The sequence below is a fragment of the Vicia villosa genome, linkage group LG4 (genome assembly GCF_029867415.1).
Source record: "Vicia villosa cultivar HV-30 ecotype Madison, WI linkage group LG4, Vvil1.0, whole genome shotgun sequence".
Lineage (NCBI taxonomy): Eukaryota > Viridiplantae > Streptophyta > Magnoliopsida > Fabales > Fabaceae > Vicia > Vicia villosa.
The window spans coordinates 95089175-95161263 of record NC_081183.1 but is presented as its reverse complement, the minus strand read 5'-3'; the positions used below and the strand labels follow the sequence as shown (position 1 = coordinate 95161263).

At 34.8% G+C, this 72089-nt stretch overlaps 3 protein-coding genes and 1 pseudogene across 5 annotated transcripts; 2 read left to right on the top strand and 2 right to left on the bottom strand.

Moving 5' to 3' along the window:
- The first annotated feature begins 12308 nt into the window (after positions 1-12308).
- Positions 12309-14774, top strand: LOC131594987 (protein TIFY 10B-like). The gene is made up of 5 exons (XM_058867194.1): positions 12309-12575; positions 12984-13113; positions 13868-14178; positions 14268-14325; positions 14465-14774. The coding sequence occupies exons 1-5, from the start codon at positions 12404-12406 to the stop codon at positions 14568-14570; spliced, it is 777 nt and encodes a 258-aa protein (XP_058723177.1). The 5' UTR covers positions 12309-12403; the 3' UTR covers positions 14571-14774.
- A 2981-nt stretch (positions 14775-17755) lies between these two features.
- On the bottom strand, positions 17756-20296 carry LOC131599364 (uncharacterized). Its single transcript, XM_058871746.1, has 4 exons — positions 19601-20296; positions 19431-19499; positions 19201-19314; positions 17756-18082 (listed from the first exon to the last, which is right to left on the bottom strand). Exons 1-4 carry the CDS (start codon positions 19733-19735, stop codon positions 18056-18058), a joined length of 345 nt encoding a protein of 114 aa, XP_058727729.1. The 5' UTR covers positions 19736-20296; the 3' UTR covers positions 17756-18055.
- A 24886-nt stretch (positions 20297-45182) lies between these two features.
- LOC131594985 (LEAF RUST 10 DISEASE-RESISTANCE LOCUS RECEPTOR-LIKE PROTEIN KINASE-like 1.2) lies at positions 45183-50944 on the top strand. Of its 3 annotated transcripts, XR_009281649.1 has the most exons (7): positions 45183-45870; positions 46635-47432; positions 47522-47566; positions 47665-47919; positions 48015-48921; positions 49260-49383; positions 50814-50944. XR_009281649.1 is itself a non-coding variant. In XM_058867193.1 (6 exons), exons 2-5 carry the CDS (start codon positions 46691-46693, stop codon positions 48887-48889), a joined length of 1914 nt encoding a protein of 637 aa, XP_058723176.1. In that variant the 5' UTR covers positions 45183-45870; positions 46635-46690; the 3' UTR covers positions 48890-48921; positions 49260-49731. The 3 variants fall into 3 exon arrangements, 2 of the variants coding, with proteins under 2 accessions (XP_058723176.1, XP_058723175.1); XM_058867193.1 differs by lacking the exon at positions 50814-50944 and having other exon boundaries at positions 47525-47566; positions 49260-49731; XM_058867192.1 differs by lacking the exon at positions 50814-50944 and having other exon boundaries at positions 49260-49731.
- Positions 50945-51468: 524 nt separating this feature from the next.
- On the bottom strand, positions 51469-56320 carry LOC131594986 (WAT1-related protein At5g40240-like; annotated as a pseudogene).
- Between the last annotated feature and the right edge of the window lie 15769 nt (positions 56321-72089).

Below are 72089 nucleotides of genomic sequence, written 5' to 3'. Positions count from 1 at the left end.
GTAAAAGAAGACACTGATTTTTACTCTGAACCATTGATGTTAATGGCGACAACAACTAAAGATGCAATGGACTATATGGCTTGGTACCTTGACACATTGTGTTCAAATCATATGACAGGTAGCAAGAAGTTTCTCACTGAGTTTGATCCAATCAAAAAATTCAACGTGAATATAGATGACAACAATTCAATGAAAATAAAAGGCGTGGGGAATGTACATGTGTATTTTTAAGATGGTAAAAAGGTAGTAATAGAGAAGTTATTATATGTCCCTGACATGGAGGATAATTTGATAAGTGTTGGCCAACTATTAGAAAAAAGATAATTAGTAATTGTTTTATTCTGGAACCAAAATTAGGTGTACATAAAATGTGAGGAATCTTGAACCGGGTGTGTTGATTTGCGATACGAAGGCGTAGTGGTGGACTTACAAGGTCAACACTCCAATGCCCAAGTCAGTTCTGACTTCAAGATGATTACATTAAAAATAGAGATTGGAAAGTGTACCTTAAATTTCTTGTGAGATGGATTTTATACCTTGGGTCATTTAGAGTGGATTGACATTGATTTTTCTTGGCTTCTTAGGGTTGTGGTTGGCTCATAACACGTTTAAACTATGATTTAATAAAAAAAGAGCAACATATAGCACAAGATGCAAGGTCATTTAAAATTTAACAGCTTAAGTAAGCTTAATTCAAAGAAGATTGTGTTATGAATGCCTAAAATTACAACTCTTGAGACTTGCTCCACAACAAGCCTGGTGGAAAAGCATCCAATATCAAAATTCACTAACAACATGTTAATAAGATTAACCGAAGTATTGAATATGGTTCATTCAAATTTTTTTGGCCCCTTTATTGTGTTACCCTTGGGTGGTGAACTAGGAAAATCTTGATTAGACCTTAAAAGGGAGCGACCCATAACTCACTAAGCCCAAAGATGTTATGAAAGGGCCAGGAGACAAACGAGCAAGTGCGATAAGGAGGACCACGGGTCACACGACTGAAGCTTGGGTCATTCGACCCAAGGCCATATCTATCACCAGCTAATTGTGTCAATACGTAGCCGGCGAAGTTTCCCTAAAAGGACCATTTTTTGTCAAGGTTGTTAAGAAAAACATTCCCAAATTGAGAAGGAAATCGTTCCATAAATTAAGGAGGAAACCTTCTCCTCCATCCTCTAATATCACATATCATATCTTCAAGTGGATCATTTATATTTATATTTATATTAACTTCCTCTCAATGTTGTCAGTTAGGGTTTTTATCACTTCACCATGCCACGTCCATGTTGTATGATATTGACAAAATCCATCATAATATAGATGATTCAATATTTCTTTTTTCTATTTTTTATACGTATTCCCACAAAAAACACAAGGAAAATAAAAATTCCATTATTGTCTAGAAGATTTCTTGTAGAGAATTGGAGAAATTCAACAACTCTTTTCTCATACTCCGTACTTAATCTATTAGTGTTCATCCAACTATGATCCATAACTGAAGGTTCAATGAAACACAAGAAAGGGAAATTTGAATAAGATTTCATGATACAAACTTTTTCGATCATCCAATTACAACCAATACAAAATCAACAATGATAAATAACACAAGAGATTTTGTCATGGTTCACCGTTAATTGGGTTTCTTCCAGTCCACCCACAAAGGTGATTCGCCTTATCAACAAGGACTTAATTCAATAATCAATTTTTTTATTACAACCACAAAGACTACCTGTCAATGTCTTTTCAAGGATTATGAATATACCTTAGTCCCTCAAGGAAATCAACTCAAAGACAAATTTTCAATGACATCTCGAGTATACTAACTAAACCAATCACTCAAGAAAATTTAACCAAGTAGTTAAACACAATGTTTGTGTGTATACATAATTGCTTCTATAAAAGCATATTACACACATTTAAGCTTTAAAAGACAACACTTTAGATGATTTGAAATGTAAAGCTCTTAAGTGTTTCTTTCTTTGTTGTTCTTGAGGATCTTCTTAACACTTGCTCTTTTTCTTCTTGTTGAATATTGAAAATTTTAGTAACTCACACGCGATGTCTTACTGGATGTTATGACATCCACAATAACACAGAATAATTCTTTAAGACAAAAAGGCATAAAACAGTAAAGAACATACAAAATTGTTTACCCAGTTCGGTATACAACAATACCTACTCTAGGGGCTACCAAGCCAGGGAAGGAATCCAATATAAGAAGAATTAATTCAGAGCTAAAATCCCCCCCCTTTACAACTCCTCACTTAAGACCTACCCAATGCAATTCCAATCTAGTGCTAGATCTGAGTATCTTCAGTCACTCCCCCTCAATCATCGCAATGATTACAAACAGACTTTAATCAAAATAGGAAGACACACTTCAAAAACACACCTTGATCTTGCTTAAAAGCTTCAATCAAGAAACACACACTCATGCTTAAAAGCTTAGAGTGACAAAGTACAAACACAACCTATTCCAATACAATCATCAAAAGACAATTGCTTGGAGTACAAGAGACTAAACACACAGGCACAAAACTATGGTTCTTCACAATTAACAAACTCTCTGTATTCCAAAATAGGATTGCAGTCTTCTTATATGCAGCTCTTGGGCCTCGGGCTTTCCAAGGAATAAATTAGGATTAACCAAGTTAACCTAATTCACACGTCATCAGGCTGTAACAAAATATGCTGTATACGAAATCTTCTAGGAGAAATATTCAGCACACAAATAAATGTTTCCTAAATTGTAGATTGAGAGAAATTAGGAAACATAATAGTAAACCATAAGAGCTTCTGCTGTCAAACATGGATGTCACGACATCGGTCATGACATTCACTAAAAACCTGTATTAGCTTAAACAAATGCAACCTGCATAACACCATATAAAGCATGTCATGACATTAAACACCCAGGTATGTTCTACCACAAATGCAGCCAACATGAAAACATCTACAATCTCCCCCTTTGGCAAATTTTTGGCTAAAACATCCTGTCACCACATCAGAGATATACTTGCAGCAGAAAACACACAATCACACACAATCAGAGCTAATACAGTATAACATATCACATAACCATGCAATCACTATTACTACCACCAGCATGCATACACGTGCCACCGCTAAGCAACACAACACATAATATGGCTATACTACCACTACAACCATACCACATGAAACAATCAAGTATAATAGAAATAAACTGCTATACTACACACAAACAAACAAATTAACACACAATAAGTTATCCGAATTGCTGATCACACACAACTTGTTGTTCTGGGGTGACATTACTACTCCCCCTGTTTTGGTCAGAAAAGTTGCCAAGGTAACCTTCACATGCAATTAAGTACAGACCAGAATAAAATAAAATAAAAACAAAACAACAAAAAAAATCACCACCACCAGCTGTCTTTATTCTTCAGATTTAGACTCACCAGAGTTGTCTGTATCACTTTCTTCATCTGAGCCATCAGCTGGACTGGTATTTCCTTCTTCAACTTCTTCCTTAGAGCTTCTTCCCTCTTCCCGTTCATCTTGTGCTTCTACCCCTGCAGCACCTGCAAAGTCCTCATCGCCATCCTTCTCTAGAGTGCTGATCATTTCCTCTAGAGCTATCTTCCTAGCCTCCCGCTCTTTGCAAGTCTCTTTCTACATTGCTATGACTTCAGCTTTATTGGTTGATGACCCACTCTTGGATGTCTCAGCTAATGTCATGACAATGTCTAGGACATGTGTTCCCTGAGACAGTTTATAATGGAAAGACAGAGCACTTTCCCTTTTGCAAATAGATTCAGTTTCAATCAAGATGTCGGGGTGCTGGTTTAAGATGATGTCACATATGAGAGAAGGAAATGCTATAGGTCCTTTTATACTGTAGCTACCATATGCTTCATGGTCTGCTAAAAAATGTAGGTACCATAGTTAAAATTAGCTTTTGTACCAACAACATATATAAATCTTCCAAGAATAATTGAGACAGTAGACTTGTGATTTGTTGGCACCCAATTAGCAGCCCCATTCTTATGCAGCATTGCATACCTCATGCTTAGTTTACTTGCAAACTATTTCTCTTTCAAAGGCCAACTCCTGACTTGGTTTGCAATGATAACTCGACATACCTTGTTATCAGAGACTTCAAGCTCAAGTTGAGCTTCATCAGACCTTCCTAAAATGTTGTTTATCACAGTGGAGGAGAAGTTAACACATTTTCCCCTTACAAACACTTTTATGAATTCCTTAGTTCTTTTGTCAGAACACTCTTCTGAGAGGTTCACTATGAACTCTTTCACCAGCATTTCATAGCATTTACTCAGATACACAACAATTTTTAGTAGTCCAGCAGCTTGAATCAAGTCCATTATGTCCTTACAATCACGAGCATTTTGAGCCAATTCCCTCTCAAGTGCCAGTCTCTTTTGATACACAAATTTACACCTGCTTGCACTTGCAGCAAAGTGAAAGGAAACATTGTCAATGGGAACTTCATGAACACTAGTAGCTAGCTTACTGGTTGAGGGCTTCTTCTTTAATGGAATGTCATGCACATTCACTTCAACATCAGACTCAGGTTCTTCAACAGCTCTTGCCTTCCTCTTCTTTGGAACAACCTTGCTCCAAGATTCTGAGGGACCAACACCAACACTTTTAGCCATAACTTTGTTCTTTATAGGTCCTGCAGAGGTACTCTTCTTCTTGACAGAGTCTTTAGAAAGGCTTTTAACATCAGCCTTTTTATAGGAAAGTTCTGAATCACAGCTTTGCCTTTTCTCCTAGTCACGATCCTTTTGGCTACACTAGGGTTCACACTAGCAACCAAATCATTGTCAGAGTAATCATCTAAATCCACAACATTTGTACCTGTTCCAGCATTTGCCTTTGGACTATCTTTAGCTTCAGAATTTCTGATGTCATTGACATCCTCAATGACATTGGTTTTATCAGCATCTTCTTGAACATCTTCGTTGTTCTCCTCTTTAGTCATGTAAGTATCATTACCAGTAGTGTGAACATGGTCATCATCACTCTTGCTCTTGGGAGGATCAGGAATCACGGTTTGTAACGGAGCAGATATCCCAGGGACCTGGTGATTTTCATTCAAAATGCGGTTGACAATCCTGACGCAGACGTCATGAATATATCTTAAACCTTCTTTAGTAAGTTCCTCATGGGGGTTAGATGATGTGGGATTGGATCCCTTAGTACGAACACCCTCCTTAGGTCTTCTTGCATGCGATGTTCTTGGATTTGTAGTCTTTAAATCATCAGCGCTAACTATTCTTAGAGGAGCTACATTGAGAACCCGATTAGGGTTAGTTGACTCATTAGGTGTTGTAGATTCGGAGGTGGGAGACACTTTCTTTGGAGAGGAAGCAGAAGGTTGTTGATACATCTTGATATCCTTCATAGAGATTCTTGTGACACAATTATGGAGAGTGTCGGAGCGGTTCAAATTCAGAAACGTATTGTTGAAGCCAATAGAGTAGGTTGCCGTCTTTTGTAGAAAAATAGGAGTAGGAGAGAACTTGACAAAGAACATGATTAGGGGAAGTTTAAAATGATGGATATTTAAAAATCCCAAAGTTTATTCCCCTAATAGGATTAATTGCTATAATTTTGTATGGTGGCAAATACCTAACACACCCTTCCCCTTTTCAAAGTCCTTCTCATCTGCGCTCTTGGTAATACCATCAGTAATAGGAAGATCAGTAGCCACACAATTTTTGATGAGCTGAAGTTTCACAGTGTCGCCAACTGATGTTACAACATTCTCTCTGACATTGCAACCAAAGGAGCTTTTTGATTCATTGCTCACCCTTGACTCATTAGCAAGTTTTGATGTCAAGGCATTTGTTGTGACATTCTCACATGCTCCTGAGACAGTAGGCTTAGTTTCTTTCAGAGTATCAATCTTCCTGGTTACTTGTTTGTTAAGTCTTGTGACTTCTAAATTTCTTTCCAAATCAATAATATCTTCCATGAGACTTACTCTTTCTTCTAGTAGGAGTCTATTAGTATTCGTATACTCCCTTACTTTTGCACACAGTCTCTCATTCATTAGACATGTCTCAGTAAAGCCAGCATCCAGTTCACTGATGGTGAGGTCTCATACATATGATTCTTCATCAGATTCATTAGGGTCATCCGATTCATCATCCTCTTGACAATCATTCTCGATTTCTTCTCTGATCATGGAGTAGGAAAAGGAGTAGTTCGAGGTGTTAGGCTCCCATAAGTAGAAATTATCCTTAGACCTAAATCCCTTCTTGACTTCTTCATTTTCTCCATTTGTGACAATAAATTCTTATTTGGTGAATTTGACATTGAACCCTTCATCACACAGTTGGTAGATACTTATAAGATTTGTAGTCAGTCCTTATACGAACAATACATTATTCAGATTAAGAACACCAGGACATCTTGACTTGCCAACACCTTTGACTTCTCTTATTTCTCCATCTCCAAGAGTCACATGGCTGGTGCCATCAAGTTTGATGTCTACTAATAAGTTCTTTCTTCCAATCATATGATTTGAGCAACCACTGTCAAGGTACCGGTCTTCTTTGGCAGGCATTCTTAGAGAAGTATGTGCTACAAGAGCAACATTCTTAGACACCCACTGTTGATTCCTGTCAAGAGTATCATTTTTGGGCTTGGCTTGATGTGTTTGGTTGGGATATCCAACAAGTTTGAAACAAAATGGCTTTATGTGTCCAAATCTTCCATAGTAGTGACACCTCCATCTTTAAAATTTCTTCCTTGATTGGTTCCTTCTTTTGTTTCATTGATGTTGTGACATTGGTGTTGACATTGGGTTTGTCAAGTAAGCTTCAGGTTTTGATGTCCTGAACCCAGAAGTAAATTTTGATTTAGCCATAAATCCTACCCCAGACATGTCTTCTGCTCCCTGCCCATGCTGCAAAATTTTTTCTAGAGTGTCAGTTCCATTATTCAACATCCTGAAATATTTTGTCATTTGATCAAGTTTGGATTTTAACATGCTCACTTCACTACTGAGTGAGTCTATGGTTGCAATATGTTCATTCTTCTCAGTTTCTAGTTCCTTTATGATTATCTTTTGCTTTTCCACTTGTTTGCACACTTCAGCACTCTTGATACATAACTTCTTGTACGAGACAACAAGCTTATCAAAGGTTAGCTTATCTTCACTGGAATCATCATCAGATACACAAACACTTGTTAGAACTGTGACATGTTTTGCAGTTTCCTCTTTAGACTCACTCTCTGAATCTTCATCAGACCAAGTGAAAGACAACCCTTTCTTATGCTCCTTGAGGTAGGTAGGACATTCAGCTCTAATATGTCCATATCCTTCACATCCATGGCACTGAACCCCTTTGCCTGGATCGGGCTTCTCTTCAGCTTTAGATCTTCTACTAGGGTCATAGGACTTGCTTATGTCATAGGGAGAGTTCTTGACATTGGGTCTGGACTTCTGATCAACTCTTTTAATCAGCCTGTTGAATTATTTTCCAAGCATGGCTATGGCTTCTGATAGATTTTCATCACTTCCACCATTGCTTTCTCTTGAATTATCTTCAGTGTTGGAAACAAGAGCTATGATCTTGTTCTTTTTCTCAACAGTGTCACAAATGCTCATCTCAAAGGTTTGTAGAGAACCAATGAGCTCATCCACCTTCATGTTGTTGACGTCTTGAGCTTCTTCTATAGCAGTCACCTTCATAGCAAATCTCTTAGGAAGTGATCTGAGGATCTTTCTTACCAGCTTTTCTTCAGAAATTTTTTCTCCTAAGGCTTCTGAGTTATTTGCAATCTCAAGGATATTCATGTAGAACTCATGAATGGTCTCATCCTCTTTCATCTTGAGATTTTCAAACTTGGTGGCAAGCATTTGAAGTTTAGACATCTTTACTTTGGATGTGCCTTCATGAGTTGTTTTGAGAATATCCCAAACATCTTTAGACAGATCACAATGCTGCACAATTCTGAATATGTTCTTGTCTATTCCATTGAACAATGCGTTTAGTGCCTTGGAATTTCCCAAAGCTAGGTCTTCCTCATTCTTTCTCCATTGTTCCTCAGGAATTAGAACAGTGGATCCATCTTCCACTACCTTCTCAGGATGTTTCCATCCTCTTTTCATAGCTCTCCAGGCCTTGTTGTCCATAAACTTTAGAAAAGCTACCATACGAGGTTTTTAGTAGTCATAGTTAGAGCCATCCAGAATGGGTGGTCTATTCCCAAACACTAACAACTCCTCTCCATAATACCAGAATTTTGTTATCCCTAGATCTCATCCAGATATAGACAGGCAGGGTGTCTACTCTGATGCCAATTGAAAATTCTAGTAACTCACACACGATGTCTTATTGAATGTTATGACATCCATAATAACATAGAACAATTCTTTAAGACAAAAACGCATAAAACAGTAAAGAACACGTAGAATTGTTTACCCAGTTCGGTATACAGCAATACCTACTATGGGGGCTACCATGCCAGGGATGGAATCCAATATAGGCAGAATTAAGAGCTAAACTCCCCCGTTTATAACTCCTCACTTAAGACCTATCCAATGCAATTCCAATCTAGTGCTAGATCTGAGTATCTCCACTCACTCCCCCTCAATCATCGCAGTGATTACAAACAAACTTTAATCAAAATAGGAAGACACACTTCAAAAACACACCTTGATCTTGCTTAAAAACTTCAATCAAGAGACACACACTCGTGCTTAAAATCTTAGAGCGACAAAGTACAAACACAACCTATTCCAATACAATCATCAAAAGACAATTGCTTGGAGTACAAGAGACTAAACACACAGGCACAACTATGGTTCTTCACAATTAACAAACTCTCTGTATTCCAAATTAGGATTGCAGTCTTCTTATATGCAGCTCTTGGACCTCGGGCTTTCTAATGAATAAATTAGGATTAACCAAGTTAACCTAATTCACACGTCATCAGGCTGTAACAGAATATGTTGTATACAAAATCTTCTAGGAGAAATATTCAGCACACAATTAAATGTTTCCTAAATTGTAGATTGAGAGAAATCAGGAAACATAATAGTAAACCATAACAGCTTCTACTGTCAAACATGGATGTCATGACATCAGCCATGACATTCACTAAAAACCTGTATTAGCTTAAACAAATGCAACCTGCATAACACCATATAAAGCATGTCATGACATTTGTCAAGACATTAAACACCCAGGTATGTTTTACCACAAATGCAGCCAACTTGAAAACATTTACAAATATTCTTTTTGCTTCCATTTGCATCGTGTTAGCTTGTTTCTTCAGTTCCATATATCTTCTTCATTTCTTTTTCTCAATTGTACATTCTTTCATGAAATTTTAGACACACACACACACGCATACGATTTAAAAAGGGCAAGAGCAGAAAATTTTCATTCATGAAAAGAAGGATTTCAAAAACACAGGACACAAGATTTTAAACACGATAAGAAAATAAACAACAATATCCAAGTAATAGAAGATCTGAGGACAAGAAGGTTCAGGCATAAAATCCATCCTGAATGGTAGTTTTCTTAGGCTTTCATAGCTATTAGCAAATTTCAACTTCTCACCCCTAGGTTTTTGAAGAAACATCAAACATAGTTATATCTACTCCTTATTGAATAAAGAGTTCTGAGAGAACAAGTCCAAAAGGAATGAAGGACGTCGGTTACTCGTGAAAGGTCATGAGTGTCAGCTTCAAGTAGTCAAACATAACTTGAGGTAGATTAATTTTCAACCTTGAGTTGAGGATAAGCAGAAAAGACTAGTCATCTGAAGTCAAAAATTATTGATTCTTGTTAATAGGCAAGAAGTTTGATGTTGTGGAATAAAGATTATAGACTTTTGTAATGTCAGAAAGATTGTCAAAGATAAGGCAAAGTTGAAAATGGTAGTCCCAAACAAGAAGATCTGGGGTAACACCTTCATACAGAAGAGAGTTTCATTATACTTCGATGAAGGTTTTGGCGAGATCAAGTGTCAATTTTTCGTAAGGGGGGATTAAAGTTATCCATCTTTGGCGAAGTTGTAGAAAGATTGCTTGCACACAAAGTTAAGAGTTGCTCAATCAACGCCTAGCTAATGGAAATCGCCCAGACAAGATATCAGTGGGATTTCCACATATGAATACTTGGATTAGGTTATTGTGGATAACAAGGTTATTAGATCAAGATCTTTTAGAGTTATTGTTTTTGTTAGCAGTTGAGTGTCTGCATCAATAGAGGGAATTATCGTTTCATAGATTGTTGTAACCAAAATGCTTGTAATAAAACTTATCAAGTGGTGGAAGATCGTGATTATTTTCCAATGGTTTTCAACACCATTGAAGAGTGGAGTAGGCAAAGCGAGGACGAATGTCGAACCACTATATATCTCTGTGTATGTTTTCTTCTTCCCTGATCATCTTTTAATTTTCTAGTATTCACTACTTTTCTATTTTATTAGTGCATCATTGCATTGATTATATGCCATATAAGTTAGAGTTTTCTTATAGAGATTTAATGTATAATCTTAGGTATGTGGTGTATCAATTTTATTGAAGTATCACGAATTCAATCATGTCTTGATAGAGCATATACGTAAAGAGTTTTGAGATAGATTTGTTTAAAGCTACTTTGTTTGTCTTGTGATAGACTTACTTCAGAAGAAATCAAATACTCAATAACATTATGTATTATCTCATTTGGTTTAATTTATTAAGATGCTTCCAAGCTCTCTTGTTTTTGTTTTTTTCTTCCGTGCTTCTTAAAATATTTGATTTCGTATATAAGACCTATTTTTTGTTGAAATTGTCTAGATGGGAAAGGGTCTATTCGAACCCCCTGCTAAACCTCTTTGTGTCCATATTCTCACCCAACAGTGGAGGTTTTTTTTTTGAGGTGTAGTAACCTTTCTTCAAATGCATGCGAGTTATGCTATCTAACAATATGGTACATGTTGTTCAGCAGTTTGTTAGCACCTCGCTATCCAAGGTTTTCTTGCAGTAACTGGAAACCAGGCAAGACTTTCAGTTGTGTACTTGGATATGGATCTATGTACTTAAGGTGTTTGGATTAGATATAGATATAGCATAATCGACGTGTTTGGATTCACGACGTTTTGCCGAGGAGGTGGAGGTAGAGGTGGTTTATTGATCGCTACTTGAGCTGCAGCATGACAAAAACTTCTCGAGCACTAGAAGAACGAGTAGCTTTGGATCTAGATATTACTCTGAATTGTAAGAACTAAAGATTTGAACATTCAAGGAATTGAAGTTGAAATGATACTCGATAGAGCGAATGCGACAAATATTCGTGTTCAATCTTGAATGTGCTTGATTCAATGATCTGAAAAGATTACAAATTGACGAATCAGAGAGCGGAAGTGAAATCGTTGAAAACACATGAACCAAGAGCCGATTCCCACAAACGACACCACTGTTTTTTTCAAAAACTAGAAATGAAGTGACGATCGAAAGTGATAGTGGATTTGAGCTTCTGTCACTGTGGAAAGGGGACTAACATACAATGTTAGGAATCCAACACACAAATTAGTAAGTGAGAAAGAAAAATAAATTGAAAGTTTGTTTGACACATGTTATATGAATTGACGCTTTTCATGTATATATAACAGAGAAAGCTATTAGATGTATTTATAATTGAGATCTTTTTAGTATCCTGAGGAACACATTTTCCTTGTATTTTCATATATAATGGCATTTTTTATCTTATATCGATTTAATTTTTAAAAATATTATTCTTAAAAAAAGTAAAGAATTATCACTAAAAAAAAAACGAGGGTGTGACTTGCACATGAATTTCTCTAAAAAAAAAATTGCAACTCGTTAAAATAAATCCACTCTAAACGTGACTCAATTGAATAACCAACACTCCATTACCTTCTTTTCAATCTTATTTAAAAAAAAAAGCAAAAGGAAACTCCCACAGCATAACCTTTGCCGTGTCCGTTTCGTCTCTTCTCTTCTTTAAATAAAACCGACGTAAACAACATATCACACCACGTGGTCTAAACCAATTTTTCTCAATTTAAATATTAATTAATAATCGTCGACAAATAAATTATAAATAAAATAAATAAATAAAAAATACTACCAAAAAAGTAAAGTTTAGACAAAACACAAGAAACAGAAGAGACAGCGGCAAGAAAAGCATCCCATCCCCTATAGACAACTTTAAAAAACACACACATATTCCTCGTGCTTCAATTTCCCACCTCCAAATTTCTAAATCCCCAAACTACCCCTCCCCAAAAAACCCACATTTATTTCTTTCTATATATAAAACATCAACATAAGATTAACCACCAATACAAAATCATCGTCACAACACACTTTCTTATTTTACAATCTCTCATTGTTTCAATCTCAACTACGCGTTTTCTCTTAACTATGTCTACCTCATCGGAGCTCTCGGAAGTTTCCGGCCACAAACCGGCGAGGTCGCCGGAGAAGACAACTTTCTCCCAGACTTGCAGTTTACTGAGTCAGTATATCAAGGAAAAGGGGAGCTTCAAAGATCTTTCTCTCGGTATGTCATGCAACAACAACACCGAAACTACTGGTACGGAATCTTAATCTCTCCGAATTTTAAGGTTTTTTCCTGAGGTTTTGTTATGTTTTTTTTCCTAAACCTATGCTGCTAATGATTCTTTCTTTTTATTGAGATATGATGTTAGCAAAATGAAAATTTGGTATCTTAATTTAATTTCCCTTTTTTTTTAGGGTTGAACTAATAGCTATATATAAAATTTCTCAAATATTTCCCTTTTTGAATTTCTTGGATTTGTATGTTTTTTTGTTGTTAATTGAGAGTTTTATAAATTCATAGATCTAATTCATGGTTTGAATTAATTGATTTTTCGTTCATGAGTTAAATTGTTATTGGAGTTGTTTATGTTGTAAGATTTTTTTCTTTTGTTTGGTTTGAATTAGATTTGTTGTGTTTTTCTAAATTTGATAAAATTTGCAGGGTGTGTTGAGAGTTCTTCTCAATTAGGAACAACTATGAACTTGTTTCCAACTATGGAAAATAACTTGGGACCAAAGAATCTTACTACCATGGATTTGTTCTCTCCACAAGCTTCCATGAACAACTCCAAGTGAGTATTTTGTTGGTTGTTTAGTTCGTTTTGATTTTAATTTTATTTCATTTCATACCAAATTAGGTTTGAAACAAAATTTAGTGAGTAAGTAATGACAAATGACAAGAGACGCGGTATGGTTGCCGTCTTCCGGTCATAGGTTTAGTTCTCGGAAAAGGTGATCCAGATCCGCTCCCTCGATTGCATCGAGGGTGAGGATTCGAGTCCAAGAAAATATTATGTAGAGAGTAAGATTAAGAGAGAGATGGAGGAAGGCTGTAATGGAAAGAATTAGGGCTGTGTAGCATGAGTTACAACACAGGGTTCAAATTTGTCACGGCCTTATAACTGATGAGTCACGGCTAAATCATGGCTCAATAGGTCCTAGTTGTTTTGTCTGGGTTGAACCGTGACCAACCGTCTACACAGGTCCTCAAAAAATTTACGGCGGCCTTGAAGAGAATCCTGGACCTAGATCCTCTAAGATGTAATATGGTGCTACATCTCCAAGAACTATTAGATTTAAAGAGAGAAAACTTTCCTCTCTTGATTTGAATGCCCTTGCATATGCATCACCGTACTAGAGGATCGGACCGATTCCCTCCGCCTGTGGGGTAAGGATGCATATAATCCCGACCCTACTAAGCGGAAGCCTTGTACACTGAACCGCCTAGCGATGACTCTCATATGATATTGTATTTGTATGATCATTTGATTATATACAATTTTTTACATCTAGACTAATATATGATATTGAAATATTGATTTGCAGTGCTACTAAGGGACCTAAAGCTGCACAATTGACAATGTTTTACAATGGCCAAGTAATTGTATTCAACGATTTCCCTGCTGATAAAGCACAAGAGCTCATGGCTTTTGCTAACAAAGGAATCTCTGAAAGTCAGAACAACAATTCTTTGTACACTTACGCACAAAGCCAGCCTTCATTTCCTCCAAATTCGGTCAGAACTTCTGTTGACCCAATCGCCCCAATTGTTCCAACAGTGAACAACATCGTCCCTAGCACCTGCAACGGGCCGATTCTTGAACACCCTCAAGTGCTTTCCAGACCTAATGTTTGCGGTAATTTCTTAAAACTTTATACACTAAAAATTACGATGACGATAAAAATAGGAACATGTTTTTCTGATCAAGTTTTTCCTTGTGAGCAGATCTTCCAATTATGAGGAAAGCTTCTCTTCATCGGTTCCTTGAGAAGAGAAAGGATAGGTAAACACTCTTAAATTCTATTCACTTTTATCAATTTAATCAGAATCAATTCTTGTCACCGCAGAACCAAACCAAACCAAACGCACACTTAGTGTTTATGTGAAATACTAATAACTTTTTCCTTGTTATGAATTTACAGAGTTGCTTCCAAATCACCATATCAGAGAACAAATGCAATGGAGAGTATTAACAAGCCAGGTGAAAACATGTCATGGCTTGTGGGTGCAAAATCAACTCAAATCTGATTGAAGCTTATACTTACTTTTAATGTAATTTTGAGCATTTTTGCTTTTAAAAAAGTGCTATTTAGTCAGATCTATTTTTGCCAGAACTTTTTTTGACAAAGTTTCTGGTTATTTTTTCATTGACTAGATAGCATTACTCATATTATTATTATTGTTTGATACTTATGATTAAGATATATATATGTTATGGAATTCTTTTTGGTACTTTATTTGTGATATTAACTTTGGCTCTGTGAGCTTTATTAAATTATACTATAGATCTCTAACTATTTGTTAGTAGATGTTTCTTTAGTTATATGATTCTATGTATTTATTGGTATCATACCATTGATTCCATCTTATTTATGGAGAAATCTTATAAAGTCAGATTGATATTAATTTGTTCAAAAGTATTGATTTGTTCGATCTTATTTATGAATAATATATTTTGAGTTTGATCTATTTAATTTTTTTTTATTTTTGTATGTATTGAGTGTTTATTATAGTATTTTTTTGATTTATTGAATTTTTATTATAATATTTTATTTATTTAATTTAATATTTATGAAAAAAATTGAACTTTTTAAAAATTTGGGGCCTCTTAAATTTTGAGTGAGGTGCTGTGCTATTGCACTTCCTTCCCAGGCTGGCCTTGGGTATCAGAGTAATTTTTTTTAGAGATGGTGCTTAAATATTTTTTTATAGATGGTGCTTAAGTATTTTTTCTTTCCATTTATAAAAACATAATTTTATCAAGCAATCAAATCAAGTTGTACATTAAAAGAAACATTGCAAAGAGGGCAATCCTCATTTTACCAAGTATTTTTTTCTTCTATGGAAGAACATAATTTTATCAAGCAATCAAATCATTTAGTACATTAAAAGAAACATTACAAAGAGGCCATCCTCATTTTAGCAAGTATATGAAGGAAGTAAAACATAGTTAGCTAAACAAATTGAGCAATTATATCGGCATTGCTTTTAACATGAATTAGCGGGATATCCGTGCTATCGCACATGGCCGTTTGGGTTTAATATTACGTGGATAAGATATATCTTATGAAGCTATTCTGTATATATTTAAACAATATACATATTAATTGGATGAATATTTATAATAAATTTAAACATGTAGTATGTTAAATAAAATACAGCAATAAAATATATATACATATATATTGTATAAAATTATAAGTTTAACGTGTATGAATTTGGTCATTAAAAACAATGCATATATGAATAATAATAATTGTTAAATAAATAAAAAAGACCTTTTAATTATTAAAAAAAATAATTAAAAAATGTAATATTTTTCATAATAAAGAAATTATTATTTTATAACAAATTATACATTGTGGGATATAAACAATAGATTACAAAGTTATTTTATAACACCTATGTATTTTCTATAAATTACAAAGTTATCATATATGGATTTGGTAATTCAAAATAATGCATATAACAATAATATATATATATATATATATATATATATATATATATATATATATATATATATATATATATATATATATATATATATATATATATTTAATATATGACTTTGTTATGATAAATTATTAATAAATATAATATATTTTAAATCATACGATGTCGCACGGGTCTGGTCAGAATTTCATATTACATGTATCTAGTTTTGACTTGTAAAGTTCCTGTATATATATCAAAAATTTATGCAATAGCTGATATTTCATTGATACGTTCATTTCTACCCGTTAATTCAGATTAGTTAATTCTAAAAATTTATTAAACCTATTTTAGATATTATTCTATTTTCTCAAGTTCTTTATATATATATATATATATATATATATATATATATATATATATATATATATATATATATATATATATATATATATATATATATATATATATATATATATATATATATATACATTCACATCTACCCGTTAATTCAGATAAGTTAAAAACTCAACTGAATCTAAATGAGTTAACTCTAAAAATTTATTAAACATATTTAAAATATTATTCCATATTTCCAAACATAAAATATATGACAGCTCTCGTCAAACTTACAAATTTTACAAATCTAACATGTAATTATTGTAGTTATCATTTAATTGCCTTTAAGAGCTATGATAATTAAAAATTGAATGGAAAGCTCGAAAAATTGGATTCTCCGTATTTGCATTAAAAGACTTTTCATCTCCACGTGTGACCTTTCAAATTAATTGCATTGAGCATGAAAAAACTGAATTTGCATTGAAAAGTTAAAAAGACGATTTTTAATGTTTCAAAAATGCTATATTATTCATATAGGACAAAAAATAAAAAAGTCACCCGTATTTTTTTTATGTTAGATGAAAGCAAAAGTCATTTAAAAAAAACTCTTTTTGACTTTTAAAATTATGAAATTAAGAAATAAATCATAATTATGAGGAATTTAATTTTCAATTCAATAATAATTATTTCATTCAATAATAAAATTTCGTAAATCTATATTAAATGATAATTTGACAATTATTCTTGTAATTATCATTTAATTGCCTTTAAGATATATGTGAATAAAAAATTTGAATTGAAAGCTCAAAAAATTGGGTTCCCCGTATATGTATGTATTAGAAGACTTTTCATCTCCGCATGTGACCTTTCAGATTAGTTGCATTCAACAAAAAAAGAATTGAATTTGCATTTAAAAGTTAAAAAATATGAGTTTTAATAGATATGGTCATTTACATTTTTATTGTTTCAAAAATGCTATATTATTAATATAGGACAACTAAAAGTTAGGAAAAACAAATAAAAACAGTCATCCGTATTTTTTATATTAGACGAAAGCAAAAGTATGTAATTTATAAGTACTTTAGTTTTTATATAATATAAATTAAGATAAATTCTTAGAAGAAATACATTTTCTCCCATTAAAAATATTCTTTTTATTCTTTTATACTTAAAAAATCATTTTCACATATTTTCTAACAAATATATTATATTGAATAAGATTAAAATAATAATAAATAATATAATTAATATATTATATATTATTTTAATAATTAAAATAGTTATAAAAGCAGTGTTTATTCCGATTATATAAAAGCAACGTTTTAGTTCCAAATGAATAAGGTGATGATTGTTGTACACTGTCAGTAACTTCTACTGCATCCCTTAGAGACCTCTTAGACGGAGTTAGTCCATAATTTTCAATCGACGGGAAGTATTCGACGGATGCAGAGATGGGTTCCTTCAATAGAGATGAAAAGCCATCAATAAGGTTTATAGTGTGGTTTTGTTATTAAGTGGATCAGAAAAACAATTTTACTTTAAGGGGATCATTTACACTAGACTATACAAAACAAACTATTGCTTGCAGCATTCAATACAATATTAGATATGTATATACACATAGTGAAAACAGTTATATTGCATTATCAACCTCTATTAAACCCTTTTTAATTTCATGAACATCTAACAAACACAAAATCAGCCTCTTGAAATCTAATTCCAGCTTTGCAAGAGTAAAGTCAACTGCAGTGCGGGATCTTCAAAAGCTGCAAAACCGAAAATGAATAACTGAGATTTTTCATGTTACAATAGAGATAAGCATAAAAAGTAGAAAATAATCCAATACAATAGACCTTGTTGAGAATAATAGCATTATAACCTATATCTGTGTACTTTAGATAACACAAAACCGCACATACAAATTATAAAATAAGAAAATTCTACTAAACTTTGAAACTTATATATAAAATTAATAAAAAGAGGTGTATTAAATATCCCATCATCCATAGGTTTAACCTTGTGTTCATTTTAAAAGACCACTGACTTATATAATTGAACCAAACTTAATAACCTTGTGTTTCATAAATAATTCAACATACCTGTAAAAGGTTTTCCATAATTTACTCTAACTATCTTTGAGTTCAATATCTATGCTTAATGATTAATTAATTGGAAAAAAAAAGAAGACAATATATACATCTTTGAGATGAATATTGATGTATCCATATTCAAAATTGGCTTTCTAAATCTATAAGAAATAGCTAAGCTGCTCCTTCTTTTTCTTCCTTGAACCTCCTACTCCATACTGAACATTCCATTGCTCTAATATTCTCATATTTGATCCTTATTCAGCAAAGCTTGGAGTCACCTGTATAGTTACACATTCATATATCAGTTTCAATGTATAGAAATAAGTATTCAGCTGGAAGAAGACAAGACATTCATTCTTCCGTATTGATGTCATTGTTATATAATTACACTTAAAATCCTTGACAAAATATATAATTTGATCAAATAGAGACGACTGAACCAGTTTATCATCTCCTATAAACACTTTAATAGTGTCTAAACAGAACATGCGCCGTTATCTTGAAACTTTGGTTAGGTATTAGGGATTATGTATAAGATATTTCTAAATCAAAAGATAAGATAAACATAAACTGCTTTCATAAAAGCTTTAAGATGTTTTCATAATTTATCTATGAGAGCTTATAGAAATAAGCTGAAAATAACTTACGGACATGCCATAAGCTATTTCCATAAGTTCTTCCAAAAAATCTCATAGGTGGTTATGTTGGTATATAATCTCAAATAAGTTAATAGAAAGAAGCCGTAAAACTCAATCTACAAGAATAGAAGTGAACAGTTAAAAGTATAAACACACCTTGTTCTTTGCATCTCTCATGTGTTCCATGTTTAAAGGCCTGAGGACAATCACTTGATCTTCTTCCGTAGCATTGGAGGCGACTTCTGAGATTTCAATTTCTGCCTCTTTTTTCTTCTTTTTTTGAAATAAGTGGTCATTACTTAGCTTTACAGCGCATGAACAATAGTACATATTGTATAGAAATCATTTTAACAATGACATTATTAGAAGTAATTAAGTAACTATACCATTTCTTTGGCCTTCTCCTGTTGCATTAGCTCCTGAACGGGGCGATATGCTGCAGTCATGCACAAGTTCTATTTACAGAAATTAATGTCAGTATATCATATCATCATCACAAGAAACCAGAAGTATAGGTATAGGGAGTAAGAAATAAAGAATAGCCAACAAAACGAACCTTAAGATCACTCCCACTATATCCTTTTGTCAAAGTTGAAAGCTTTTTGAATTCTATATCTTCATATTTTTCCTTAGCTAGAAGAGTTTTCAAGATCACTTCCCTGTTTTCAGGTGACGGAAGACCAACCATCATCCAAAAACTATGAGATTTATATAATTAAGAAGCAGACTAAGAAAGAATCAATGAAATAAATAATAAATTCCCCTTAAAATCTATCAACCATGAAGGTGCTATTTTTCGGTTTTTAGGCTGAGAAAGACGTCTTAGATAATGACAATTACTATGGCATAAGAAAAGCTATATTACAAATACAACAACGAACCAAAAAAGCAACAGTTAGGGGAGGTATTATTAAATAAGCACTATTTAAAGTAAGTTAGTGATAGAGCCTGAGAGTTGTAAGGAGTTCAACAAATCTATCTAACCAAGTTTGGAAGACATGTCTCAAACATCCAAGGAACTACCAAACACAAAACGTATGAGCTTTATATTAAAAGGCATCATATACTCAAAACACTGCCAGAATAAAAAATTGATCGAGGGGTTTTGAAGTAGAGATGATGAGAGACACTTTGATCGGTTTAATTTTGGAAGATGATGTCTGTTGCAGCGGGAATCGGAGCGTGAAGGTGGCACTAGGGTTCTCCGGTAGAGAGGATCTGAGAGGTTTGAGGGGGAAGAGAAAAAATAAGAAGAATATTTTATGGTTTGAAACTCTCCTAAAACACGATTTTTTAAATAATGATGCATTCTTTTCATTTTTTCCAAATAAAAAGTTGGAAAGTGACTTTTTAGAAAATTGGAAAGTGGTTTTTCCTTTTTCAAGGTGAAATTTGAAATTTGAAATCCAATATTATGTCTTTCCAGCTTCTGGTGTATTAAAATAAATAAAAAATCAGAAAGAAAATAATGAGGGATTGACATATCAGCAAATTTTGAATTACAATCAACCAAGTTTCAGTATTTAACAAAAAGACTAAGTTGCCCTTAATTATTAGATTAGTTTAAGTTAAACTCAGTTTGGGTAAACTTGGTAATTTCAGGTACTTTAACTTTTATATATTGTTAATAGATAACAAAATATTTGAAAGGTCACGAAAGCTCCTATCTAGAACATTAAAAGCCTTAAGCAACGGGAATTTCTTAATGCAACTTATGACTTTTTAGTGCATCAGGCAAACATACTATTTCCTCCGTCTTAAATTAAGTGTCGTATTTGAAAAGAAAATTGTTTTAAAATAAGTGTTATTTTTAGTTTTCAATGTAATTTTAATTTTCATCTTTCAATTGTATAATCTAATTAATACTTTCAATTTATTATTTCTCTTATTTTACAATAATGATAATTTAAATACACCAATAACCACCAAGAATAATTTGGTAAAATTGTTATTCTCTTTCATTTATCACATTTTTTAAATCCATGTGAAAGTGTCAAGTACAACACTTATTTTAGGACAGAGAGAGTAAAATGTCTCCAGATTTTAGAGATGCATCTCCGGTCGCACTAAACGTTTATTGAAATACCAATTATTTCGGAGATGCATATCGGGAATAATGTCAGATGGCTATTTTTGAAATTTTGCATACCAAAAGACAGAAAAACATAATTGAATACACTAACTTGACAAAATCAAAATATCATTGATATCATAAAATCAACAATATATAAGGAATTTTAACATAGATCAAATATTATCCTTCAATATTCAGGTGGATGTTGTAACATCTTGATAGTATCACTGTCTAATCTTAAAACAGTCACATCCAGCTCGATAATTTTTTATTTTAAACGAGGTTCTCCACATACCCCGTAAATCAGTGGTCGTCTTCAACTCACGGTTGCTGAACTCAAGCTTCCCTTCTTTGTCAATGGATGGTGGATGATACTCGATATTCACAATTTTGCGATTGTCGTCATATGGTATAAGGTCCTGCAATGTGTATTGCAAATCTTCAAGAGAGGTGTACCCGATAATATTAAATTCTCTAGATGGTGTATTACTAGTAAGGTGAATATTTCAAACATGCAAAATGATGTTCATTCTGATTTTTGGTGTTTTGGTATGAAACAATATGTCAATTAAGCTTATTTATAGTAGTTAGAGGCTAACATAGACCTCACAAATCCTATTTTGTGACAGAAAACGTTCTAAATGATGTAATTTCGGAACCACTCTTTATTGCGGAGATGTATTTTCAAAATCTTTTATGGCATAGTAAACAGAAACATAACAGGCAGAAACTTGTATTGAATGCAGATTTTTTTGACATACTACAAAATATATATTAGATACCATAACACATTAATAAAATGTCACTTACAATAAAATGATAAATATCTACTTAAATGAATGGACCAAAATAATTGTCCCTACCGTAGGTTTAACCCAACTTCTCACATTCTTTGTAATGTGATACTTACAAAGTAATCCATAAGAAATAGAAAATACCTTTGCAACCGAATTCTTTAAACTGGTATCGTGGTCGATAAAAATTACTTTAGACATTTTCTCTTGGTCCTTCAACATTGACCAAAAAAACCTATAAAGTCCAAGCAAAACTGTCTTTTTTTCACACTCTAGAAATGAAAAATCGACAGAATAAATCTTCTCAGTAAATGTTGAAGGATATAAGTGAATTTTATAACTGAGAAGACTTGTTTAAAAACTTTCCTATAATGGAAGCTTGTATGTTGGTCTTATACGTTGAATCAATTATAAGCACAATGGGAAACATATTGAAATTTTTTATGGAATCAGGATGAATTTAATATATATCTCTTATGGTTAATCCATCCTCGCGTCTCTGGTGCCTTACATAATTGTTATCATTTAAAAGTTTCAAGAGGCGCTGCATTTCGGTTCTATCCCCCTAAGCGCTAATTTGTATTGATAGCTCCTATTGTACACTTGCTTGATATTTGAGATATTCTCGGGTTTTTTTCATGCTTTAAAGTGGCCAGTATATTTTTGGTAGGTACCAAATTCAATGTTATGTTGCAAAAATATCCTTTCTCTTTTGGCAAGAGGCGGCATGCAATTGGATGACCGACTAATTTGGCATATAAATCATGGTTATGTAAACCACATATCACATTAAATATTCACTTATTATTTGCTAACCGATAACCGTGCAACTTAAATGAACATTCACATTTTCTTGAACCGGTTTTATCTCGTTTGAAATTCCAGAAAGGAGGTTTATATTTACAACTTCTTTTGCATCCTAATATCACAAATGCACTTCTTATATTCGAACCACTATCGGAAATTCCAATCACAACACCAAACCCTTGTTTGATGGCCTCTCTACGGATCTATTGTAGCATGTCATCACGAAATTCATACTCTTGTTCATTTATAAAATGGTTTCGAATATCTACAACCTTTACTAGGACAAGTGAAGCATCTTGAGACACAATAAGTTTGGGGATATCATCAGGATGCACCATACCAAATGTAAACAAAAATATATAAACTAAGAAACATCTATGACATGAAAAAGATTGCTGGTAAATTAGTGCAGAAAACTTTCGGAAATGTATCTCTAGACGAGTTCATAGAAATTCTAGAACTACACTTCTGGTAAAAACATGATCTTTTTTTTTGGTTTCAAAACCATATTAATGCGAGGAATAAGGGTGAAAGTGAATGAACTTTACCTTAAATTTCACTTCCTTTAGCTCATTTTGATTTGATGAAACACAAGAATGGAGATTCAGAGTAAAAAACTTGATTGAGAATGGAAGGTTTTTGGATAGGGTTTAATGAAAATATGGCAAATGAAGTTGATCATGCAGGTTTTTGATTTTAGCAATTTCGCTTTTGATTTTTTGGAGATGCATCTTCGAAATAATCTGACATGCAAAGGTGACATGATTCCAGTTTACCACATAATTTTACCTGAGTTACATCTCCGGAATTATTCTTGTGATGGTTATGAAGCAATTTATTATAACACATTTCCATAGATATATGTCTGAAACATTTTTTTATTTGACTCTAGGGTGGCACCAAATTTGCTCGCTTTTGCGTGATGCAATGGGTGCGTCCGAAAATATATTTCTGAAAAGTGAGGGGCAATTTTGGGTTTTCAAAGGGCTCTTTTAAACTATATAGGGAGTAATAAGAAATCCTCTAATCATTAGCCTTTCATCAAAGCCCCAAGATAGTACCCGAATGTTAAACACCCTGCATTTTAACCTGAGATTCCTTAATTTTTGATAATACCTATATTTTTTTTGACAAAATTTTAGTATAAAAGACTGCAAGAAAATTTGGTAGAACAAATACATTTTTTGGTATAAATCAAACAATTCGATAGTGTATGTTAAACGTCCGTATGCACTTATACAATTTTTTATATAAAAAAATTAGTGTGTGAAAAACGTACTGGTTTTCTAAAAAACACAATGTTGTACCAATTTTTTGTAAAACCTTGAAAAATTTGATAGTGTAAAATCGCTGTTTTTTTTTTAAAAACTGTTACATTTATCATACTTTTACAGGAGTTGCAAAAAATCTAGTAGTGTAATTTTTAACAGTTGAGATTTTGCAGACAATTTTGTATGACTATGATTGCACCTATGCTTGTGTGTGGTCTAGAATAAATCCAAACTTGTATAAGTAGAGATCACGTGCTGTTAAAAAGAACAATTAGAACATAGTTTGGTTCTAATCATATCTTAGAGTTTTGATGATAACAATTAAATAAATTTTGTATAAGTAAATGTGATACTCTAATTCTATGTTTCTTATTTCCGAAGAAGTTCTAACTCAAGTACCATCAGAACATGAAATTTGTGTAGAGCTGAATAAACAAAGAAAGAAAAGTCACGGTGAAGTTCAAGAAGTTCTAATGCTTGAAGTAACTTCTGAATGCATCAACTGCTATAGACAAATTCTGATAGAAGTTATATTCACAAAGTCAGACAGAAGTTATGAAGAAATAGAAAGACAAAATGCAAAGTTCTGATACAAGATGAAATACTGTTAGAGACATAATGATTAAAAGACGGCTGAAGCATGTATGAGGAACAAATATTAAGAAGCGTGGAAAGCTCACTTAATCAAGACGACACGCGACATTTATTACATAACAACTTACGAGGATGCAACGTATAGATTTCCAAAGGCTATAAATAGAAGATCAATTTGAAAGAGAAAGCGAATGCTCATGTGAACTCTTACACTGAAAGAAAATACTCGTTCATATTACTTAATGAGGTCATATCCATTGTACAAAAACTTGGTGAAAAATCAAAGTTGTGATATAGCTTAGATTAAGAAGCATTAAATTCACTTGTTATAAGTTTATGTTATATTGTTCCTGGAGTAATCAAGTTGTGGTTAATATTCTCAAGAAGACGTTGGCAGTTGCCTTCATGAACCTATTGTAATCAAGTTTTGATTAGTGGATTAAGTCCTCGACGGAGAGAGGCGAAATCACCTCGACGGGTGGACTGGAGTATTTTGAGTTCAAACGAACCAGAATAAAAATAACGTGTGAATTATTATTTCCCAAAAGAAAATCCCTTATTTAACCCTCCTTCTAAGTGTTTTCATACCCTTCAATTGGCACCAGAGCTCTTGGTTATGGGTGCAAACACTTAACAATGTCAGTAAAAAATCCATAAGGAAAACACCATGGCAAATGAGTAAAACAACAATGGTTTTACAAGACCCACTGTATTTGATGGAGAAAATTTTGAGTACCAGAAAGATAGACTGGAAAGTTTCTTTCTAGGACAAGATGTTAACCTATGGGATGTTGTGGTAGATGGTTACACTCATCCTGTAGATGTTGGTAAAAAGATTGATAGGAAAAACATGAGTGAGAAACAAAAGAAAGAATTAAAAAACCACCACAAGGCTAGAACTAACATGTTGAATGTTATATCACATGCAAAATATAAAAAAATCACCAACAGAGATACTGCATGACGGGATTTTGATATATAGTCCAAAATGAACTGCAAATGTACAGCCTATTGAAGTAATATATAAGATTGTCGAACCACAAAGACCAATCGTCAATCTATCAACTCTATTGCTAAGGTGCTTATCTAAGGTAAATCAATATAGTGAAATGAGTGCAGTGTAAGGAAATTAAAGGGATTAAAGTAGATAACAGATAAAAACAACGAGATCAAATGTAAATCACGTAGATCAGACAATGTTCTAGTTATACATGTATAGGACTGCTTCTGGGGCACTATTTTCTACTTATAGAAAGGAACGATTTAACGGGAACTTGTCGCTTTCGCGTACTAAGAATCAAGTTTACTCTTTAAATCTACCCAATCATTTGTCACATATGAATAGTGCACATTGCGTTAAAGTAGTGAACCTATTTTTAAAAAATCAGTTACTTGTCTTAGTAGAAAAGTGATTTTAACTTAGAAGATTTAACTTAAAGAGATTCTTGGCTTTTGGCAAAGAATCAGATTTCAAACCCACAAATGCGTCCGAAAGTAGTTTCAAAATCGTTTCTAAAAATGTGTTAAAAATCCCTAGTTAACCAAACGATATGGTTTCGCTCTTTTCGTTTGGTTAAGAACTAATTTGGTTTGATCTTAAATATGGACGAATTTTGATCTTACCCATAAACATTAAATACAGTAAACTAGTATTAAAAGTTAAAACATCCCCAATAGTGTTTCTATTAGTATAACATCGGAACTTGATCGTGATATGATCCTTACATTCTAAAACTTATAAAATTAGCCAAACATGGAAATAAATGCGAGCCTATAAAACGTCTAGGCTATGATAAGAGCGATTAAGTAAATAGTGTGAGCCTATAAAACATTTAGGCTATGATAAGAGCGGGTAAGTAAATAGTGGGAGCCTATAAAACGTGTAGGCTATGATAAGAGCGAGAAATAAATAAAATAAAAGCGATTAAATAAAAAACCTGCTCCAATGGGAGTCTTTGGTTCTGGAACAAGGAAATTAAATGCGGAAACGAAAATGCGGTATGATGAACTTCAACCAAAGTGCTATAAACCTCGATTACAAACTTAATCTACACCGCAACAACTCTTCGATGTGAAGGGACTGTCACTTTATAGATACTGATGGTATATGGCTTAAGTAGTAACTAAACTTGGATGAAAAACGAAAATGAAATGAAGTTCCTATTTATAGATGTTCTAGGAGTTGCGTAAAGATGAGCATGTCCCTCAACTCCTTATGAGCGGGAACCATTTTGTGACCATTCACATCCTTCCTAAAGACTTCCTTTGAATGGTTGAGGTATCCTTACTGGTTGCCTACAAATGACTATTCACATCCTTTCCTAAATACTTCCTGCCTTCTTATGGTATGGATAGCCTTATGGCGAACGATGACCCTCGATGAACTGATACATCCAATGAAAGGACTACTTACCCTCCTTATGGTATGGATAGCCCTTTCAAGTAAAATACTTAAAGAACAAGAAAGATCCACTCTTAGGGTAGGTGCTCCTAATTGCTTGCTCAACAATCAATTCAAAATGCTTTTCACACCCCTTTTCAAAATGATTACCAAAAGGCTACACTTATTTAAAATTTAAAGTCTTTATTCAAATCTTTTTTTCCTAATCACACACTACACTCCTTTCAAACAATTCAAACAAACAAATGAGCTAAGCGATTAAGATCCCATGGATAACCATGGATACAAAGGATGCTTACATATTCCCTTTGTATAACCTACCCTCCGAACTTAAAATCTTTCAAAGGTCTTTCCTTTTCTTTTTGCCTTTCAAATTGGATAAAATAAAAGTAGGTGGCGGCTCTTGCTATCTGCACATTTAAAAAGTCATTTCTTCCACCATATTACAGAATTGACGACTATGCTGGGGATACTTATATAAAGAGGGGTTACCTTAAAGTTTAGTTCACTTTAATATTTTTTTGTATTGCTTGCTTTATTCTTCAAGGTAGTTTTGGGAATTGAATGGAAGATGAATCCTATACCCCGATTCGAGTACACCTTAAGATAGGAGAGTTCACGCTTAAGTTAGGCCTCCATTGTTATATGCATACTTCTCTTGCATGAGGGAGGTTTATGTATGTACCTTGGGTGAGTCGGAGCTTAAAGACCTTTAGTCACCATTAACTCATCTTGGCCTTTAGGAACTTAGTGGGGGGACTACCCTTGATGTATGTTGAGGGACACAGTCGCTACCCGATACTACAACTCAGATAGGTTATTTCTCAAAGTATCATTGCATGGTATGTATGTATCATGTCCGAGGGTGTTTTAGAGGGAATGACAATTCTGAGTAACTTTGTAGAACATATTGCTGATTTCATCCTTATCTTTAGAAGTACCTATTAGGGAAGGGTAGTTACCTGGTCAGACTTCATGCAAGCCTCTAAACCTAAGTACATTTATGTGACTTGCTTGTGTGTGCTACTAACCCTTTGATTTCCTTGAAGGATTTGTTTGTAGGACTTGCTCGTCCTTGTTACCTTATGTTTTTCCCGATGCATTACATTCGCATGACATCATGACATCATAACATATCATATTAACTTACCCTTTCAAGGATCTTAGGGATTTAGGGCGCATAATTTCAGGTGCTCTTATCAAGGAATGAATTCCTATCAAGGGGCAAGAGGATTTATTTTCCTCTAGCCGTATGTCTTCTATCATAAGCACAGTAACCTATCAAGGGGCAAGAGGATTTATTTTCCTCTAGCCATACGCCTTCAAATTCAGAAGTACTAGTATCCCGAATCAGAGGCTATGACCCATTGGATATGGTGAGCCTAATTCCCGTAGAGGAACATCCAAGAATAATATTTCTTCAAACAAAGATGCGACCAAGTCATTTTCTAATGTTGCAAACTAAATTTCCTAAAGATCCTTGAAAGAATTGCATTCGCATTCATAACATCGCATAACACGTTTCCTACGATGGGTTTCTCATCCTTCCTCGTTGTTTATTTCAGCATCGTGGATCTCGAGCAATCAGTCAAAAATCTTCAGGCTCAGAACAACCAGTTCCAAGAGATGATCCATAACTTGGCCAAGGGAAAAGAAGAATTGAAGGCACTTCTGATCAAGAAGGAGAAGAATCAACATAGGCATCAAGGTAGTCAAGATAATTGGAAATCCAAACCTAAGCGATCATTTACTCTGTCACACATGCCGCTGTCTTAAGTTCTACAACAAATGCTCAATCAGAACTTGATAACCCTATTACCTCCATGTTCAGTTCCTGCCAATCCCGCTTCTGGGTACAAGTACAATGCAAGATGTGCTTATCATTCAACAGTCCTGGCCATGATACAAACGATTGTGGACCATTGAAGCATAGGATTCAAGACTTAATTGATGACAAAATCATTGATTTCAACTCACTTGAGAAGCCTCATATGGCTGATGCTATGTACAACCCGAAAATTCCCAACCTATCTGTTGGGGCAGTTCCACAACAATGACACAAGCCAGATGCACCTAAGCGTCAATTCACCCAGATTAACATGTCATCAACACTTCCTCCGCTAAGTACAATCCAAATGTGCGATGTGCCTAACATTCAAATAGCTGATGGGCACTAAAGATTAAGATCTAAGACATGATCGATGCTGGTGAAATTAAGTTCAACCCTCCTAAGACTCCTGTGGTGGTCACCGCTCCCATGCCTAGTCATGACAAGACTGATTAATGTCTAGGAGGATGGACTCTTGGGTCATTAGATTTACTTTCATGTGCAATTTCTTTTCTGTTTGTTTAAACATTTGACTTATGATAGACATTATATGTCTTAATAATCATCATCAGTGCATTGCATATGTTTGTCTTGAATTAATCATTTCGCTATCACTCATTTAAACTGTGTCTTTACTTTGTTTTTATATTGTGATATTCAACTCCTGCTAAGTTGTAAGCCTCTTGAGGGAGGATGACGAAAACGATACCGCAACCTCATACAATATGCTTTTGAACGGACTATGATGACGATGTACCGACATTGTTTCAAATCCCTAAATAGTGGAGATATAAGGATGTTAATCCCTAGTCAACCCCTTTGAGCCTAAGAAGTGGAAGTTTTCTTTGTCGCACATAATAAAACCCTTAATCATAACTTGGGGCAGGGTAGTTACTCAGTTAACTCAATTATACCAGTCGTTGTTTACACAAATAGTGATGGGTTCCCGTAGCCGCTAAGTCAGACAGTCAATATCTATCAAACAAAAAAAACTATTAAGTCAAAACCTATGAAGGAGACTTATCAAAAATTGTAACATCCCGCTGAGTGTAATCTAAAAATAAACAGTTCAGGAAAAAGTTAGGGATAACGAAGTAAAAAAAAGGTTGCTAAAAGTCCTCGACAAAAGAAAAATAATTACAAAAAAAAGGATGAATGTCTGTCCAAATAAACTCCCGGTACTTTAACCATCATCAAATGTCAGTATTACGACTTCAAAGCTCTGCTAGGACTTAAACACAAAGTTAACTGAGCATAGGATCGAAGGACATCACGAAGATTGGGATGGGTACAAATAAACTTTGAGCCATTATCCTTTGTTTCTTAAACCGTGAACCAAGCCATGTTACAGCCCTTGAAAGTCCTTACTGAAGCATGGTTAGCTCAAAAGCATATCGTCACCAAAAAGGTATCCTGACTCCTTAAGGTTTGCCATAAATGTTGAGTTGATATCACGTTCTTACAAATATCACGCTTTTACATCTTTTGTTTTTAATGTTTTTCAAAAAAATTCAAGACAGACATATGCATTGCATCTCATGAATTCATTATTAAACATATTCTGCTACATAATTTCAAATGTTAGCATCAGGAAGAATTTGCACAGGGTACGGCTAATGACTAAAAGTCATCCCGACAGACGAAACCATTTCAACATCAACATCTCTTACACCAGTCTCAGTTGATTAGAATTCAATGAATACAAGGGGCATGACATGCTTTGCCCAATCAATCTGGGCCAATCATGTCAATATTTAAAGAACCTCTCAAGAATGCCAAACAATCAGGGGCATGCATCCAAGTGGGTCTGAAACTACTTCCCAATCGACCAGTGGCATTTTCCTAAGTCTATGATTACTAGGGGCATGTCACCTATAGTACACATCTCATAAGGTCCTCACGAGGGGAATCTCTTCAAAATCCATACTAGATGGGGCAAAGCTATGCAAGGCATGTTTGACACTTCGACCAACACACATTGGTGTGTCCCAATAAACAGAATCCTAGGAATGACAGTTACTATAATCCCTGGGGAAATGTTCAAGGCATCCACGCCTTTCCACAGGGCCGGTTTCACATGAGCATATCCCCACAAAGTAATCTTCAAGAAGCTATCTTTGAATAATCTCTTCTCCAACAAAGGTTGGCACTCATAGTTGAGCTTGGTCAGATTGAACATCAGAGGTTATATATATCTCTCTTATCTCCAGTCAGAGTACGTCAAGATCGATCTTTCAAATTACTTCTTTCCCCAAGCAGAAGTCAAAAATCTCCAGATGATCATCCTCGAGCATGAAGCGGGAGTTCCTACTAAAACGGAAGACCTATACTCTGTATTCTCCACAATAGCCATGGATTTATTTTCCCCTCCAGACGCTGCTACAATCTACTATCATCATTAAAAACATTTTGCATACATACGCCTCATGTCATATGCTTAACACTCTCATTCATTTAAGAAAAAACATTACAATACATGCATCACGATATTGCAACAAACTAATGTTGTTTTTTCAGTATATTCCCACAAATCAATTGAACATTATCTTCTCGATATAGTGCAGAGATAATCAACTCAAAGATTTAATTCTGACACTCATTCAAGGCAGAGATTTAGTTTTGATACTTAATTTTGGATATCTTTCAGCGATAGTTCAGAAATAATCAAGACAGAGATTTAGTTCTGATACTTAATTTTGGATATCTTCCAGAGATAGTTCAGAAATAATCAAGACAAAGATTTAGTTCTGATACTTAATTTTGGATATCTTCCAGAGATAGTTCAGAAATAATCAATACAAAGATTTAGTTCTCATACTAAATTTTGGGTATTCCCTAGAGATAGTTCAGAGATAATCAAGACAATGATTTAGTTCTAATATTAAGTTTCGGGTATGCTCCAGAGATAGTTCAAAGATAATCAAGAGACATTCAAAGATATAATTCTATCATCAAGAACCGTGTAGACACGATCATCTTTCCAAGATCTAGTTCAGTTACTACAAACGGTGCTGACATGATCCACGGTCAAATATCGAATTCTATCATCCAAACGGTGTAGACACGATCATCTTTGCTAGATCTAATTCAGTTACTACGAACGGTGCTGACACGATCAACATTCAAAGATCTAATTCTATCATCACGAACGGTGTAGACATGATCATCTTTCCAAGATCTAATTCAGTTACTACAAACGGTGCTGACACGATCAACATTCAGAGATGTAATTCTATCATCACGAACGGTGTAGACACGATCGTCCTTTAAAGATCTAATTCAGTTACTACGAACGGTGCTGGCACGATCAACATTCAAAGATCTAATTCTATCATCACGAACGATGTAGACACGGTCGTCCTTCAAAGATCTAATTCAGTTACTACGAACGGTGTTGACACGATCAACCTTCAAAGAAAGAGCCAAATACAATTCATGCGAAGATTCAATCTGACTCTCATCTATACATCAGATACAGCCTAATATATGACTCATTATGGCCTTCATATTATCAAAATTAGATGGCATCTTTAAGCCCATTTAGACAATATTTCTGTCAACATTTAGATGGTATCTTTAAGCCCGTTTCTGACAGTACGTCACCAACACCTGGATGTCATATTTAAGCCCATCCCCGATAACTTTCTGTCAACATTCAGATGGCATCTTTAAGCCCATCTCCAACAATCACCTCCTAATACTTCGAGCTCAGATACAGTCTAACGTACGACTCATTCTGACTCTCATATTATTAAAACCAGATGACATCTTTAAGCCCATCTCTGATAATACTCTGCTAACATCTGGATGGAATCCTTAAGCCCATCTTCGGCAAAAGTCCCTACCTCGGCAAGGGCACATTTCTTGGTATTCTAGTGTTCAATCATCTTCCACCTTCAGACTCCGACAGGCACACAAGCCAATCTACATCCTCAGGTTTAAGAAGATTGAACAGGGGAAGCTGTCATACCCCAAAATTTCCCCATCATATTTTAAAATATTTTGGTTCAAGCACTGAGAAATAAGCTTGACAATCTCTCTCCTAATCAATCAACCCACAACTAGGGTTTTGCTTCTCTCAAAGTAAAATCAAGTTCTAAGACCTCAAGTGGACTTCATTACTTCTCATATGCTTTCAAAGAAGCCCCGCATCAAGTTTCAAGCTCTGATTCACAAGATTGCTCAGTCAACTGCTCAAATAGTCAATAGTCGACTAGTTTGACCTAAAAGTAACTGTGGTCAACATACACTCAAAATTCTTGATTTTTGGTCAACATCCAAATTTTTAAGTAACATTCATCATTTGACCAAGGTTTGATCATGATTCATCAAGAAAAGTTTAAAAATCAACAAAACTCAAAGTTTCTAAATTAGGGTTTTGACTTAAAATTCAACTAAACTTTGACCAGCCATAACGTTCACATGGAACATCAAACATTTCCCAACCAAAGCCTATTTTGGAGGAAATTGAATTCTCTACAACTTTGTCTCTCTAAAGCCAAGGTCAAAAATACTTCATCTGGGAGATATGAGAAAAAAATATTACATGTCCTTCTAGAGGCTCGCAAAAAGTTGTTTTTTGACAGGAGCCATATCATCAAGATAAAATCCTCAAATGCAAAATATGTTCCAAAGTGGTTTGTAGAGGACATATTTCTCTTTCCGAAAAGTCCTAGAATACTTCCATACCTTAAAAGTTGAAGGAGATATCCATTGATATAGTTGGTAAATTTTCAAGAAGTGCATGAAAATCAATGTGAATAATTTTGCTTTTTTTGACTCATGGGCCTATGTTTTGGACTTTGAACGTGATCACAAGCTTGTATAAGACCCATGATACCATTCTTTTATTTTTATTATTATTATTTTTATTTTATTGTGAATTTATTCATCTAAATTCTTAAATAAACTAAATAAATGATATAAAATATAAAAAGATATGGTATTGGCTTATTTCTTAATCAAATCTTGAGTGAACATTGGAGCTAATATTAAGGAAATTCGTATGGAATAATTGAGAGAAGATATCTTCCAAAATAAGAAACAAATAACATTTTGATTCAAATATTTTTCTTCTCCAAGTATGTGAGATCCAAGCCCAGAACTTTACCCTAATTCTTTCCTCTATATAAGGGTAAGATTATTCAGCATCAGGGGGCGAAGAACATTGGAAAAGGAGAAGGGTTTCCAAGTCTCCAAACTTCACTCAAACTAGGGCACGTGAAAAGAAGTGATTGTGGCAAGTTCCAATTCTTTTGAGTCGTCCAATTTCGTCCCTAAGGTGATACAAAGTAGGTTTGTGCAGTTACTCAGCTCCCATCATGCTTACAGCGTGTATATCAATTTCTCCATATTTATGTTTTTTATTGAAATTCTGGTATGACAGGACTCGGATGTCATGTACGATGTCGTGACATCTGATTCAACATTATAAAAACAGACAAGGTAGGAATACAAATAAAAGTGCAGGAAAGCAATAAAAACATAACAAAATTGTTCACCCAATACGGTTCAACCAACCTACTCTGGGGGCTACCAAGCTAGGGATGAAGTCCACTATTAGTAGTATCAATTCAAAGTTAAACTCTCCCGTTTACAACTTCTCACTTAATCACTACCCAATGACCCTTCTACCTAGGTCCTCCCTAGATATGAAATATCTTCATTCCACTCCCAATCATAGCAATGATGTCTAACAGTCAACACCTCAGCCACTGCATCGACGACCTAATTTCCAACATTCTAACCAAATCAAAACAAACTATTGCTAAACGAGCTCCACGATATTCTCCAAGGCAGCTGCTAAAAACATTCTAAGATATTCTCCTTAAAGTTAGGACTTAAATCATTAGCGCCTAGAATATCTCCACAATTCAAGGTGCTAAAATCATACCCAATTACTTGGTCTCTTACTGATATACAATCATCACATAATTGTTAATTCCCAAAATATAGCCTGAGATAAATAAGGAAACATAACATAAATTGTAACAGAAAAACATAACATCCCATGCTGTCAGATGCCTATGTCATGACTTCTAACGGAAAACCAGTATTAGAAAATCAAACATATTATGCAAAGCACATCAAAGTATGTCATGACATAAGCAATGACATCCATAAGACACACAATGTTTTACCATAAAATGCAGCCAACTTCAAAACATCTACAATTTTTAATTTTTATATTCCATGCTTTGGTTGGTTTAAATGAAATATAATGGCATATATGAATTCATATTGATGTATAGAGCAGATTGGGACCATTTGTATTCAAGTATGATGCAGGATTCAAGCTTTTCCATTGTTAGGGCATTAGGTTTCTTTGGCTTCGGGTTCATGTTTTCAGGCGTTTTCAGGACATGAAAACACCACCAGTGGATTCAGGAGGTCCAAATTAGTGGACAAGAGTCCATCTCGTTTCAGTTTTGACAGGATTTTGCAAGTTTTAAGTCTCGAAGGTTTTTTTTGCAAGAAAATCTGCAGCAATTTCCAAAACTAAATTCGCAGGAAATTCTGGGAAGATGATGAACAGCGGCGTTGAAGGACGGACCGTTGGCGTGGCGCCGTCTCATTCATTGGTCAACAACCTCAGTCTCTCTCTCCTATTCCCACCATGCATGGAGTAACGTAACTGGACAGTCAACGTCTCAACTCTCTCTCCCCATGTTTGATTGGATGACGCATGCCACTATGGGCCCAGCTCTGACCAACGTTTGATTTTCTTTGTTTTATATTTATGTTTTTCCTAGCATTTCACTAATGGCTAATGAATCTTGTACAACTGGCAAAGGCAAAGGCAGTGTGACCACGAGAATGGGGGTTCGATCCCCACAGCTGCAAAAAATTTGTTTATTTCTTAGTTTTCTTTGGTGAGTGCTGGTTTTATTTTTTATTTATTTATTTTTATTTGTTTATCATTTATTTGCTTTTTTTTTTTTCCTTTCTTTGAATTTTTTTAATAGGTTAGTTTAATTAGTTAGTTAGATAATTAACTTAGGAAATTAAAATTAACATTTTATTTTATTAATCAATAAATAGGTTAAATAATTAGGCTTAATTCATTTTAATTAATTAAATTAATAATTAGGATTTAATTAACTTAGTAATTAGGTTAGTTATTTTAAATCGACTAATTAACTTAATAATTAGGTTTTGATTAATTCGATTAAAATTAAGTAATTAAATTAGGACTAAAATTAAGTAATCAATCTAATGAACAATTATAGATTTAGGTTCTCACTTATTTTCAAAACGTAATTTCCTACAACGATTCTCTTCTCATCTCAAATCCATCGATTGTCGCATGCGTGTTTAAATTCTTATTTAATTATTTATTTAAGCTGTTCATTTATTTAAGACGCAAAGAGAATTGAAGAGGAAAGGCTAAAACACGTGGAACTGAAAGTTCGCATGCGTGAAGCCCATCATTGCCACGAAAAAGGTGCCATCACACTACATTAAATGATCCCATGTCTCGAGGCAGCAGAACATGAGGAAGTAATGATGGCGTGACGTCACGAACGAGACGTTACAGTAACTGCCCCACTAAGTGGACGATCAAATCGAAATGAGGGAAGTGGAAACGTTATGTCGAATCCAGGACTTTCATAGATGCCATTCTCACGCATCACCTGCAGGTCGAACTGGCACCTGAGGGGGCATTTTGTTACCCAGTAAAAAACTCTAGAGACAAATCAGGACACATGTCCTCAGCAGAAGACTTCTTCATTTTAGAGAGAAATCGATAAGGAAAAAATGAAGTGAAGGTCGACATAGAAAGGTGTCGAAATCGTCTAAAGTCGAAGCAGAAGATGTAAGTCGAATGTAAGGGTTCCATACTTAGAAGATCTTCAAACCAATCCTTCGATTGTGGGAGACGCAGTAGACGTGGAGACGGTTACCATAAGAAATTGAAGCGCGATAATTCAAATTTTAAAAGTTTGAAATGTTAAAGAACGGTTATCAGGCCAAGGTCGTGTGTCAAGAGCACCAAACCCAGCGAAAAGATCTTGCAAAGCAGTTGGTTGTTGAAAGTATTTTTAGGTAAATATTTTCGGTATATATTGTATCCACAGAGATTGGTTTAATATTACTGCCATTCTATAGTTGTTTATTTTGAGTGAGAAAAATAGTTGAGTTTGTTTGTTTGTTCTCAAATTGCATCTAACAGAATACTAATTGACTGATAAAAAGCTTAAAGATGATTAACAATGGTAAACGAATATGTTGAGTTATAGGGTTCATCAACCTATTCCTATACAATTTATTAATTAATCCTTATTCGAACAATCATTTGAAATATTATCTTCACTTATCCTCAAATATGATTCCATGTCTGCAAATCAAATTAGATAAACTTTTACCGGTATGAGATTCGTTCTCTCCAAATATCAATATCGATAATAGTAATAAAGAACGATAATTATGAAAACCCAATCACAATTCCATCTCTGCAAATTGAGATTGAATCAATATAGTAACCTAGGGCAAAAGTTAGAATCCTTTCTTTCAATCAAAGACTCCACGATGATTTAAGATAAAAACAAGGTTTCTTATTGATAATAAATTCAAACAATTGTTCATAAGAATTAATCAACGGTATTGTATATTCATAAGTTAACTACTACCTTAAACTCAACAAGAAGGGTTTAGCTCTCCATAGACAGGAAGAACAAACAAGATTTCATGGATGGATTCATCTTCATCAAGGGAATGTCTTCAATTGATATTGAATTCTCCGTCGGATGTTGTTTGCAGTTCTGGATTAGGATTGCTCTCTGAATTTCGCTCACCAAAAGTCTCTCTTCCAAAAGTTCTGGTTAATGAAGATTAGGGCTTGTATTTATAGCCTTTTTCTTTATAACGTAGTCACCGCGACGCGAACCCAAGACAGAAGGTTTCGCGCGTCTCGCCTCTGATTTGGCGCGGCTCGCCACTTGCTTTAACCCAATTCTTTGTGATTCCACTTCTTCAGAGCTTCTACGCTTGCGTGTTCCTTCGTCTTTGCTTCTTAACTTCAATATCTGCACAAATAACACCCAAAGTGACGCAAGTTGTTCTACAATTAACATCGAACCTCGAAAGTTCAATTCTAACTATAAAATCCTTAAAAATCATAAGATCTATTCACTTTTAGCTCAAAAGATAGTTAATGTAACCCATGAATTTACCATTAATTCACTCCTAACAAACTCTCCCCAACTTAGAGTTTTGTTTGTCCCTAAACAAAATTACTTACCTCAACGAAAACAACAAAAACTTACCAACAATCATGCACAAGTTTTTCAAAAAGGTTTTTCAAGTGGCTCAATTCAGCAAACAAATCAGATACTCCTCATCTCCCTGCAAACTTAGAACATATACATGAAATAGATTTTGAAAGAAAATTACCTCCAGAATTTCAAAACACTACACAATTGCAATTGAATCAGCACTAATCACTCTCATCAAAAAGTATGATGAATAATAGAGGGGTTAAACACTCATCCGAACAATTAAATCATTAAAAATCCATATCATACGTTCACCATATTGTTAGCATCAAGTCCTGTGGAATCTGAGAATCAAAAGGTCTTTCCAGGGTTGTAGTGTGGTTTAAGATTCAAAGAAAAGAAGACAAACGAGAGTTGTTCCTATTCTAGGGAATCATCCGAATCATAACTCCTTTCCTTTTCCTTTATACCTTCAACTTTTTCACCCCTTCTTCTTTTTTTTATTCGTAGCTCGATGTTTCTCTTTTTATTTTCAACAATTGTTTTCTTTCACACATTGTTTTTCTTTTGTTTTCTTTTTTTTTCAAGCTACGAATTTCTTTCGTTCTTTGCAAATTACCTCCTACAGACTTACTCTTCTTTTGATTATGACTCTCCTCAACTTGGAGATCAACCTGTATTTAGATTATATGAATGCTCCCCTACATTCTATAAAGGTCAAAGAGAAAACACATCACCAAAATTTATGGTTGATGGTCCAAAATAAAACTTTTTTATTGAGATCAACTCACTAGGTGTTTCCTTGGTGCATATGATGAAATTTATCTTGACCTCAGGCTCAAAGAATGGTTAGCAAAGGATCACACTCTCACAGAAGAAAATAAGTTTTAAGATGGAATTGGTTCAAAGAAACTCTCAGATTCAAATAAGTGCCTAAATCACTTCAACAGATTTCCACAAACGATGCGACAAACGGTTTAGCATGATACAAACAAGTCAAAATAATCGATGGTCTCCTGCATATAGTAAACAATGGAAAGCTTTCCTCACAAAGGTTAAGGCTAAGCTAATCCAACAAAAATAGTGTACCATAAAGAACTTCTGTCAGTATTTACTACCAACCTACGTTTCATGCACACATTAAGAGTTTAAGTTTGAAAATTCATACATGCCTTGTCACTTATTGAAAAAGGAAGTGAAAAATTAATTTTTGAAAATTTTTCAATCACTACCACTTTCATACATGTTGCTCCATTGTTGATATTCTCATTGTTTCACTCGAGCTTTTCATTATGTTGTAGAAACTACTCATTCTAAACTGGGGATAAAACAAACAAATAATAAACAGAAAATTGAAAAATGCAAAAGAGTAAATCCACCCCCAAACTTGAACTAAACATTGACCTCAATGTTTCGTAACAAGCCCGAGAGGGTTGACTCACAGAGGGTATTGCAATATCAATTGCCTCTTCCTAGCTTTCACCAGAAAGGTTCCCTTATTATTTCCTGAAATAAAAATAAACAAAACAAAATAAAACATTAGAAGCGTGGTTTGCCTCCCATGAAGCGCTTCGTTTAACGTCACATGGCTCGACGGTTCATGGTTGAATCATCAACCATTGTCTCGTTTTCTTGACACTTTTCTTACCAATGTGAAGCCCCAAAAGTATTTCATGTTCGCTTGTTTGGTTTCTTCATCCTTAATTCTTACCACTTCAACTCGCGATTTCTCTTCCTTCATTTGTTTTTTCCTCTCTTCAAGAGAGATAACCTCCTTATCCGTTAATTTCTTCTTCTGTGAGAACCTATCCTTGATGAATTTGACACATTTTGACTTTAACTCTAAACCTTCTAAAAATGGGATGGTGATTTGCAAACGGCTAAACATTTCCATTGGTCGAAAGCAATGACTCTCCTTCCCTTCTTTATTAGGAACTTCTGGAGGAAGTAGTTCCAATGAGATTTTATGCTCATTTGCATTACTACTCTTCTTCAACTCTAAGTCCACCATATTCTCTTTTGAAAGAGTTTCAACTTTTGAAGTTTCTAGGTCATTCACAACTCATGTGATTATATCCTCCTTTTTTGTTCCTTCGACTAACACATCATCAACTTTTTTAGGAGGTTTTGGATAAGGTAGCTTCATTGAGAGCTCATACTCAACTTCTATATTTTTCTTTATGTTTACATACTCTATGTTATCCTTTTCAATAACATCTTCCTTGTCATCAACTTCCTCCTCCACTCTCTTCTTTCCAACATCCTTGTTTTCAACTTCCTCATCAATCACTTTTACACTCTTTATAGAAGTAGCATTGCAAGTTTCTACACAAGTCATAGGGTTTTGAAAATTTGAGATTTGACTTACGTTTTGCTCGGTGAAGAATTTGGTAAGTTGAACATCTTGTGTTTCCCGGTTTTGTTGAATGGCTAAAGAGAATTGCATGAATTGATTCATGGTTTCCTCTAACTCAGAGGGTCCTCTTTGATAACCTTGATTATAGTATGAAAGCCTTTGTTGTTGATATTCATGGTTAGCCATATGATATTCCATCGCATATTCCAGTGTGCACCATCCGAGATCATGAAACTCATTAACTTGAGGTGTGAACTGTGATACACTTTGAAGGAGATACTCCATTTGTTGAAATAGGATCTCATTTTGAGCATGAATTGCAGCATTTATATTTGGGTCAAACATTCCGACAAACAAAAATCTACAAAACTAGCAAACAAGCGAAATAACAAGATAAACAAAATTAAAAAAATAATAATAAAAAAAAATCAAATTTAAAACTATTGCAATAACAAAATCTAAAATAAAGTAACTAACTAAAATTCTAAAATAAAGGAACTAAACTAAAAATCTAAAATAAAGGAACTAAACTAAAAATCTAAAATTAAGTAAATAAACAAAAAAAATCTAAAATTAAGTAAATAACTCAAAATAATACGACTATTGCAATGCGTGCAATATTGACACCAATCCCCGGCAACGGCGCCAATTTGTTGAAAGTATTTTTGGGTAAATATTTTCGGTATATATCGTATCCACAGAGATTGGTTTAATATTACTGTCGTTCTATAGTTGTTTATTTTGAGTGAGAAAAATAGTTAGGTTTGTTTGTTTGTTCTCAAATTGCATCTAACAGAGTAATAATTGACGGATAAAAAGCTTAAAGATGATTAACAATGGTAAACGAATATGTTGAGTTCTAGGGTTCATCAACCTATTCCTATACAATTTATTAATTAATCCTTATTCGAACAATCATTTGAAATATTATCTTCACTTATCCTCAAATATGATTCCATGTCTGCAAATCAAATTAGATAAACTTTTACCGGTATGAGATTCGATCTCTCCAAATATCAATATCGATAATAGTAATAAAGAACGATAATTATGAAAACCCAATCACAATTCCATCTCTGCAAATTGAGATTGAATCAATATAGTAACCTAGGGCAAAAGTTAGAATCCTTTCTTTCAATCAAAGACTCCACGATGATTTAAGATAAAAACAAGGTTTCTTATTGATAATAAATTCAAACAATTGTTCATAAGAATTAATCAACGGTATTGTATATTCATAAGTTAACTACTACCTTAAACTCAACAAGAAGGGTTTAGCTCTCCATAGACAGGAAGAACAAACAAGATTTCATGGATGGATTCATCTTCATCAAGGGAATGTCTTCAATTGATGTTGAATTCTCCGTCGGATGTTGTTTGCAGTTCTGGATTAGGATTGCTCTCTGAATTTCGCTCACCAAAAGTCTCTCTTCCAAAAGTTCTGGTTAATGAAGATTAGGGCTTGTATTTATAGCCTTTTTCTTTATAACGTAGTCACCGCGGCGCGACAGGACCTGGCGCGGCGCGAACTCAAGACAGAAGGTTTCGCGCGTCTCGATTCTGATTTGGCGCGGCTCGCCACTTACTGTAACCCAATTATTTGTGATTCCACTTCTTCAGAGCTTCTACGCTTGCGTGTTCCTTCGTCTTTGCTTCTTAACTTCAATATCTGCACAAATAACACCCAAAGTGACGCAAGTTGTTCTACAATTAACATCAAACCTCAAAAGTTCAATTCTAACTATAAAACCCTTAAAAATCATAAGATCTATTCACTTTTAGCTCAAAAGATAGTTAATGTAGCACATGAATTTACCATTAATTCACTCCTAACAAGGTGCTAGTTCAAATCATAGCTGAGATTATGTTAGGTGGTTACTTCATGTAAATCCTATAAATAGGCTAGAATAATGTAGAAAAAGTGTGTTCACTATTACGATCAAAGTGCTTGCTTACACTCTGCCCAATTTCCGCCCTTTAGGAAACAAGAGTTGCTGAAAGTTTGATGTATGTGAATCACCACCTTTATTTTCAATGCAAATCCTTTACTTTTTAATTGTATGTCTAGAAGATTTTATCTATATTGTGTTCTTTAACCAACATTTGATGTGTCTTTTAATCGTCATTTCAACCAAGTAAGCAGAAACTGGCTGCTGCTATCAAAGAACAACTTCTGAGTCGACGCTGTCTGGTGGTCACGAGTCACCCCAGAAGGTCAAGGCCAGAACGCTCATACTCTGACTATAAATCCTTAAGTCTAGGTTTGTTCGATAGGTCACGAGTCACCTGTCGGTCTAATCTGATAGTCATTGTGGAAAAACATTGTGTTTGTTATCAGCCTTAGAAAACCGTTTCTTAGGAAAACACTTTGAAAAAACAGATACAATTCCAAAAACTTTAGCACGTGGTCTTAAAATCAACTGGTCGATCTTGCAAGTAACCCTTAGTTTTGAGGCTTAGGAAGGACCAACGATTGTTTACCAATTTCCACAGTAAACAAAATGGCACGCCCAGTGGGACCATCGTGCTAAATTCTTTCGTTTTATATATGTATGAAACTTAGGAGTGGGAAACACACCAAACAATACCAAAGCCCACCCAAAAAGGTTAGGTCTAGGATGACAAACCCTCCTAACCCAAATAACGTCGATGAAGTACCCCCTCATTCTCTGGAATCTTCAAATACGGTGATTAACCCAGTCGATCAAACGACTGGCACAGTGATAGAAGCGCCGATTATGAGAACAGGAACAACAGATGCCCCTATAATCCCACCAGGAGGTACTGGAACGAGGTGAACTGCTTTCTCACCACTTCGACCTAACTTGCGTAGTTTTAGGACCGCTGACCCCATGTATGGAATGCCGTATTCTTTAATGGTTGGAAGCCAGTCGACATCAAATCATGCTTTAGTGTCAGACACACAAGGATCCACACCAGACACCCAAAACAGGGCAAACCAGAACAAAGTTGTGCCTTTGTCGAATACATATGTGGCTGTGCTTATGAAACAGATGGATGATAGCAATCATGAGTTAGTGAACATTTTAAATAACCAAATGGGAACTGTTTTTAATCCTACAGTGCAGGAATCAGCGGAGTCGAACAGACAGGTGGTCGATCAACTCACTCGACTGTGCAACTTCCTAGGAGCACCTAAAACGTCTGGTTGACAAGCCCCTCAAGCCCAAAGCCAGGTTGTTGTGCATACACCTGCGGAAGAAGATCCAATGGATGATGAAATAGTGCAGCAGAATCAAATTCCCAAACTGTGACCAAATCAAGGTGGCATACGAGGAAGACACCAGCAAGTCGTGATGGTGGGCCGACAACAAGACGCTGATCAGGTTGTCGAACAATATCAACATGAAGAAACGACCATAGAAAATAATCTAACTACGATTATCGAAAGGATTATGGCTAGAAATGGACTGAATACCCCATTACAAAGACCAACATAATCTTCCCCGTTAGCTGAATACATTGTGCAGACAAAAAATACCTAAGTATACCAAGTTCAGAGGAGAAACGGGAGAATCAACAGTCGAACACATCACAAGATATCTGACTGACCCCATATTCTCCTCCTTGAACAATTAAAATAGGAAAATGCCACATAGAAATGTATCATTTAAGTCACTTACTGTAATAATTTTTTAATTATGAATATTGCAATTAAGTCTCTAACATTATTAATATTATTTTTAAATTGTTATGTTTAAAATGAAAATAATCAAAAATTTTAATGATGAATGTTGCAATTAAGTCTCTAACATTATTAAAATTATTTTTAAATTGTTATGTTTAAAATGAAAATAATCAAAATACAGTTAATTAGAACAACTTTAATTTAAGAGTTTAATGGTTATGCACTGACAGTGTAAAAAAATTTTACACTGTCCTCAAATTAGAATATAATGTTCTGCCATGTCATATAAGTTTTTTTTAAATTTTCAGTCTGACTTGTCCTGATTCATGATCGTCATTGGTTGACAGTGTAAAACCATTTTACACTGTCAATGCATATTCCTTAATTTAATCTTTCTTACTACATATTTATCATCACTGTCTAACCCAAAACCCTAATTTTTTGTTGTCCCCATTTTTGAACAAAAGTGGTCGTCCACCATTTTTTGACAGCAATACAACATTCATCTTCATATTCATCCCTGTCGCATTCTCTTCATCACGATCTCCTCTTCTTATCTACATCTTTCGAATTCTTATGAGTTCTATTTTTTATCAATACCACTGTATTATTATCTCAATTCATCTCTGCCGCATGTTAAAGACATCGGTCCCTCAACCCTCCAAACTGACATGGGAAGAAGAGAGGTACGTTTGAGAGCACCACTTTGTTGTACCCTAAATTTTGCCCCGACTTTTTATTTGCATAATTTACATTTAGTATTCTTATTTTATCTCAAAAATCTAAGTTTTATCTCATTTGCATCATTCTCATTCAAAAAATTGAAAAAATATATAATACATTCATTTCATACATCATCTTACAATTTATAATTTTTTTTATATAGGCTAACCATTGCATGATTTTAATATTTTAATTTTGGTTCAATTTATTTTGAATTTCTATTAAAATGTTAAAACAATTTTATTTTTTGTTTTTAATATTACTTGTTACTATTTGTTTTTTAGGTGCATTTCTAATAAAAGTGAAAGTCCAAAGATTAGTTCAAAGCCCATTAACCAATTTGGTCCAAGCCAAATCCAAGCCATCAAGCCATATTCTTTGAGAAGATAGTCTTAAGCCAAGTTTCAAAAGCCATTTTGAAGTGGGTCCCATCACCAAAGGGATGTACGATTCCAGCATCAATCAAGAAGAGGTCACGTTTTTCTTCCACCATCATCTTGCTCACTACAGCCAAAAATCAAGACAAAAAGATCTTCCCAGCTGATAACAAATTTCACGTTCACGCGGATTTCCTTCCCATGAAATCAGCAATTTTCCTCACCTCCTCTAACCCATTTTATTCTCTCTCAACCTCTCGAATTTCCTTTTTGCCCTCATCTTACCCACTCTATAATACCAGTGTTCACACTCATTGAAAGGGGAGGAAGAAAATACGTTGAAACTCAGTCCAATTTTGTTCATAACTTCCTCCAAAGAAAAACTGTGAACACAGATGAACAACCTTCATAACCATAATCACCATATCAACTTCAAAAAACCTGTAATCTTCATAAACTCATAGATCATTTTCTTACTCAGCATCATCGCATCGGATTTCGTTTTTACTCAGCAACACAACTTCAACGTCACTGATCCAAGACAACAACAGAATTAGCAACAACAACACAGTAGATCCAGCCTCTTCTTCAACGCGCAACAATAGTGAATCCGTAGCAACAACGCATCACTTTCATAGCATCGACGCGGAATCAACGGAAGCATCACCATCGAACTCACCAGCAACGAACAACATCGGCATCTCAGCAGCAATAGCTTGTAGATTGCGCTTCCAACGGTATCTTCCTCCCATTTTTGATGCAATTCTTTATACTTCGTGATTGTTGGGTGTTATTGACTTGAATCATGCTTTGATTTGAAAATGTTGTTCTTCGTTTTACTAGTTTGGTGCTTGTTCTCTTACATTTAACTGTTGCTCAAGTTAGGGTTTTGTAGAGGCTCACGGTTATGAATTTAGACTAGATATTAGGAAAAACGAATAGCATATTTGGAATCGGTGTTGAATTTCGTGTCGGAAGGAACTCGTTGTTTTTATTTTCCGGGAAGGAGTGTGTCCGTCGCTGCCGGATACCTTGTTTCGATTCATCAGAGAAAAGAATAATAGTACCACAACGGTTCTGTTCACGTGAGAAGTACATGCATAGAGACGCGGGGCCCTGGGTTCATGGTGTTTTTTTTTCTTTCGTTTTTCTCTTTCCAGAACTTTAGTGGTGGATTGTGAGGGTTCAATAGGATAACATTAGGCTTAGTCCCTAAGCTAATTATACACCTTAGCGTTGGCCCAATTGTGATGTGACGGGATTTAGTGCATTTTGAAATTGCCATGGTACCCCACCCAATGTATTTAAATGTTTATGATATTTAAATTGCAAATTACACTATATAGACTCATTGATAATATAAATATAGAATTTCCATATACTATGTATTGTCATCAACAATTTTGTCATGTAATATTACTATATATTTCTACTATAAATTATAGTGCTTCGAATTATCTTATATCTTGCATTATGTATAATAATTGTAATTTAATTTCAGGTTATTTGCATAAGGTTTTATTTGCCAAAGTCATTAAGGCAAATTGTTCTTCTCAAATGCAGCTAGCTTTTTCTTTCATCATCAGGACTTTTGTCTTCCTCCCACTCTTCTTAAGTGTTACTCCAGATGAAATAGACAAATCTTGTACACCTTTTAACTGCGGTAATTTCATTAACGTAACATATCCTTTTTGGAATTTTAACACTCAGCCAAGTTATTGCGGACATCCCGGATTTAAGCTTTATTGCCAAAATGGTCACTTGACCATTGAAATTAAGTCCCAAGAATTCCGTATTCTTCATCTAAACCAAACTTCTCAACTTTTAAGGATTTCTAGAGAAGACTTTTATGATTTAGATGCTAATCATAAAAGATATTGTCCTAAGGATTATATTAATGTGGACGTGGATTCGCATTTTTTCAACTACACTGCCAATAATGAAAACTATACTGCATTATATGACTGTGGCCCTTTTCCTTCATATTTGATTCCTGAAATTTCTGATGTCTTTCTTTGCCTAAAAGAGGACATAACACAGGAAGTATATGTAGTCCGAAATTCTAAATTGGCTGATTTTGTTACTATGAAGTGTAAAAATAGTATCACAATTCCGGGAATAAAATACAAAGATTCCAATTCCACGGATGCCGTGATGAGTTTTTTAGATAAAGGGTTTGAGGTTAAGTGGGGAGGAGTGGGAGAAGATAAATGTCATGCTTGCATAAGTTCAGGTGGAATATGTGGCTTTAAAAACTCAAAAAACACATGTCTCTTACACAGATCCTTGTCATCGAAAGGTTTGTCAAGTACAAGATTCAATATGAATATTGAAATATAATATTATCTTTGAATTATCATGATGCTAAATTATCTTTTCTTTCATCAGTAGCTGCCGCAGGAACATGGAATTTGAAAAAGAGACTCCTTGTTGGTAATAAAGTTAATTTTCCTCAATATTTTTCATATTTCTTCATGTATATTTGTTATAAACACAACATAATGATTTGCACTTTCTTTGCTTTTTGAAAGGTGTTATTTCTATGACATTGGCCACACTCGTTATTGCAATCATATATATTTATAGGCGCCGACACAGTAATCGCGATGTTGAATCAGATGCACAATCTGTGATACTGACTTCTCATCCGTCGAGACTAGAAAGTCAACGATTTGCTAGAAATAAATATTTTGGTGTTCAGTACTTTACATCTGATGATCTTAAGCAAGCCACAAATGATTTCTCAAAGCAAATAGGAGATGGGGCCGGAGGGACTGTATTTTATGGTAAATTGAGTTTTTTTTGTTTATTTTACTATTTCCATTCTTTAATTTCGATAGTCTAAACAAATATTTTCATTCCTGTAATATTTGTTGTGTAGGAGAATTACCTGATGGTCGTCGTATTGCGGTTAAGGAGATTCATAACAACCTTGGAGATGATCAATTCAATAATGAGCTCGATACCTTATCATATCTAGCTCATCCAAACCTGGTATCTTTATATGGATGCACTACTTCACAACTTCAAGAACCTATGATAGTATATGAGTATGTTTCCAATGGAACTGTAAATGAGCATCTTCAAGGTCAAAGAGAAACACATGGGAACCTACCGTGGAGCATCAGAATGAATATTGCCGTGGAGACCGCTAGTGCTTTGAAGTATCTTCATGCGTCTAATATTATCCATAGGGATATCAAAACTAGCAATATTCTTCTTGATGATGATCTTCATGTTAAACTAGCAGATTTTGGAATATCACGCATTTTTCCATCGGACCAAAGCCATGCCTTAACCGAACCAAGAGGGACTGTAGGTTATGTTGCTCCTGAATGCGTAGCCCATGAAGACCAAAAGCACTGTGAACTTACTTATAAAAGTGATGTATTCAACTTTGGAGTAGTATTGGTGGAGCTTATAACATCTCTCCCTGCTTATTATGATTTTAGACCTGTGAAAAATCTTCATGAAATGGCTATTACGAGAATCCAAAATGGAACAATGCATGAACTTGTGGACAGTACCCTTGGTTATGGTTCGGATCCCAATGTAGAGAAAATGATAAATCTTGTGATAAAGCTAGCAGGTGAGTGTTTACATGAATCCAGACAGGCAAGGCCTACCATGAATAAAGTGTGGCTAACTTTACAAGAAATTCAGCGTGTGGGTAAGAATGAAATGCAACATGATGACATGAACTTAGAAGGCACTAATGATGAGATTCAGTTGTTAAATCAATTCATGACCACCTAATTCCTGTCCTCAGAACTAATACTCAACACCAGGTACTCTAGTTCAGTGAACTTTTAAGTACAATTAGTTATTTGCTTGGAAATAATTGTGAATTAAGCGAAGTTATTAAGTAGCTAACTCTTTTTAATTACTTTAGTTAATATTAGGAATTGCACCCATTGTAGATTGATGTTAGTTTATTCTAAATTGAAAAGTATAAAATGTTATTTTATTCTTTCAATTACTTAGGCTTGATATAGTATCAGTCATATTTTTATTTCGACAGTGTTCAATCTATGATTTTATCGAAATCTTACTATAATATTTAAGAACTAGAATGTAAATATTATTTACTGCTGTGACTGAATTGGACTATATATGTTATGAACAGAACTCAAGTCATAGTGATGATGATAGATCGCTGGAAGAATTGCTGCTTGGTTGGTCATTTTTTTAGAATCCAATGGGTTGAAGTGGACACTAGATTATAATAATACATACCTTGTTTGGTTGTGGTACGAGTGTTAGATTATTAGATGATAACACGTTTTATTTATTATTTGACTTGTTTCTGTCAGAATTATTCTAGGTTAGTTAGATTATGTGTTAATAATGTTCCTATTTGTTTCTGTTAGAATTATTCTAGGTTAGTTAGATTATGTGTTAATGTTCCTATATTTTAGGAACAGCCTTGGACCTATTCCTATGCAACTAACAGGTGATATTTAGGTAGTTAGTCAGGGACGTGATTAGTGGGCAGAATAGGTTGCGTTGTTGATTCAGTTAATGTGTAGTTTGTAAGGCTATTTAAGCCAAAACCTTTCTTAATTAAATGCAAGTTGTTTCTGTAGTTGTCAATGAGGGCTATATAGCATGATGGCATATGACTTCATCATTGTTTCTGGATAAGGAGGTTATAATAAAATGATTGTATAAACATTTCTATTAATTGACTTGCATATTCTATGCCTAAATCAAAATTGAATTAAGAGGAGTGGACTCTGTCAATTCAATGTCAATGGAGTTAATCTACTTAGATTAAATTGCTCCATTAACTTCCAACTTTAAAGTGATAGTGAATAGGCATGAGTGGGATAAATTTCTGCACGACTAAATGCAACTTCTCTCTGAGAGTTCTGAAATAGAGCTCAAATGACTCCCTTGTTATTCAAGTTATCTCAAGGCTTGGTGATTGATTTAAACAATGCCAATGCGACTTTTGATCTTTTGTAGATTTCCTGCTAGTATTTACTTCATCATGTAACAACATATTCAATAAGGAGGAAGAACATTATTATAATCTTAATTATTCCATATGAGTGATCTCAAACTTAATTGTTAGAGCCATATTGAATAGATGCGTATCAAGAGTTTGATTTTGGAAAGAAGCCGTTGTTATTGACACAAGGATAACCACTTCTCCTCTTATTTAACAGAACCAGACGTGGTGCTGAAGTAGCTCATTGAGAGTGCACTGCAGCAAGTGTTGTTGTTGCAACAGATTCATTATTTGTGGATTCCTTGATAAACTAATTTATGTGCTGTCAAAAAACTACATGGGTTATCTGAAGCTTGAGCCAATTTCACATGTCTTAGGATCCAAGCATGGCAAGTAATAATTACATGTAAACTGTTGCTAAGACTATAAACCATTACCACCCCATTGCTCTTTCTCTTTCTCACCAATAATGAAATATATTGAAACTGAATTGAAACTTCAAAAACAATAATATATTTGATTAAAGTAAATATTGTTGTCAACACCTATCACTACAACATTTCAATTATACGAATACGAATGAGCTTCAACTATCGCAAAGAATTTCACTTCATTCATGGAAATTAAAACTGAATGTGAAGATTATTGAAATGTAAAATTAAACTAAACTAAACACCTTCCTTGGTTACATAAGTGAACAGAGAAACTTTTGTTGTGTTTCTGCAGCCTGCGTGGACCAAAACTTTCTCTATCTCGGATTATCCTCTTGGAAAATTGGCATTCGATGGGGTTGATAGTCAGTGTTTAGCGGTGGATGAGTTTGATGACGAAGAACAACAATCTGGGCAGGATAATTACACAATGAGTCTAGAAATTCAGAAAATAGTTCCCCCACTTTCGTCACGGTTAAAGGATGGGATGACTTTTGCCGAGTTTTCACGCGAAACAACAAAACAGTATTATGGTGGTAATGGTTTGCAATCAAATAGATGACTCGTAACTCGTTTGGATTTACAACTATAGCAGTAATACAGTGGTAATGGCTTGTGAAGCGACAAATACTAGCTGTTAGGTGGATATCCATGCTCTAATTCGAAACAAATGTGAGTTCCCTGCTAGTCCTGTTTCAGTGTATTTAAAAAGCTACTAACCTTACTGATTATGTTTTTCAGTACCTTTTTTCCTTTGAATAATAAGTAATAACCATATTTTTGAAAGGTGAATTAGATAATATTGAATTTGTTGACCAGTTTGAATTAACACTGCAAAACTTTTCTTTTTCCTTTTTGTCTCACCTCATCCCTCTATGTCTTTACATTATTTGATTAAGATTGATTCTAGTGGGTCTACATGTGCAAACCACCTCCAACTTTGTTCCTTGAGCCTCTACACAGAATAGAAAAGAAAAAGAAACTTAAAATAGCTGAAAAAGATGACCTTGTCATACAACTATAACCGCATAACCGTCCTGGTCCTGTTACACCCAAAGTCCACGACTTGGCCCAAACCTGAGTTATTTATAATATTTGAGTGATTAATAAACAAAAGATGGGAAATGAGGGAGGGTTTAAAAAACCTTGGTGGAAGCGGGCTAAGGTGGTAAAGAATCAGGAGCACGAACGTCTTGTGCTAAGAATCAGTAAACTATCTAAGGAACATTCTTGAGATAGTTTTCAGTTGCAATATGCACATATATCAATGTACTACATGATGAGCTTTCTCCTTTTAAAGTGTGGGTCTTCTGGAACATGTATTATGCACTCCACATTAAAGAAACAAAATAACTTTGTTTCATTTTAAAAGACATTGAATAATTGATGAGCTTTCATTGGTCCTACTCTTAGTTTATTTTTGTCTAGATGTTTAGTATGATTGAGGCTAGCTGGGTGTACAATCATTGTTATTATTAGTAGTACCTTATGAATGTTTAGTATGATTGAGGCTAGCTGGTATGAATGTTTAGTATGATTGAGGCTTGCTAGTATGAATGATTCTTATCACTGACTGAAGAACCCAATGAGAGCTTGTCCTGCATTCAACATTCCAACCTAATCATCCAGCACAAATACCATCTCAATCTGTACCAGACAACAATACATGAAACATTGATTCAATTAAATTACTTAGCCAAGCAATTACCTGAACTTGATACCATTGCTTGTTTCATTATTGTAGTCCATCTGTATTCAATTTGAATTTCTAAGATATTTAATTCTGGAAGATTTATGTATAAAACTAATTGGTTGAAGGTCTTATGTTCTCAATAAGCAATAAGTAAACAATTTTTTAAAGAATTCAGCAGTGGACAAGAAGCTGGGGAAGAAAAAGAGAGGAGTGTCACCCGAAGATCAATATTTAAATGGCATGCACTTCTAACCATCCCTGCCATAAAATGAAATATTAATATGTAAAGGGAAATTGCAGCTTGAACTCCTGGTCTTTTCACTTTAACAACAACAACCTGCCCTGTTTTGCGAATCCTAGCTTGATAAATCTATGTTCCAGAGACATAAGTTCTAATTTTGATTAATAAAATTTAAAATCGAAAATAGATACATGTCATATCAAAACTCTACAAACATCAGCTAGAAAACCAATATAAGGCTGAAGCGTGCACCTGACCAAGGGAAGCAGCAACAAGAACAGACTCAGGTGAAATCTCTGACAAATTACATCCAAGGATAAATCAATTGTTGACTTGTTTCCGTTCCAGCTGCTGCTTAAGTATAATTGACTCCTCTGAGTATGTCTCAACCTCTAACAGATGCATACTATGATATGCAACCGTTGAACCCCAATTGTTCAGCTGTGAAATTATATTTCAAGGAGATATTAGACAAGACTAGTTTTTCCAAAAAAGAGTAGTCAAGAGATTTATCAAGAGACAGTTTCTTACAAGCAACTAGCCTTCCATCTACCAATTTTTCCTGTCAAAACATAAATATGCAGTCCTCAAAGTACATCCATTTAGTATGATTTTTCAGACTCAAGATTTGAATCTCGAGTTGATTAACACGAGATTGTGTAGCAAAGCAGGTATGATTAGATTAGTACCTATATAATACCTAATATACCGGGAGAAATCCACCATTTCCTAGAAGGTTTCAAAGATGAAAATTCTTGGTGGCCTTTCTCAATGTCTCAAAATCAAAGTAGCTAATTGTCTTAAGGAGTTAAGGTTCCCACCGATGAACTCCGTGAATCCTTAATGTATCCACAAAAAACTTCAACACAAATTGATCCTTACAATAGTATGGTACATATATAATGTAAGCTATTTTTCATGCTTTGTTTAAACTACCCGACTGTTGATTTATCGGGACAATTTTCTTCATCACCTCTTCTGCTACATTGCAAGCACAAATAACAGAAACAAATGTCAGCATTATATAAATACTTATATCATGCTTCTGAGTTTAACTCATATGATAAGCGTTTAACTCATAAGTTCTTAATTTTAATGATAACCTTATTATGATGCTATTTCCATACATTACCATGCTTCTGAGTTTCACTTGGCGGCGAAGCTGTAGCTGAGATCGATTCGAACGAAGTGGTGCAGTGAGTTCATATCTCCAATATAAATGAATATTAAATTAAAAAATAATCTAGAAAAAGAAAATTTATGAAAAATAATATTGAAATTGAACGATTAAATGTGGAATCACCTAGGACATACTCTGTTCTTCGATGTAAGTTGTTGTCTTCGAATCTGAAGTCAAGGGCAACTGAAAGCGTTGCATTAAACTACACATTTCAAAATATTGAGAGTGATTAATGATTGAGACGGGAAAATGGATTTTAGAGAAGATAATCACATAGATGAGATCATTTTTATGATAGTGTCGAACACATTTTTCATTTAGTTGCTGCCTCTTCAAAAAAATCAGCTCAAGATTCCTAAACCACACAACATTCTCTCCAACGACTTTTAAAAGAACTTTCAAGATAGAAATCATCACCAAGGAAGACAACATCTACAACTACTGATATGAAATTGCTATAGGCTTAAACATGGAAACAAAAACAGGTATTGTCTGGTACAAACACCAAGTAGCCACACCAACTTGAAATGCAGAGCCAAACACTCCCGAGTATAAAACTGATAGGAACCTTAGATTGGGTTCCAAGCTCCAAGCATTGATACCTCTTTCCACAACCAAACACGTCACAACAGATAGAATGGCCACAAAGAAACATTAAAAGAATACAAGAATCAACCCTTATGGATATTTCTTAAGAATAGAAGCCTGTACTATTAGAAATGTTGAAGCCACCATGCAATCAGCTGCTAGAAATGATCCTCCGATTATCCCACTAGTATCCTGTGAGAAAGCTAGCTGATGGGATAAGTTTGCGGGTGATGATGGTCCCTTCAGAAGTGCAGCACCCTTGTACAAAGTCATAATAAAAGCACTGCCAATTGATACTATTGTTCCCAATGATTTTGCTCGGATGCTATAGCTTTTCCCATCTAATTGTTCCCTTCTAAAAAGAACGACAAGAATGAAGGTAAAACCAGGAATATGATTGAGCATGGCAGTAACAAGTGTTGAAGAGCTATAGCAAATCCCAACATGTCCAAAAACCTGCGCCAACAACCTGAATTTGTAGCAAAATTCAACTAGCCACGTCTTGAGCTTCATGGGATATTGTAGATTTACCAGAAGCAAGACACTTTGATCTAATTTAAATCAAACTTGGTTAATGCCAAATGATAGGAGGATATCAACTGTTAAAAGTTTGATTTGTTTCCACTCCACAAAGGATCAATCAAAGGAATAAACCATTGTTGTAGTTGATCCACACAAGCGCCTCACCAACCTTACAAATCAAATCAAATCTTCCGCCCATTGCATTGTCATAAAAATAGCAGTAAATATTTGCCAAAATATATCTACAACCATCATGAATAATATCAGTCCAGTAGCTCCAAGTGTGAACAAGTTGTAGTTCATGTTCCAACTCTTGGGACTGTTGCAGAAGAATTTTAAATACATTCAAAGAATCAACCCTATCATTCATTTCACTTATATCAACCAACTCTTGTAAATAACATTGTAACCGCGAGCTTGAGGACAAGAAATCTGCAATTGGCTTGAGAACATTACCTACATCAATGAGTAGTTTGTGAACTGCATCATGATAATTTGCCAGAAGTTGACTTTTTTTAGTTTCATTGTCATATGAATTATGAAGTCCTAACAATGTTATGTTGTCACGTGATAGTTCAATTGGGAAAAAAGAATACCAATACATGTGTCTAAATACTACCAAAGGATCTTCAATCCAATCCATGCTCACAATACCAACTATTAGATAATTAAGAGAATCATAAAAGTGAAGGGCATGTCCTATTCTTCAAATGCCTCATAAGCAACAAGAACACATATATGATTAAAACACTTAGTTGCAAGGGAATTAACCACATAAATCCTAACCAAAAGTCTTTTTTTTTTATAACAAGATTGTTAATGTGTCTTCCATAGATAAAAAACTTCAAAGAGCACAAATGCGACAAGTTGGTAAATGTGTACTTAACAAGCTAAAAAACCACCCCGTGAAGTCCTTTGGATGAATCAATAGAAACACCTTCAAACTCATAACTTGTACATTCCATAGTGAGAATATTCCAAACACACAGAAGACACTTCGGCATTTGATCAAACACTTGGAAGGTATATGGCAACACCCTATATGTAGGAATACCGAGGTATTGCGTTGATGCAGAATGCTCTATGGTGGTAACAAACAAGGATAGAATAAATAACAACATCGGAATGACGACCCGATCAGGTGGTTTCGGAGGTGGAATTATTGGCAATGACACTCTTGATGGAAACTCACTCAAGCGTTGCATAGTGGACGACACATTTTGTGCAAATACGCTCAATCCGACTGGAAAATTGCAAGCAGAGATTGAGATATATTTTAATAGTTGCACAATGAGTGAAATGACAGATGCATTAGTTAGTTGTCGCTGGTCCAACAATGTGAATTTCTCTTGGTTTGTGAATATGGAATTGATTGTTGACTTCTCTTTGAGTACATCAATTTTAGGGGTGTAAGTTTCCTGGGAGTTAACAGCAGGTCCCTCGTTCTGCTTCTGTTCTTTGAGACCTCCAATTTCTAATTCGATTTTTTCTTCATCCATCACTATTATCTTAATATGTTTATGATGCAACAATTGATGTTCAGGTTCATCACAACAGAAACATTTACATCTTCTCTTCCACTTCCATAGCACCCAATATTTATAGATGTGACTAATAACTATAAATATTTATAAATGCCACCGATGATTATAAATATTTATAATATTTTTTTTGTTTAAATAAAAAAGGTATTGTGGTGATAGTGTTCCGTGAAAATAGTAAATTTATGCTAATTATTAATATTTATAATATTTTGCTGATTAAATTAAAATATATATTGTGGTGATAGTGTCCCGTAAAAACTTTTCAGAAGAATAATTTTCAATTTTAATTGGTATATAATTTATTTAAATGAAATTATAAAATATATAATTATATAATTTAATAACAAATATCACTAATAATTATAAATATTTATAATATTTTGTTGGTTAAAATAAAATTAAAAAAATATTGTCGTGATAGTAACTCGTGAAAATATATGATGATATAAGATGGATGAATAAAATAAAATGCATATTTGAAGGAGTGAAAAACACTTAGAAAGGGGGGATTGCATAAGTGTAACTTTAAAACTTGGAAGATAAAAACAATGAACACAATTATTTTTATCCTGGTTCGTTGTTAACTGTAATACGGTGAACTGACTTTTTATCGATCGAAATGTCGCGGTTAAGCAAGAGTCGCCACCGACTTTTATTTTATCCAAACAAATTCAGAAAGGCAAAAAGAAACAGAAAAAACCTTTTAAAGAAAATCTGAGTTCGGGGGGTAATTTATGCAAAGGGAAGGTGTAAGGCACCCTTTGCATCCATGGTTTTCCATGGGCTCTTAATTGCTTTGCTTGCTCGTTTGTTTAGAAAATGTAGATGAAAGAGATAGGGACTTTAGCTCGTAAATGAGCGTTGCCTTTTTTGAAAAATTATGAGAAAGAATATAATGAAAGTTTGAGCATTGCAAGGCAATTAGGGGCAATTACCTTAAACTCAGATGATAGGTCTCTTTTTAGCCTTTCAGAATGAAAGGGTCTATCCTTGCCATAAGAGGGCAAGAAGCCTTTCGTTTGGAGGTTGAAGGGTCATCGAAGCATCCTTTGCCATAAGACTGTCCCATGCCATAGAGGGGCAGGTAGTCTAAGGCAAGGATCAAAATAAGCCATTTTTCGTTAGGCAGATACCTCAGCCTTTCTTCGTAGGCAACTTCCGAGGGTCGAGGTCATTTTTGTGTATCGAAGGCAGCATCATTTAGGGTCGTATGACCTTTTAATTATCGAGGCAACAGGCTGAGGTATCTTCGTATTCGAGGGACATGGCTTATTCTGCAAAAAAAAACACGAAGGCAACAGGCAACAGGCAACAAGGCAACAGAGAGGTTACCCCAAAAGGGTGCGTGTGTGCAACAATCACGTGATTATGTTCAGATATTTATCTTTTAATTAGTTATTCTAATTCAGTTTAAGGCTTGCACTCCCTAAGATTACTAACCACGCAATAATATAAAGCAATAAAGGGAAGGGGACAATGAAACCAGCGGATCCCAATGGGGTTTGACACAAGTAATAATAATAAAAGGCATAAAATAAAATGAGGTTCAGGGTTACCAATGACGTAGCTTTGGCAATTGATAAACCTGAAAAGGAGGAAGAACAAGAAGGCAAAGTACAGTGAGTGCATTATTAGTTCAGAGACAATCATAGTTAACCCTAATCAATAAAATAACAATAAAAGAAAAAGGTAAAAGAAACTTAGCTTCGATTGACGAGGGTTGATAGTCGGAGGTAGCCTGAAGCATTGACCCTGACCATTAAATAATTGGCAAAAGAATAAAAGGAAAAAGTAAGTGTAGGAGGAATTCCATGGACAAGGGCATTAAACCCTAATAAAAAAAAATAAAAGGTAAATAGATATTTAAATAAGAAAGGTTAGAACTTAGCTTTGCATTTGACATGGCGCAGAAATCCTGTTGCTAACCCTGAAAAGAATACACAAAAAAAGATATTTTAAGTGTAGGGCAAATTCTCGTAAACCCTGATTCGGTATAAATTGAATAAAGTAATAAGACCGATTTAATTAATTATTGGTTTCGCAACCTAATTAATTAAATCGATAAAAAGAAAATAATTTAATCGGACAAAAAATAATCTCATAATTTTTATTAGTTAAAACAAATAAAAGATGATTTTATAGAGAATTGTTTAATAAATAAATAAAAAAATTTAGTAATTAAAAATAAATCAATCAAATAAAATAAACAAAATAAATATAATTTATATTATTTGTAAAAAAAACGAAATTTAATATAAGGTGTTATTAAAAGAAAGTATATAAAAGAAATAAATATATACATATATATATTAAATAAAAAACAAAAATAACAAAACAAAAATAAAAAAACAAGAATTAGAAGACACTTAGCTGGTGATTCAGTGTTGTGATGCGTGTCTAAATCCCCATGGTAGACTGTCATCCTGGCGCGCGTTGGCTCTGGTGATGGCAGGATCCGATGGCTGGAATGTGAGGCTATATGGGGTGCGCCTGTGCCTGAGATGCATTGGATTACGCTGAAGCTTGGAATTAAAATGAAAGGGGCCTCACCAGGAATCGAACCCTGGTTTATGAGAACTAGGAACGCCTCTAGCGACCAAACGTGCTGGATTCACGTGATGTCACGTACTCGCTTCAAAAGTAATGTATACAAATAATAATAAAAAAATTATAGGTGCCCAGCCCCAAGTCATCTTCTTCGATGGTTTTCGTAAGAAATACAGACCTTTTAGCCCACAGTTTTCTCTTCTGGCCATAGGTACCGCATCTGAAACTCTGCAAATTAACATGAATCGAGACACAAAAACGAACCAGATCAAGCATGAATGTTATCACGAGTTCAACAAACCTATTGATTTGGATTAAAATCGTCCCTAAACGGGAATCCCCTTTTCACGAAGACCATACCCTAACAATGGTGCTTCATGGTCCCTGCATCAATTCTTAAATTAAAGTGCCCAGAAATAATCGTGACATTCATAAGAACACAAATCCAGGATCAAACCATGTTTATGATGCTCAAATTCTAGCGATTGACGTAACCAAAAAAATTGACAAACCGTGACTGCAATGAACACGATTCCGATTGCCTTATGCGTTGGAGAGGGTCGGGGAAGCTTGCTGCATCTTCTGTGAATATCCCCGAGTCTTCAAAAACCTTTTAATTATCCTCAAAAGCCAATCTCGGTTTGTCTTTTTCTTTGAATTTCTTGAAGCTTGCACACGGTTTTCAGAGTTCCAATCCTTGTCCATCGCCTTCTAACGTCATCATCTCCTGCAAAATAAAACTCTGTACAAAGAATTACGTCAAATTGTTAGTGAGTAATTGGCTTGGCTTCGGTTTGTACGAGTTTCGCGTGATAAATCAGTGGTATGGTGATGATAGTTAATTTGAACAGTTTTTTTCTAATGTTGTACGGTGACAATAGCTTTGGTTCACACTGTTAGTAAAAAATAATGGTAAAAGAGTTGATATCACCGTGTGATAGAAAGGTGGAGGGTGAATAAGGGTTAGCAGCGTCTCCTCAAAAAATAAGGATTAATTGTTATTTATAGAATACAAAATTAGGTCAAATTAAAAATGAGTTTTGCAAAATGGGCTTGGATCAATTTAAACTAGATGGACCTCACTTTTGTTTGCACCTAAAAAAAGAAATAAAACAAATAACAATATAGTAAAATGATTTACTAATTTTTAACTAAAATTCAACTTAAATCTAAATTGAATTAGAATTATAATTGTAAACCTAAAAAGGATTAAAAAACGAACAAAATGTGCGAAGATGAACATGTAGTGCATATTTTTGATATTCTGAATAAATGCAAAATTAAGTTAATGTTCTAATGATAAGATGCAAATGATATGCAAAGCCTACGCTACAAAAAACAAAGTCTGGAGGGCAAATTTTGGGGTATGACAGCTGCCCCTGTTCAATCTTCTTAGACCTGAAGATGTGTGCTTGTCGGAATCTGAAGGTGGAAGATGATTGAACACTAGAATACCAAGAAATTTGCCCTAGCTGAAGGAGGGACTTTTGTCGGAGATGGGCTTGTAGATGCCATCTGGTAGTTGTTGGAGTATTGATTGTTGCGAGGCTTCTGTTTTTAGTCTTTGAATGTTGAGGAACCGTCTGAGGTATCGACTCAAGTCTGAATCGGATTATTTAAGGAACCATCAAAGGTATCGACTTAAATTCGAAGCATATCATTAAGGAACCGTCAAAGGTATCGACTTAGATATGGCGGGGGTAATTAAGGAACCGTCAAAGGTATCGACTTAAATTTGAAGCATATTGTTGAGGCACCGTCAAAGGTATCGACTCAAATATGCAGATAAATTGTATAAGGAACCGTCAAAGGTGTCGACTTATATCTGAAGTGTGTCGTTAAGGAACCGTCAAAGGTGTCGACTTAACTCTTGATGTGGGTTGTTAAGGAACCGTCAAATGTGTCGACTTAACTTTGAAGCATATCATTGAGGCACCGTCAAAGGTATCGACTTAGATATGCAGATAGATTGTATAAGGAACCGTCAAAGGTGTCGACTTATATCTGAAGTGTGTTGTTAAGGAACCGTCAAAGGTGTCGACTTAACTCTTGATGTATTAAGGAACCGTCAAAGGTGTCGACTTAATACTTGAGAATAGATTGTTAAGGAACTGTCAAAGGTGTCGACTTAACTCTTGCAGATAGAGATAGTAATATCCTGAAAAATATAGGTTAGTTTTCTTATGTCATGATGCATGCGTTTATGTGATGAGTATCTCAAAATAAATGAGAAACTTCGTATGTTATGGATTTGTTATATAGTGATGTATGCGATGTATGAATATGTTTGTGTCATATGGTATGCAAATATGATTTATGTTGTCTTAGTCGAGAGAATAAATCTCCAGGTCTCTGTGATTTTGATGTTTGATTTCGTCTTGAGAGATGCTCAGCTGGGGATTTATAACTTCTGCTTGGGGATGATCAATAACTTGATGTACCCTGATTGGGTAAAGGGAAAGTAGAGGTGTGAACTATGTTGGGGAGCCATGCCTTTGTTGTTGGAAGACATCTTCTTAGTGATTGCTTTGTGGGGACATGATCTTGTGAACCCGACTCTGTAGGGAGACATGAGTGTCTTGAAAGTTGCCCCCAGTATTATGGTAACTACCATTCCTGGATTTGATTTAGAATATACCACTGAGTTTTGATCAAGATGTCAAACTGGACTTGCATAGATTTGCCCTTGCTAGTAGGGACTTTGGAAAGGTTCGCCTCGCGAGGACTTTATGAGATGTGCACTATGGGCGTCATGCCCCTAGTAAACATAGGCCCAGGATAATGCCCCATGTTGATTGGAAAATAACTTCAGATTTACTTGGATGCATGCCCCTGATTGTTTTTGACATCCTTGAGAGATTCTCAAAATCTTGACTTGGTTGCCCCAGATTGATCGGGCAAAGCGTTCCATGCCCCTTGTATACGTAGGAGACATTGCTTCTCGGAGTAATCTTGTCTGTCGGGATAACTTTCAGTCATTAGTTGTACCCTGTGCAAATTCTTTCTGTTGCTAACATTTGAAATTATGTAGCAGAATTTGTTTAATAATGAATTCATGAGATGCAATGCATACGTTTGTCTTGAGTTTTTGAAAAACATTAAAACAAGAGATGTAAAAGCGTGATATTTATAAAACGTGATGTTTGTAAAGACCAGGATATCAACTCAGCATTTGTGGTAAACCTTAAGGAGTCGGGATACCTTTGTTGTGACAGTATGCTTTCGAACTAACCATGCTTCAATTAGGACTTTCCAGGGTTGTAACGTGGCTTGGTTCACGGTTTAAGAAACAAAGGATAAAGGCTCAAAATTTGATTGTACCCCCCCTCTTCGTGATGATCTTCAGTCCTAAGCTCAGTTGATTCGACTTATGCATTCCGGTTCCAAGAGACTTTTGGATTTGCACCTTTGATAATGATGATGGTTCACAAGCAGAGAGAACTTTTGAGATGGCAGTCACTTCTTCCTTTTGGTAGTCACAACTTTGAGTTGTTCAAGAATTTATTGACTTCTTTTTTTTCCATTTTTTTTTTGATATCCCTAACTTTTGCCTGAACTGTTTATTTTTGAGATTACAGTCAGCGGGATGCCTTGATTTTTTGCCTAAGTCATCTTTTGATTTTTTTGACTTAGCAGGCTTTTCTTTGTATATATGTTTTTTCCATTTTTTCTTTTTTGAAAGGTATTGACTGCTTTACTTAATGATTGATGAACCATCATTGCTTTTGATTGACATCTCCAACACTTCCTTGATGTGTTCGGATGAACGCTTGTGATTGAAACCTTTGTTAAAAGGTGTACTGAATGATTCTCTTAAAATAGAATGCACGGCCGAATTAACTGAGAACTACCCTGCCCCAGGTTATGATCAAGGGTTTTAATTAGTACAAGAAAGAAACTTCTACTTCTTAGGCTCAAAGGGGTTGACGAGGGATTATCATCCTTATATCTCCACTGTTTAGGAATTGAAACAATGCCTGTACATCGTCAACATAGTCCGTTCAAAAGCATACTGTATGAGGTTGCGGTATCGTTTTCGTCATCCTCCCTCAAAAGGCTTACAGCTTAGCAGGAGTTGAATAAACACAAAACATATGCAAAGTAAATACGTAAATTAGAAGGAGTGATAGCGAAATAATTTATTCAAGACAAACATATGCAATGCACTGATGATGATTATTAAAACAAGATAATGTCTATCATAAGCCGAATGTTTAAACAAACAGGAAAGAAATTGCAAACGAAAGTAAATCTGATGATCTAAAAGTCTATCTTTCTAGCCATCCACAACATTAGCAATCTTGTTGTGATTAGGCATGGGGGCAGTGATCACATTAGGAGTTGCAGGAGAGTCAAACTCAATTTCACCAGCGTCGATCATATCTTGAATTTTGTTCTTCAGCGGCCAACAATTCTCTGTGTCGTGTCCAGGACTATTAGAATGATATGCGCATCTTGCGTTGGGTTTGTAGCTAGGAGCAGAGGTGTTAGGATTCTTAGGAGGATCCCTCAGGGTAACCAAATTTGTCTTTAGCAGATGTTGTAAAGCTTGAGCTAACGACATATTGATCTTTGTGAATTGCCGTCTTGGTGTATCTTGTTTGTTTTGACGGCCTTGTTGAGGCGCCGGTGTGAAGCTCAGGATTGCCCCAATAGATTGATCATGGTTTATCCTTTTCTGCCCATACACAACATTGAAATCTGACCTCCCATTGAAATGCTTCTTTGTAGTACCTGAGGATGCAGCCACTTGAATCTTACCACTTCGAATGCCACTCTCTACACGTTCCCCAATCAGTATGAGTTCAGTGAATCCAGATGATGAACTTCCCACCAAATGGCTATAAAAAGGACCAGTCAGTGTACTCATGAACATATCGACCAATTCTCTGTCAGCTAGAGAGGGTTTGACTCTTCCAGCTAGATCTCTCCATTTCTGAGCATACTCCTTGAAACTTTCATTAGAGCCTGTAACTCGGTGAACTGACTTTTATTTTTTATTTCGCAACAATGTTGCGGTGAGCATGAGTCGCCACCGACTTTTATTTTGTCCAATGTTAGGAAAGGCAAAAAGTACAGAAAAAGACCTTTTTGAAAGAAAGTGGGCTCGGGGGGTAAGTTATGAAAAGGGAAGGTTTAAGCACCCTTTTCATCCGTAGTTATCTACGGGCTCTTAATTTGCTTAGCTCATGTTTGTTTGTTAGTTTTGAAAGGAGCATAAGGACTTTAGCGTAAATGCGTAGCCTTAGTCTTTTGAAATAGTATTGAAAAGATATTTTTGTTGAGCTAGGCAGATTAAGAGGACTACCCTAACTAATTGGTCTTTTTCTGTAATTTTTAAAGTTCCTAGGACTATCCATACTATATAGGAGTAGGTAGCCCTTGTTTATATTGGACGTGCGGGACAATCGAAAGGGTCATCGAGGTCGTTGAAAGCAACAACTAGAGGTACCTTTAGCAAATTCGAAGGGACAATCATCGTTTCGTAGGCAACAATCGAGGGACTAGATCATGTATTCGTAGGCAACAATTTGAGGGTCATTGAGGGACCATGATCTTTGATGATTTTAATCGAGGGACGTTTGCTAATAGGTACCTCTATATTCGAGGGACACGACCTTTATTCGTAAGGCAACCAAGAGGGGCGTACCCTAGAGGTGAGTGTGTGAACAAGAGTGTGTCAATTTAAATATTTATCTTGAATTAGTGAGCTAACGTTCAATTATTAGTCTTTCCATACAATCCTAACATACATCTAGCAGGTATATGATACAGAAAATAAAAGTAGAAAGTAGAGTCCTACGCTATTACAGGGCTTCGGGGAGGGGATTACAAATTTAAATGAGAATTAAACCGAAAAATAAAAGATAATATATACAAAATTGCAAATGTCCATAAGAAGTATCCCGAATGCTCAATGACATTAATACCTCGCAATCAATATAAAGGTGTAAGAAAAATAGCATAAAATAAAATATGAGGAATATGGAAAATATGGACAAAATTGAATTCTAAAGAGAAATATCAAATAAAGACATATTTTTTAGTGTTTTTTCTAATTATTAAAAAAAAAATCTAATTCTAAAACATGTATTTTTAATTTTTATATAGCTTAAATCTAGAAAAAGTTAGTTAGAATCTATATGAAGTTATTCCGAATTAACTTACTCCTAAAATCAAGGTAATTACACTAACCTAATTATTATTCTAGACTCCTAATTACTAATTAATATTAATAATAAAAAGCTTAAGAAAAATACCTATACAAAAGTTAAGAAGCGGACCATATCTCCCACTTTCTTGCTTATAATTTCTTTTAAAAAAAAAAAAAAAAACAAAATTAATTTAAAGAAAACAAATTGAAACATGACTCTTTCAAACTTTCATCTTCCAATAGGAAACTGACACATAGCATTAGAATTAAAAATAAATAAAGCAATAAATAAATAGTAGTAAATATTAGGAACAAAAAGTTACTCAGATCCCTCTTCTCTTATGCGTGTGGCATTCTCTCTTAATATAAAAGAGATAACATCTTTTTCTTTTTTATTCTTGCATGAATCCAAGTAACAACATACAAATCTAATCTTCAACCATCCAACATGAAGAAAAAAAAACTAAAAAAGGATTTAAAGGAGGGGTGGCTTACGGTTGATTTTCGGACTCGGCCGTGAGAAGCGGAGGCCACTGTTTTGCGGTGCGGCGGTCGTGACGGCGAGATGGTCGACGGAGGATTCGCGGTGTCAATCGGAACAGGCACGGTGGGTGGAGATCCGTCGGAGCTTTGGCGAGCGGGCCATGGTTGTGAGTCCGCCGGCTTGCTGCGGCGAGACGGGCCTTGTTCGTTGGGTCGACGATTTTGAATATCCTTATTTTTTCTTTTACTTTTTCCTGCAAGAAAAAAAAACTTTGTACCAATTATGAGTTCTGTTAGTTTGAAAAAAAGTTGGTTTTAAAAAAAACAATTGCTTTAAAAGCTAGGCTTTTGTTGGGTGATTTAAGGAGGAGGTTTTGGTCATTGACATCGGTTTGGATGTAGATTAGTGTTATGTTTGTGATGTTGAAAGGTTTATACTGGAGTTTGTGAGTTTGTGAGGTTTATATTGTTAATGCAAAGTGGTAATGCTGAAGCTTTTGATGGGAACAATATGTACAAGGGTTGGTTTTTGTATGGTTATGATGTTAATTGAAATGTATACATGCTGAGGATCTGTTTGAAAAACGTGAACTTGTGGTGCAGTCAGACTGAGGGTTTTTTAGGTTACTGTCCGTGAGAGGGAATGAGGGTTCGTGGGTGGAATTGTTAGTTCCCTAAGTGTTAGAATGAGTACTTATTTATACACAAAGATTAGGTCAAATAAATAAAGCAATTAATTAAATATAATCAAAAAATTAAATCAAATATAATTTGATTATGATTTCTTGCCATATTTATTAATCACATTAAAACTGTTTGATTGCCTATTAAACATAATTTAAAATAACAAATCAAAATTTAAAATTTTTCTTTTTAAGGATTTTTGGACTAAAAAGGCATAAAAATGAAGAAAAGTAAAAAATAAATATTTTTAAAAATAATTAATTAATAAATACGAAAATTAGTAATAAAATGATAAAAATATTATTTTTTTGTGATTTTGTGAATAAAAGACTAATAAAATAAATGTAGAACTAAGTAAAAGGAAAACAAGTTAGAAGTGAGATTTGAACCCGAGACCTTGTACCTGCCAACCTTACTTGCTTACCAATTGTGCTATATTATTTGTTTGAAATAAATAGTCAATTGAAAGTTTATGAAGCATCAGCCAACATTTTCTATTTATTAAAATATAAGCAATTTAAAAATAAACTACTATATTTTAAAATAGACTTTAAATCGAACATTTATAAAATTCAGGATGTCAATGTAAGTGAATCCAAAATTTTATAAAAATCCAATTTTAAAAAATAATTTCAAAATTTTTTGTCACTAAAAAGTGTGGGCAAATTTTGGGGTATGACAGCTGCCCCTGTTCAATCTTCTTAAACCTGAGGATGTAGATTGGCTTGTGTGCCAGTCGGAATCTGAAGGTGAAAGAGGATTGAACACTAGAATGCCCATAAATTTGCCCTTGTTGAGATAGGGACTTTTCAGAGATGGGCTTAAAGATGCCATCCAGCTATTAATAATATGAAAGTCAGAATGAGTCGTACATTAGACTATATCTGAGCTTGAAGCATTGATAAGTGTTTGTTGGAACCTGAAGGAACTGTCGGTAAGAGCCGTACATTAGACTACATCCGAAAGAGTGAGTCGTACATTAGACTTCCTTTGAAGAGTGAACCATATAATATATTTGAGAGAGTGAGTCATTCATTAGACTCTATCTGAAGGAGAATATCGGAACGAGCCATTCATTAGACTATATCCAGTAGAGAGCGCCAGAACGAGTCATTCATTGGACCATATATTAGACCATATCTGATGAAGGATACCAGAACGAGTCATACATTAGACCATATCTGGAAGTAGGAAATCAGAACGAGTTATTCATTAAACCATATCTGAAGAGGAATACCAGAACGGGTCGTACATTAGACCATATCTGGAAATAGGACATCAGAACGAGTTATTCATTAAACCATATCTGAAGAGGAATACCAGAACGGGTCGTACATTAGACCATATCTGGAAGTAGGACATCAGAACGAGTTATTCATTAAACCATATCTGAAGAGGAATACCAGAACGAGTCGTACATTAGACCATATCTGGAAGTAGGACATCAGAACGAGTTATTCATTCAACTATATCTGATGAGGAATACCAGAACGGGTCGTACATTAGACCATATCTGGAAGTAGGACATCAGAACGAGTTATTCATTAAACCATATCTGAAGAGGAATACCAGAACGGGTCGTACATTAGACCATATCTGGAAGTAGGACATCAGAACGAGTTATTCATTAAACCATATCTGAAGAGGAATACCAGAACGAGTCGTACATTAGACGATATCTGGAAGTAGGACATCAGAACGAGTTATCCATTCAACTATATCTGATGAGGAATACCAGAACGGGTCGTACATTAGACCATATCTGGAAGTAGGACATCAGAACGAGTTATTCATTAAACCATATCTGAAGAGGAATACCAGAACGGGTCGTACATTAGACCATATCTGGAAGTAGGACATCAGAACGAGTTATTCATTAAACCATATCTGAAGAGGAATACCAGAACGGGTCGTACATTAGACCATATCTGGAAGTAGGACATCAGAACGAGTTATTCATTAAACCATATCTGAAGAGGAATACCAGAACGAGTCGTACATTAGACCATATCTGGAAGTAGGACATCAGAACGAGTTATTCATTCAACTATATCTGAAGAGGAATATATCAGAACGAGTCGTACATTAGACCATATCTGATGAAGGATGTCAGAACGAGTCATTCATTAGACCATATCTGAAAGAGCCATACTTTGGGTTGCATTTAATTTTGTTGATGATAGTTGCCTGACCGATTGGTCGACCTGAAACATAAAGTTGGTTTTATGCAATGTCATGATGTATGTATTGTATGTTTTTTGAAATGAATGAGACTGTTATGTATATGCCATGAGATGTATGCAAATGTTATTAATGATGATAGTAAATTGTATCAGTGTTTTGCGGGGAAAATAAATCCCTGATTGTTCAACGCCTTTGAGAGATTATTTGAATCTCGACTTGACTGCCCCAGATAAATGGGATAATAGCATGGAATAGCCCTTGTAAACATTAGCCTTTAGCTCACTGAGTTAGGCGCAAGAGATATTTGTGCTTTTCGATGTATTTCTAAAGCAACTTTGTCTGTCGAGAAAACTTTCTGAGATTTTGTGCTATCATAAGCAACATGCCCCAGTATCATGAACCTGGGAATAATGCCCCTGACTGATCAACACTTCCGAGGGAGTCTTTGAATCTTGACCTGATTGCCCCAGATATATGAATTCTTACTCAAAAGGGTATTCAACTGTTTTTGTGCCCTTGAGGGTGACCAGTATTTGGGATATTCTCGCTCGAACTCAACGGAGTTCTGAAGCCAACTTGTCACTTGAGAGGATTAAACTTTTTGTCTGCTGTTCACGATGGAAGCTTTCCTGGTGTCAAGTACTTGTTCATATGCAAAGAATGTTTAGTATGAGAAATATAATTCTAATGCAAAGTTCATGTTTGTCTTGAAGTTTAAAAAGGAAATTTTTGAAAGGATGTCAAAACATCGATTCTTTTTTGTGAAAGGTGGTGTGATACCAACTCAAGCGTTTTAGCAGAGCTCCTAGGAGTCAGTTTACCGTATTCTCGTTATAGTATGCTTTCAAATTAACCCTGCTTCAATTAGGACTTTTGAGGGTTGTAACGTGGTCAGGTTCACGGTTTTTTTAGAAAAAATGGATTTTTAGGCTCAAAATTTTATTGGTGCCCACCCCCTTCGTGATGTTCTCCAACCTAAGTTCAATTAACTCGATGCGAGCATTCATCCTTCAAGAGGAGTTTGAGGCGATTGAAGAATCAATGAGGTGCTTGGACGTAACTGTCACTCTACCTTTTGTATTTGGTGTTTGATCACACAACCTTGTTCTTTGAATTTTTAGTCACATGACTTTGCCCTTTTGTTGAGGACCCTTTTTTTTTGTTTCCCTAACTTTTGCCTGGATAAATTCTTTTGAATTTCGAGCTTGAATTCCAGCGGGATGCCCTAACTTTTGCCTAAGTCATTTGTTTTCAAGTTATTGACTTAGCAGGCTTTATTTTCTCTTCTTTTTTTCAATTCATTCTTTTCTCTTTTTTTTTGAATAAGTCGTATGATCCTGAGACGTCTTCAATTTGTTGGAAAGATTGTGACTGCCTCATTTCTTGGTCGACGAGGGACAGTCTTTGTCGTATCATCATATTTGACCTCTTATTGCGCGAGAGATGACCATTGCGTTCTCGAATTTTCCTCAACCTTTTGAAGGATAACCATTGTTGTATCCTTATATGCGTGCTCCTGATGAATTTTGAATGCTCAACCAGGTTAATTGAACACTACCCTGCCCCTGGGTTAAATATGAGGGTTTTTCATATAGAAAAGAAACTCCTACTTCAAGGCTCAAAGGGGTTGACAAGGGATTAACTTCCTTATATCTCCAGTGTTTGGATTTGAAACAATGCCTATACATCATCAACAGGGTTTTACTCGAAAGCACACCATTTGAGATTATTGGTATTATACGTTCGTCATTCTCCCTTCATAGTCATCATGCTTTATCACTGAGAGTTTGGTATCACAAGCAAATAAAAACATATTAGAGCGAGAACGAATGAATTTTTTCAAGACAAACAAATCCAATGCATCGTTATTATAGTTCAAAAACACACAAGTATTGCATATAGACAGTATTGAACAAGAACAAGAAAGATTACGCATGAAAATGCATGAGAAATTACGAATTGCCAACATTGAGGAGATTTTCTCCGTATGGACTTATTGCTTCAGAAGGTCCATTGAGCCGAGGGAGAACTTCAAATCTGGCCTGCAGGTGTGAATATGATAACCTTTGCATCAATCAGGTCTTGTACCTTATCTCGGACTGGTTGGCAATTATCGATCGACTGACCAAGTGCCCCAGAGAGGAAACCAAACCAAGCGTGACATCCTGAATTTTATAAAAATCCAATTTTAAAAAATAATTTCAAAATTTTTTGTCACTAAAAAGTGTGGGCAAATTTTGGGGTATGACAGCTGCCCCTGTTCAATCTTCTTAAACCTGAGGATGTAGATTGGCTTGTGTGCCAGTCGGAATCTGAAGGTGAAAGAGGATTGAACACTAGAATGCCCATAAATTTGCCCTTGTTGAGATAGGGACTTTTCAGAGATGGGCTTAAAGATGCCATCCAGCTATTAATAATATGAAAGTCAGAATGAGTCGTACATTAGACTATATCTGAGCTTGAAGCATTGATAAGTGTTTGTTGGAACCTGAAGGAACTGTCGGTAAGAGCCGTACATTAGACTACATCCGAAAGAGTGAGTCGTACATTAGACTTCCTTTGAAGAGTGAACCATATAATATATTTGAGAGAGTGAGTCATTCATTAGACTCTATCTGAAGGAGAATATCGGAACGAGCCATTCATTAGACTATATCCAGTAGAGAGCGCCAGAACGAGTCATTCATTGGACCATATATTAGACCATATCTGATGAAGGATACCAGAACGAGTCGTACATTAGACCATATCTGGAAGTAGGAAATCAGAACGAGTTATTCATTAAACCATATCTGAAGAGGAATACCAGAACGGGTCGTACATTAGACCATATCTGGAAGTAGGACATCAGAACGAGTTATTCATTAAACCATATCTGAAGAGGAATACCAGAACGGGTCGTACATTAGACCATATCTGGAAGTAGGACATCAGAACGAGTTATTCATTAAACCATATCTGAAGAGGAATACCAGAACGAGTCGTACATTAGACCATATCTGGAAGTAGGACATCAGAACGAGTTATTCATTCAACTATATCTGATGAGGAATACCAGAACGGGTCGTACATTAGACCATATCTGGAAGTAGGACATCAGAACGAGTTATTCATTAAACCATATCTGAAGAGGAATACCAGAACGGGTCGTACATTAGACCATATCTGGAAGTAGGACATCAGAACGAGTTATTCATTAAACCATATCTGAAGAGGAATACCAGAACGAGTCGTACATTAGACGATATCTGGAAGTAGGACATCAGAACGAGTTACCCATTCAACTATATCTGATGAGGAATACCAGAACGGGTCGTACATTAGACCATATCTGGAAGTAGGACATCAGAACGAGTTATTCATTAAACCATATCTGAAGAGGAATACCAGAACGGGTCGTACATTAGACCATATCTGGAAGTAGGACATCAGAACGAGTTATTCATTAAACCATATCTGAAGAGGAATACCAGAACGGGTCGTACATTAGACCATATCTGGAAGTAGGACATCAGAACGAGTTATTCATTAAACCATATCTGAAGAGGAATACCAGAACGAGTCGTACATTAGACCATATCTGGAAGTAGGACATCAGAACGAGTTATTCATTCAACTATATCTGAAGAGGAATATATCAGAACGAGTCGTACATTAGACCATATCTGATGAAGGATGTCAGAACGAGTCATTCATTAGACCATATCTGAAAGAGCCATACTTTGGGTTGCATTTAATTTTGTTGATGATA

Coding starts and splice junctions, on each gene's coding strand:
- LOC131594987 (XM_058867194.1), top strand. CDS start 12,404: ATGTCTACCTCATCGGAGCTCTCGGAAGTTTCCGGCCACAAACCGGCG. Junction 13,114..13,867: donor GCTTCCATGAACAACTCCAA/GTGAGTATTTTG, acceptor ATTGATTTGCAG/TGCTACTAAGGGACCTAAAG. Junction 14,179..14,267: donor TTCCAGACCTAATGTTTGCG/GTAATTTCTTAA, acceptor CCTTGTGAGCAG/ATCTTCCAATTATGAGGAAA.
- LOC131594985 (XM_058867192.1), top strand. CDS start 46,691: ATGCAGCTAGCTTTTTCTTTCATCATCAGGACTTTTGTCTTCCTCCCA. Junction 47,567..47,664: donor GAAAAAGAGACTCCTTGTTG/GTAATAAAGTTA, acceptor GCTTTTTGAAAG/GTGTTATTTCTATGACATTG. Junction 47,920..48,014: donor CGGAGGGACTGTATTTTATG/GTAAATTGAGTT, acceptor TTTGTTGTGTAG/GAGAATTACCTGATGGTCGT.
- LOC131599364 (XM_058871746.1), bottom strand. CDS start 19,735: ATGATGGTTGGTCTTCCGTCACCTGAAAACAGGGAAGTGATCTTGAAA. Junction 19,500..19,600: donor ATAGTGGGAGTGATCTTAAG/GTTCGTTTTGTT, acceptor TTCTGTAAATAG/AACTTGTGCATGACTGCAGC. Junction 18,083..19,200: donor TGAGAGATGCAAAGAACAAG/GTGTGTTTATAC, acceptor TCGGTTTTGCAG/CTTTTGAAGATCCCGCACTG.